At 30.9% G+C, this 72,089-nt stretch overlaps 4 protein-coding genes across 5 annotated transcripts; all 4 read right to left on the reverse strand.

The window, feature by feature from the left end:
• Positions 1-1,883: 1,883 nt before the first annotated feature.
• On the reverse strand, positions 1,884-9,414 carry LOC110660546 (long chain acyl-CoA synthetase 4-like). The gene is made up of 19 exons (XM_021818891.2): positions 9,043-9,414; positions 8,695-8,758; positions 8,509-8,598; positions 8,361-8,417; positions 7,772-7,820; positions 7,469-7,545; positions 7,195-7,234; positions 7,020-7,114; positions 6,328-6,495; positions 6,033-6,143; positions 5,784-5,871; positions 5,212-5,278; positions 4,629-4,704; positions 4,403-4,520; positions 4,028-4,273; positions 3,805-3,944; positions 2,861-3,043; positions 2,614-2,733; positions 1,884-2,177 (listed from the first exon to the last, which is right to left on the reverse strand). Exons 1-19 carry the CDS (start codon positions 9,192-9,194, stop codon positions 2,130-2,132), a joined length of 1,989 nt encoding a protein of 662 aa, XP_021674583.2. The 5' UTR covers positions 9,195-9,414; the 3' UTR covers positions 1,884-2,129.
• A 22,382-nt stretch (positions 9,415-31,796) lies between these two features.
• Positions 31,797-42,976, reverse strand: LOC110660544 (mitochondrial inner membrane protein OXA1). 2 transcript variants are annotated; one of them, XM_058153728.1, is made up of 11 exons: positions 42,736-42,967; positions 42,103-42,186; positions 40,646-41,137; positions 39,963-40,053; positions 34,497-34,544; positions 34,325-34,383; positions 33,406-33,481; positions 33,149-33,280; positions 32,967-33,074; positions 32,508-32,562; positions 31,797-32,314 (listed from the first exon to the last, which is right to left on the reverse strand). In XM_058153728.1, the coding sequence occupies exons 3-11, from the start codon at positions 41,113-41,115 to the stop codon at positions 32,049-32,051; spliced, it is 1,305 nt and encodes a 434-aa protein (XP_058009711.1). In that variant the 5' UTR covers positions 41,116-41,137; positions 42,103-42,186; positions 42,736-42,967; the 3' UTR covers positions 31,797-32,048. The 2 variants fall into 2 exon arrangements, with proteins under 2 accessions (XP_058009711.1, XP_058009710.1); XM_058153727.1 differs by lacking the exon at positions 42,103-42,186 and having other exon boundaries at positions 42,736-42,976.
• An 18,516-nt stretch (positions 42,977-61,492) lies between these two features.
• Positions 61,493-63,960, reverse strand: LOC110646837 (putative RING-H2 finger protein ATL21B). The gene is made up of 2 exons (XM_058153729.1): positions 63,140-63,960; positions 61,493-62,076 (listed from the first exon to the last, which is right to left on the reverse strand). Exons 1-2 carry the CDS (start codon positions 63,807-63,809, stop codon positions 61,580-61,582), a joined length of 1,167 nt encoding a protein of 388 aa, XP_058009712.1. The 5' UTR covers positions 63,810-63,960; the 3' UTR covers positions 61,493-61,579.
• An 856-nt stretch (positions 63,961-64,816) lies between these two features.
• LOC110646839 (putative RING-H2 finger protein ATL21B) lies at positions 64,817-65,608 on the reverse strand. Its single transcript, XM_021800415.2, has one exon. The coding sequence runs from the start codon at positions 65,495-65,497 to the stop codon at positions 64,817-64,819; it is 681 nt and encodes a 226-aa protein (XP_021656107.2). The 5' UTR covers positions 65,498-65,608.
• Between the last annotated feature and the right edge of the window lie 6,481 nt (positions 65,609-72,089).

Raw genomic sequence — 72,089 nt, forward strand, 5'->3', positions numbered from 1 at the left:
AGACAATTGCAATTCATCAACTCCATGATTATGTTCAATTTCTTGCTGCAATTCCTCTGCTTTGGCATTTTGCTAGAATTTTCTTCATATTGGATTAAATGATCATCTTCAAAATCATCTTCATTTTTATCTTCACTTTGTCCTAATATTTCTAATAGAACATCATCAAGTCTTTCATTCTTTCTCTAGCAAATTTCATCTTCATGACTAGTGTTGCTCCTCTAGCTGATTTCATCTTCTGCAGCTCTGTTATTGTTTCTATGGCTACATTGGAAGATTGGAGCATCCATTAATAAAGAAAGAAGAAAAGTTCAATCTGTAATTTCTTTTCCAAATATAAAAAAGTGCAAGGAGAAAAGTTCAATCTGTACAATTTTCTCTTCCAAATATAAAAAGTGTAAGGAGCTTCATGATCTCTTTTGTATTAAAGAGATTAATTGGAAATGACAACATCATAATAAGTTTGTTTGGTTTATAAAGATCATAATGAGTTTGTTTGATCAATGACCAAAGTTCAATAAATAAAAAAATGGAGGGAAACACTTACAGAAAGGAAAAGATGAAAATGGAGGGGAGAAAAAACTAATTTTGCCTCCAAAATTGATAGGGGTATTAAAGGCATTTTGTCTTCGGTAACCTTTTGATCCATATTAAATATGGATCAAGTTGATCCAATAATCTTTACTGTAGATTAAATATCTGCATATAAATTCATGCACTTTTTATATACACTTTAATTTATTCTACACAAATTTCAATATAAATATTTAATTTAACAGTTGTTAAGCTCGTTTTTATGAGTTCAAGCTTATATTAGATACATCTTTTTTTTTTTTTTTTGCATTAATTGTAGCATTGAAAATTGCTTTTAATGTCTTAATACATAAGGGGGGAAAATAGTTCTTCATTCTGTCTATGAAGAAGAATATGAAATTGCTTGAAATTATAAAAACTCAATTTTGTAATATACCGTTTGAATATCTTGTATCTAACAATGATTTGAATCCTCTCAAAGTATTGACATAAATCATGTTGGTCTTATAATAAGTCGTTAGTATAACTTGATTATTAAAATTATGTTATGAATGCAAATAATTATGTTGTGACTATAAATAATTATTCACTTATCAACATAAAATTAGGGATGACAACAGGTCAAATTTTTGCAGGTGCCCATTCCGATCGAACTTTAATATGACGAGTTTAAATAATATATAATCAGGTTTGAGACGGATTAAGGTATGAAATTTAATACTCATAACGGGTTCGGATTTTACATTGTGGGCATCCATTATCCAAACCCCGTTTATATAAATATTTAATTAAATATAAAATATATATTTTTTATAATAATATTTATAAATTCTTATATATTTTATTTTATATAAAATAAAATTAAAATATTTTATGAAATTATTAAATTTTTAAAATATAAATTATTAATGAAAATAATTTTTTCATATAGATTATTAATTAAAATATATAAAATTAAATGAATTCGAGTATTTACCGTGTAATAATAATCAAGTTTGAAACTGGTAATTAAGAATAATTTTAATCGAATTTGAAACAGATCCGAGATTTGAGAATATTAATTCAGTTTGAATTCGAATATGGTGATTTTCATGAATGCCTTACCCGTTGTCATCCCTACATAAATAACAATATCATAAATTTTAAAATCTTAACATTTCATTTTAAATTCAATAATTTGAAAGAGACTAAACATGATTAATCACATTTTATAGGATATCCATTGGCCCAGTCTGATTAATAATAATAATAATAATAATAATAATAACCACCGATAAGTTTTAGCTTTGTGATAGTAGAGTCGTCTTCAAGATTATAAAATTTCGACTTTAAATATAAGTTAAAACCAATTGTACCAAATAATAATAATAAAAAATTTAAATGGCAATATCAAATATCTATAAAGTTTGTATCAACTTCATTTACACAACATTTTTGTGTCATTTGCTATGGCATTTCAAAGATACTACTCTAGTTCACAAACTGCAATTCTATGAATAACCATGTACAGTCCCTAGGGAAAAAAAATAGAACAAAAACAAAAATGCAACCAGTAGTCTGGCATTTTTGAACATTAGAACCATTGAGATCTCCTTTCATGCACTAGGTTTGCTTGCGCTTTTGTACATCTTGTCAATAACATCCTGTGCACAGAACTTTGAAGTCATAATTGTATTCTACTTGCAATTGTTATAGACCTTTAAAAGAAAATTTACGAAGGAAAAAAGACTGCCAGACCTTTGAAAAAGTCATTAAAATTGAATAACCAATTTGCGCACAAAAACTAGACAGATGGTGATGCAAAACTTACAGATCTATACGGACTTTTACCTTTGAGCATCAAAATGAATTATGCCAATTAGCCCATAACCATGCATTTTCAGTATATATAATCAGGATACTCGCAATGGTTAGGATGCATTTCCATTCCAAAAGTAGTAAATTAAGTCATGTGGAAGTTAACCCCATATCTTTTTTTTTTTTTTTTATTTGAGTAGAAGTTAATACCATATCTATTAGACAAAAAAGGGGAAAAAGGAAGGCTCATTTAACATCCCTACAAAAACAACAGTGGCTCACCTGATAGCATTTGAGCAACTGGGGCCTCTTTTTCTTAAATGTTGGAGTGAGGAGGTCGCGTTCTATGTCAAATGGCTCAGGATCAAGGTGAACAGCTTTTACAAATTCAAACCATTTCAGCTGCCAAAAGTAACGGTTGGAATCAAAAAATGATTAAAAAAATGTACAATTTAGCTTTGGAAGGGCCAAAATTTTTCCATGGCCATTGACAGTGAAGTGCAAGTGCTAAAAGCAAGTAAGAAAGAACCTTTTTTTCTTTGCCAGCCTTTGTGAGCTCTCCAAGTATGTATTCTTTTGCTTTTGGACTTTCACAAAGGGATTTGAAGTCCCCATGCACGCCATTTTCTTGTGCCCAATTTTCAAGAGCTTGGTTATTGGGGTTAACAACAGCAACAAGGAATGATTCAAAGCTATTCCCATAAACCCATATCTGAAATTGACATATAGGACGATTACACAAGAGTTGGACCAATGCAGACCTCAAGCGGGCAATAAAATAGACATTTCCCACAATAGAGCTGGATGAAATAGGAAAATAGAATTTATAAATTAGGTTGCTAAAGGACTTGTCGCCAGCAGAAGAGGACTGAGAACCAGTAATTGTCATATGTAGGAACTATTGCTATACTGGGAAAGTTAAAATGATCAAATATCTTTGCAGGTCCATGTGCCTTTTCATTCATATATTGAATGGACACGGACAGCAGGCCACAGCCACTACACAACAGTTTACACACACAACCTACAAATAAGGCAAAAAATATGGCATAACTAAATATATATGCTGAGCATACAATGAACTAGCATACCGAAAAAAAAAAAAAGAAAAAAAGAAAAAGGAAAACCAATTACGTATATATAATGCATACATATGTTTGTGAGTGTTTACAGGTACATAGATGTTGGTATGTAATACAACCAGCTATGAAGCTGTATAAGCTGAAGATATTAACATGCATGCCTCTCTTTGAAGTATTCAGTTGTGAGTGCTACAAAAGGGAAAGCAAGAGAATTTAATTCAAGGCAAACAAGCATGAACACATATAAAAACGGAACATAGATGGGAAATTAATAGAGCAATCATATTTTTTTTGTTACTTATAAGCAGATAAAAGACAAGGAGCACACAAAATCAATAACATACAAGACCGTAATTGAAATAAATAGATCAGACGTATCAGACAGGCATACCGAATCAACAGCAGAAGCAAGACCATAAATATTCTCCAAGTTTTCAACTGCAACATATTCTCCTTGTGAAAGTTTAAATATGTTTTTCTTGCGGTCAATAACTTTCAAGCTCCCATCTGGTTGCCATTCACCAATATCACCTAATGCAAAAATCATTATGAACACAGTATGCTAAGACAACTAATATAGAACCCAAGATTCATAAAGGATAACCATATGCAACCTGTGTGGAACCATCCATCAATCAGGACCTCCTTGGTGAGGTCTTCTTGTTTGTAGTAACCCGAAAACACAGTTTTTCCCCTTATACAAATTTCTCCACGTGGTGTGCTTGAAAGAGCATCACAATTCATTTCAGGAACAGATTCTAGGCACACATCCACATTTGGTATAGGAGGGCCCACTGTACCAAGCATTTGCATCTCATTTGGCAGGGAGACAAATGTGCCTCCACAGGTTTCTGTAAGACCTACATTCACAAAAACAAAATGATCCAACTTTGAATGGCAGTAAGTTATAATCACAATCAATAAATGTTAAAAGGGGAAATGGAAAATTTAACAGACAAAACCAGGCACGAAAAATAGTGACAGCATACCATATCCTTGCAAAACATAAGCACATGAGACCACCCGCAGGAAAGCTTCTACGTGGATAGCAAGAGGTGCTCCTCCAGATAGAATAAGCCGTACATTTCCTCCCAAGCCTTGTTTTACCTACAGAAGAGAAAACCAAGGAGATTTGAAGCAGTAAGCAAATATGATTCCAATCACTGTCGTGTGGCTTGGGTTTTGGAGGGGGAGAGAGGCGAAAAGAACCATCACCTTATCAAAGACAACTTTGTCACAAAGTGGAGATGCCTCGTCATGTGAATGCCCCTTCTTCATAGAATTTAATTTGCTGCAAAATAATTGTTGTCAAACCAATTAGATTAGAATGAGATGGTGAAACAGTAAGAAAATACAGATAATAACTAAAAATGGAACCTACATAAATCCCTTAACACAAACTAAAAGGGTTAGCCAAATATACTAAAAAATTCCCAGCACCAACCCACAAAAACAAAAATGAGAAAGATGACCAAACAAGAAAACATAGGCTAATTGCCATGAAAAATTGAATTTCTTTAACATGTTAAAGATATGAGGTGAAGTCTCACAAACTTTCAGTCTAAAGTTTATTCACAAGTGCAAAAGAAAAATAGAATTCCAACCGTATTGCACAAGGAAAAAAGAAGCCAAATGGAGTGAGTACAATAAGTTTGCCAATAACCATCACTTATGAGTGCATCAAATGATGCCATACCAGAAGGAAGGAAAATGGAAAAGACGTGGGACTTTCCTCATCCTCCTTACTCTTCTGTTGGGGACTGGAGTTTCTACTGGCATATTAAGGAATGGAACTTACTATGAGTATGCTATATTGAACAACTTCTGTTTTAAGAAGCTCCCTGAAGCAATCTTCTGCATCAAACCTGAAAATGTGCAAAGAAATTATGCCAGTGTTGCAGTCAGAAGAAGCACAAAACAAGCAAATGTTCACTTTTCAGATATAATTGCTTCAGTTCATTCCCGGAATGAACAAGCTGAAAGGTGTACTCAGAATTCTGGAGTAAAAATATCAGAGTTTGTTTCAGAGTAAATCTAAAGCTAAGGTTACAAGTATGAGGTTGTAAACTAAGATTAATGTGAAATGAGAAGCCCTCCAAACACCAAAATGGATAGTCACTTCCCTTGATAAGAGTAATTAAGGACAACATAGTGCGCACAAACCCTACCAAAAGAACTAATCAGACTTGAGCCCTATTTTCCAAGAGAAGGTATTTTAAGAAAATAATAACAAAAAATTTGGTGGTTCTGGAATCTGAGTCTGGACACCAAGCATCATGTTATCCAAATTCAGGTGTTATCTTCTTAAGCACATGAGAACTTGTAGATAACCAAAATCACAATAAGGCAAGAAAATAAGATTAAACTTACCTGAACGTATTCTATCTAATACACGGGGCACAGCACAGAAAATAGTTGGTTTGAGCTCCCCAATATCTTCAAGTAATAGTTTGACATCCTGCAAATATGCGATGGGAAAAGATGCATTTACCTTCTCAAATTACTTACAAAGGCTAAGTAGCTTTACCACCAATTGCACTATGGCAAAGGCGTTGCTAAGGTGCCATGCATATTCCCTTAAAATTGAGAATAAAAAGAAAAAGTCGTAATCATGCTTACCCCTCGCCAGAACCCTATAGAGGCACCATGTGAAATAAATAGCTCCTCAATCACCCGATCAAAGATATGAGCAAGAGGAAGGTATGAAAGATATACATCCTTCGTAGTCAACTGTAATTTTCACAGGGAAAAAAAAGTTCAAAAGAGAATTTTCAGGTAAGTGTACAGGGAGGAAAAGATAAAATAATTAACTGGCAAAAAAATGCACTTTATCCACAGACAATTTAAGCTTTATATTGCAATCTTATTATTCATGTCTACTATGATATTCAGAATGAAAGGAGAAGGAAATAACCTGTTCATTTACACTCTCAAGTACCCTTTTCACCCCAGCTATAAAAGTAACAATACTATCATTGGAAATCATTACTCCCTTCGGATTACCAGTTGTCCCACTGGTATACATTATTGTACAGATATCGCTTTTCTTTTTCACTGGAAGATCATATTGTTTATCTTCCCCCTGCGAGGCACAAACATAGGCCATTACTCATTTGTTTACTGTTAAAGATATACCAGAACCAATAAACACTAACAAAATATTAGAAGAAAGAGAGAATAAAAAAAGAAAAAGAAGAAAGAGCATCTTCCTCAGTTCATGCATGTTAATGAAACGTCAGAGAAAGGATTATTAAGAAACTGAAAAAAAAATCCAAGTGTTGTTTCAGCAGTCTTGCTATGAACAGGAAAATAGTATATATGACTTATTGTTGGTAAGCAAGAGAACTATGTCCATCTCATGAACAAAAAGTAATAAAGCTGACCTAAAAACTGTCAATTTGCGACACAGGCACATGTATGCAGAATACAACTAGCTACACCAACACGAATGACAGATTTTGAGACATGACATCTTCCACAAAATAATTATTATCTCAAGCTAATTCTGTTACATGCATGGAAAAGCATTTTCTCGCCCAAATTTTTTCTGCTATCAAATCAATAACTAAACAAAAAAGGACCGATTAAAAAAGTCGGCCAGCCTACCAGTTTTAAAAATTCCTCCCAAGAGTAGACTGCTAAACCAAACTTCCCAATCTGTTCTCTTTGTTCAGGTGCAACCTTGCCAAAGCTCACAATTGCTGCAAAATGAAATGAATACCATCATATCTAGGATGCACATATGCAAGGAAAATAAATCTATAGAGGAAGATGAACTTACTTTTCATGTGTTGTGTTGAGTTTGGAAATGTTTCCATAAGCTGAGAGAAGAAAACTACAGATCAGTAGAGACACTAGCATATGAGGATAAAATTAATAACTACTCATATTTAGAAAATCAAAGTTATTAGAAGGAACTTATACAGCAATGTGAATGACTACTCCAGCTGATATTTACATTTTCTTTCCAAATTTCCAAAATGAATTAATAAAAAGAAAACCTTCTCAAAATTTTCCCATGACAGGAAATCATATTCAACTGTTATCATATATACCTCAGGAATTTTTTTTTCTTCTACAAAAGCAATTGAGACCTCTGCATGGCATATGATATATTCCACAGCACCAGCTCCTACAAAATTAATTAGAGAAGGTAAACAATAAATTTTGCTTATAGCTGGAGAGATTTGAGATTAAGATTTATGCACTACTGGAATATGGAAATAAATCTAAACATGCAATTTTGGTCATAATCCAATATAGAGCATCCCAGTATTCTTTAAAATATTCATGAATTGCAGGATAGCTAACAATTACGTTTTTCTGCTTACACACCCAAGTTTAAGAAATGCCCATACCTAAGGTGTCATATAAAGGAACACAAAAAAGCCCATGAGCATTGCAGGCCTGCACCAATTTACAGCATTAGTACAAAAAGTTTAGGAAAAAATGGGAGGAAATTAAACCATACTGGTTTAGAAATTAGAAAACACATTAGCAAACAAGTGACACGGATTCCCAGCAGGTTTTTGAAGCAAAATTATATATCTACTTTTAAGTAAACATTCAGAACCAATATTGATATATTATTTCCTTCAGTTAAGAAGTCCTCTGACCAACACATTTTTCTGAATAAGTGGCAAAGAAAGTTTCAAGCAAATCATAGAGTCCTACACCCATAAAGGAAAAAAAAAATAAAGAGAGAGAGAGAGAGAGAGAGAGAGAGAGAGAGAGAGATGGATAAATTGGATGGCTTAACACATTAGAAGAAAAATCAACATCTACGATATGACCAGCAATCATTAGGAATGAATATTACAATAGAAAGATTCATGAATTGAGAGTCCCCTCCCCCTCACTCAGTTCTGTTCTTCCTAATTGATAGGTTACTAACTTGCTATACAAAAATACTTCTTTTTACCAAATCAGAAAGAAAATAGAAGGTACCTCCATGCTGATTATCCACTCTGAGCAATTGGCACCATAAATACCACATTTCCCTCCCTGCAAAACAGCAAAAGGCATTTGAAATTCCAGAGCTAAATTTGGTTAAGAAGTTGAAATTTTGTTAACACAAAATAGATAGTGCTTTTACCGGCTCAACACCACAACTCCGAATTGAATTACCAACTTTGATCACCAAGTCATATACTTCTTTGTAAGTTTGCCACACGTACTTACCAGCCTGCCAGGACAAGGCCACAGTTAAAATCATGCGAGTTAGATGTCAACTAAAGCTAAACAAACAAACAGAATAAATCATGAGCAAAGGATGAGATACCTTCCCATTCACAATCTCTCGTCGACCAAGCATGGGATTGTCAGGATATTTCTCAACGCTCAAGCTGCAACACGGACACGATCAATCAATCACCATAAGCAAATACGATTAACTTTGGATAATGAAGAACAAAAGGCATCAAAACAAAAATGGGGAAACAAAGAAAAACTTTCAGAATATTCACAAAACAATCAGTATCTATCTACACTCAACAACCAGATAATAATAATAATAATAATAATAATAATAATAATAATAATAATAATAATAATAATAATAATAATAATAAGCTATGAGTATAGAGATTATAACTAGTTTCTACAAAATTAATCAGAGAGAAAAACCAACCGGAAAACATCCCAGCAACTATCCATTCCAGGAATCGGAGGAGGAAATCCATCCTTAGCGAAGACGCCACGATACACAGGGCCAACAGAAGGCCTCCCATCCTTGGCCTCCTTGGCTTTCTCGACCTCTATCAGATACTTCCTCTGCGCCATTTTTGTCTGAAGAGATGAATCAGTGCTCTGAGTGTCACTCTGTATATATAAGGGTGTATACGAGGATCTGCACGTAGAAATGAAGAGCAAAAAACAAATAATGAGCAAGGAGAGGGCTGAGATTGAGGAATATAAAGTAGACGGCTGGTGGTGGCCGGAGAGGAGGAATACGTAAATTACAAAAGAAAATTTCCTTTTGATTAGTGAAGAGAGATTGAGTTTGACGAGACCAAGCCAACTCCAGTACTTTTCTCAGTCGTGACAGATTAGGTTAAAATTTGGTCAACAGATAAAAGGATTTTTTTATTATTTTATTTAATTACGTACAATAAAACTGAATATTTCCGCATTTTTAATTAAAGAGTTAAAAGTAAATTTTAAAAAGTAAATTGCAATATAATTTTTAATTTTTATTTTATTAATAAAATAATTTATTAATTTAAATTTTATATTTAAAAATAAATATTTTATATATATTATATATAATAAATATAACATAATAAATATATTTTATCTAATGAATATTTATTATATTCATTCTATCTATTTTTATTTTTTTAATTATTTTATTTATAATTCTGTCATTTTAATAAATTAAAGAGCATTAATTATTTTTTTAAAATTTATTATTATTTTTATTAAATATAATAATTATTTCTATAGTTTTTTAAAATATATCTTCTCTTTTAATTAAGTGTAATAAAAGATAATTTAGTTAAAATAAAAAGTACTTTATTATAATTTTGGTGTTTAATTACTTCATTAATCATCATGAAAAAAACCTTAAATGATAAATAAAAATAAATAGAGAATCAAATATACTTACTCTCTCAATCTCATTTCAAGTGTTATTTTAGAAATTTTTTAAGCCTCACTTTATTTACCATCTTAGAAAATTAAGAAATTATTAATTGTTATCCTTGTTTGTTATTATTATCCCAATACTTTTATCTATTCCTTCTCACCTTTCTTTATCTTAATTAAAAATAAAACTTTAATAATACAAAAGAACTTTTGTTAATTACTAATTTTTTTTATATAAAAGATAGATTATCTTTTATGCAAAATTTTTAAAAAACACTTGAAATAGGACAGAAAGAGTATATTTTATATTTAATCCTTATTCGACAATAATTTTTAAAATAATATTTAGTGTTTTTATTTATTTATACTATTAAGTAATATAGTATTTAGGCCTTAATTGATTTAAAATACTCAACTTCCTGAAAAATATATTTCCTAAAAAATATACTTATAGGAACTTATTTTCTGAAAAGTATGATATAAATATATTTGGTAAATAAATTAACTTCATAAAAAATAGTCTATATCTAAATTATAAAAAATAATAATACCCATAAAATAATTTAAAGTGTAATAAATTAAAAGATAAATTGGTAAGTTCATTACACTTAATTAGAGACTTGCAACTTACCAAACTCCACATAAATAAGATATTTCTCTTGTACAAAAAAAGTAAAATGCTTTAATTTTCAAGAAGTTAGTTTAATAATACAAACTAAATTAGATTTTTTTTTCTATATTTTTCAAAAAGTTATACCGTCTTAGTCTACTTACCCTAATCAAATAAGGTTTGAATATAGTGTTTAGTTTTTAAACATTGAGAGAATTTATCATTAAATATAGTGTTTAATATTTTAACTAAAACTATAAAAAAAAAAAAGAAAGAAAAATAGTATTGTAGCAGTAATGTTTGCGTGGCAGATGGTCAAATGCATGCCGTGTGATATAAAAATTAATTAACAGGTCTGCTAGATAATATACTCTCTTTCATAAATTAGTACTATGTTAAGGTTTTTTTTTTCTTTTTTTTTTAAAGAGAGGACTTAAAACAAAAATTACACTAAACAAGGCCAAGGTAAGAAATCCCTGATAAATCATGCAATAGGAGGCCATTGATGCCACGCGGAGGACTGTCAAAGACAAGCAAATCAATCTGAAGAGAGCTTTCCAAATGACCCATTCAATCTGCACAAAGATTCCCTTCTTTATAGATGTGATAGAGACGAATATCCCATTCCCTCTTTTACAAATTAGTACTATGTTAAGTTAATTAATTACTATCATTTAAAAAAAAAACTACACATATAAATTAACATTTAAATGTTGGTTAGATCAAGGAAAAACAAAATGTATAAATTATCTGCATAAGTAAAATATTAATTAAAATTTTACATAGTTAAATAGCAAGTAGGATAAATTTATCGGTAGAAGATATATTTATTATATAAAATATATTTATTATATTTTTTTATTATAATAGAATTTCATTTATAATAAACATTTATTATATATTTTATTTATAAGAAATATTTATTATATTATATTTATTGTTTAAACATAAAGTATAAATTAAGGAATTATTTTATTATTAAAATAAAATTTTAGAGATTATATTACAATTCATCGTTAATTTTTAAAATTTCAATTTAATTCTTTAGTTAAATTTGGACCTAATTCAAAAGATTTGGCTTTATTGTACACAATTAAAATTTTGATTAGGGCTGAGTATTCGGCTCAAACAAAATCAAATTAAATTGAATCATTAAATTGAATTAATCGAATTATTATATTTTAGAAATCGAACTGAATCGAAATGAACAAAAAATTGAACCAAAACAATTGCTCTATTTCGGTTCTATTTGGTTTGAACCAATCGGTTTTTGAATTTTGTTAATTTTGACCTTAGTTTAAACCTAATTACCATTAATCAATAAAAATAAACAATATATATATATATAATTACATATAATTAATACATTCCTTGTAAAAATAAATCAATTTAAAAATTAATAAAGTAATTTAGTTCTGTTTGGTTTAATCAATTTTTTCCTCTCTAAAATCAAACCGAATCGAAATAACTGAAATTTTTAAAATGTAAAACCTAACCGAATCAAATTATCTTAAAAATCGAACTGAATTTTCGAATTAAAACAATTCAATTCAATTTATATAATTTAAACTGAATAATGCTCGCCTCTAATTTTAATTACAAATCTAAATTTACCCTTGCATTTAAACATTTTTATCTAATAATTTTTTTAAATTTAAATAAATTAGGAGATATGTAATACTAAATTAAAAATTATAAAATTATTACTCTTATAATTTATAATTATTCATTAATATTATTAAATATTGAAAAAATTAATATAGAATTCAATTCTGTTGGATACCTTAAAAATATTTGATGAACTACTATCCTTACTCAACACGCTAATCACCGGACATGCTCATTATTACCCGTATGTCGCCAATTAGAGCTCAGTATCTTTCTCAGTCAATATACCTCCACCTCCAAATAGACATAAATAAACGGGGCAAAGGCTCGAGAAAAGGTTGGATCTTTAATCCTCAGTTTGGTATCAATAGGCCCAATCACACCAAAAAAAACTAAACCTTTTCATTTATAATCTAAATCGAATAGTTTCACTTTTCGCACAATAGACCAATTTTTCTAACTTTAAAAAATTTTTAACTACATTTAAAATTAAATTTGGAGTATGTCTATCAAATACTCCATTAATTTTATATATCATTTTATAAAAAATATTTTATTTATAATTATTCACCGATTTAAAAAGATCAATGAGTATTAATTTTTTTTATTTTATTTTTATTTCTATTAAACATAATAATTATTTTATAATTTTTTAAAACTCATCTTAACACTTCTTCTCTCTCTTTTAATTAGATGAGTAAAGGTTTTTTTTTTTTAATTTGTTAAAGAGATAAAGGATAATTTAATTAAATAAGGAATACATGGATTAAGGATTTCGATTATTATGACTTAACTGAAATCTTTTTCACATTTTTTTTCTATATATCCCTAATTAAAGTTATTTACTTGAGTAATATTGCTTAAACCGTATTAAATACAAGATAAATGAAAAGAATTACTGTTATTGGCTAGAACATCATTTTCATATTTCTTTATAGGTGGTGATTTACAAAAACAATAAATTTTATTATTATTTTTATTTTGTGGTCAAAACTAATAATAAATGGATTATTCACTACACTTCACTTTCTTAAAAAATAAAAATCATTAATTATTTTAAAATATAATTACATGAGAGTATAATTATAAATGCAAAAAATATATATATATTTCTGTAAGAGAAAATGAGATTACTGTTACGAAACGCTGAGAAAGTAAATGTAAATTATTTTTAAAATTAAGAGAGTATAATTTAAGTAATTTAATTATTTTTTAATTATTATATAAAAATCTTATACGATAAATAAAAGTGAATGGTTGAGACTATCATTCTTTACCTCTTTTATATTTTTTGTTATAAAAATTAACTTATTAATCATTGGAGGCTCTGTGTTAAAAATTCTTTCACAACAACTTTCAATTTATCTTATAAAATGTGACATGCATCCAAAATCTGCAAATTTCACAATGTATCGATTCTAATTCTAAATCCTTAAGTAATTAAACATGGCAATGGGAGCTGACGAGATTTTGTATTCTCCCTTATTATTATTATTATTATTATTATTATTATTATTATTATAAGAAAAAACAAATCAGTCAGCATATTTTTATTTTATTTTTAAAAAATTTATTATGTGTACTAAATTTTGAAAATTATTTGTAATTAATATTTTGAAAATAAATGCATCTAATTTAGCTACGCGGATGGGAGTTGGGTTGAATCCAAGATTTTTCTTCAAAGTTGGTGATGCAGTTCCCATTTTGCCCTTTCCTTCCCATTTTGCTGCTTCATTAATTAACTTCCTATTGAAGAAAGAACAGCAATTACATCTCTGGAATGTGGAGGGTGGATGGGAACAGAGAATAGACAACGCGATGCTCGTGTTGAACAGTTGTCATAATGATGCAGGCCCGACTCTTCTACGGAAGCTTGGTTGCGACTTTTCGAATGACGTACAAGGGATTTATTCTTCTTATGTGGGACTCCCACTCTATGAATTGAGAAATCGCCCTTTACAAGAGCAACGGGATTGTACCACGAGGTGGTAACCTGATGACTAAATGAGAAGATATTGTTTCACTTCAATTTGAATTTTTAAATTAATATATAATGATTAAATATTATTTTTATGCAAAAAATAATTAAAAAATAAGAGAATAATGAAAAATAGTGATAAATTGTTCAACCGAAAAGTTGAATTAAATAGAGAATGTAATCCTAAATCTTGAACTTAAAAAGACTGTCATAATTGAAGAATTTTATTTTTTTTAAATCAAAAGAAGAAGATTGACTTGTTTCGGATTGTAATTTTAATTTAATTTTTTTAGAAAAATATCAAATCCGTTTATTTTTTATTTGTAATTTTAAAAGTTGTCTTTGTCTATAATTACTTGTTTTTTTAAAAAATTAATGAGTATTATTATTTTTTTAATTTTATCTTTATCTATATTAAATATAATCTCCCTTAATTATTTTAGATAAATAGTAATTTAATAAAATTAAAAAATATTTTATTATAATTTAAGTGATTTAATTTCTTTCTTGATTATCATGTAAAATTGAGGGCAGATAATATTATTTTAGATTTCATTAAAAATTTTTTAATTGTTTTATTTTGTATAATTAAACTATATTATACTTAATTCAAAATTAATTTTTACTACTCTATATTTAGCAGCAACAATATCAAATGAATTTTAATTTCAATTTATATAGGAATCAAATTTTATACTATAAAATTGATTATAAAAAAAGAATAATTTTTGAAATATCATAAAAATAAATTAAATAGTATATCTTAAGAGCAATTTATAATTTAATTTTGAAACTGAATAAATTATTATTTAGTTTTTTTTTTTTAATTTTAATGAGAAATAAGTTAGCTTCTAAATTATATTTCTATTAATAAAATAATATTGAAAAATGTAAGAATTGAGTTAATATTTTTCAAAAAAAAAAACAATTTTAGTTCTTATAAATTTAATAGTTAAAATAATTTAATCCTTAAATTTAAGTTTATTGTTTTATTTATGATTAAAAATATATTTTAAAAAATTAACTTATTTTTTAAAATAAAAAATAAATTATAATTTTCATAATATATTGAATAGCTACAATGACATTAATGGGCATATTATGTTGACGGTACCTTAATTAAGAGGTATATAATAATAAAATATTTAATTTTTAATTTATAACATAAAATTGTTAATATTTAATTTTAATAATATAAAACATTCTGATGACTTCCAGTAGTTAGTTTCTAAATTATTTATTTAAAAATATTTATATTTTATATTTTATATCAAATTAAAAATTTATATTTTCATAAATTGATAATTTCATAAAAACAGATTCTGAATGATTGAAGTGTCGATTTATATAATTTGAGTTATTAGAACTATTAGTAAATAAAAAATATAATTAATTTTTTTTTATATGTATCAAATTAAAAGATAAAAAATATAAATTTTAATATAATAAATACCACTTCAATAAAAATAACTTAGAAAATAATTACCCAACATGATAAGATAATTTTATGTCATTTTAATTAAAAATTAAAAAAATTATAATATAAATTAAAATTTAAATATTTTATTTTTATATATTTTTAAAATAAAATACCATTTATATAATTTATTTAAATATTAATAAATGCAATTGGCTTAAAGTTAGGAGTCGCTTTCCAAGAAACGTCAACTATTGTTGGCCATGAGAATCGGATCTTTCATTTCACATGTACCTCCACGTCCCACGTTAATCGTTTCAAATCATGCAATAACTGTGAATATTTTTCTTAAAAAAAAAATGTTAAATGAAGATGAAATATAAAATTTTATATTATTATATTTTTATATAAATAAATTTAAAATAAATAATTTATATAAAAATAATTATAATAATAATTATCTTAATATTAAGAATTTAATACAAAATATTTAAACTAACTAATTTGAAATGGGCATGAACTGATTCAGAAGAATAATAATTTATTGTTACTATTATGAAAAATATATTTTAAAATACATAAAATATTATTTTATAAAAAATTTAACACATTGTAATTATAACAACTTTAAAATATTAAAATAATATTTTTAGAAGTTTTTTTTATCATTTTAATTTTAATATCAAAGGAGATTTTTTATATATTCTATTTTTAATAGCTTTATTAAATTTCTAAGTCCATAGTTTTGATTTTTTTTAAAAAAAATAAATATAAATAAAACATTTTGCTATTTTAACAAAAACAATTTTACATTTATTGCATTCACGCACATTCCTCATCATGATTTTTCTTATTTAGAATTGATCTATTATGAATATAAAACACAAAATGTATGGTAAAATTTATTTATTAAATATATAGATTTCACATATTTATATTTTAAATTTATGATAAATCGAATTTAAGTAAGAACTTAAATTGTAACACCTTAAATTTTTAAATAATTATTTTATATGAAAATTATAATATTTTATTATATTAAATATTATGAAAATTTATTTAAAATTTTTTGAATTTTTAAAATCGGATTTGATTTTCTCAAGACAATAAATTTCATCTATTTAAAAAAATTAATTTAAAGACCTAGTGGCAAATCTAAAAGTATATTCAAACTCCACAAATCTTTTTGAGTTTTCTGTAATTTTTTTAGAATTTTTGGGCCTCGTTTTGGATTTTAGGGCAGAGTAAAAATTTAATTTCAGGTATTTTGAATCGAACCGGTCCACTTCTTCTTTTTCTTCCTCTCCCTCGGGCGTTTCGGCCGCCCCTCTTCCCCTCTCAGTTTCTGTCTCCTCTCCCCTCCCCACCGCCAGCCACCACCTCCCCTCCCTTCCCCAGTTGTCAGCGCCTCACCTGGAAGCCTCCCCGCCGCCAGCCAATGCCTGGATCGCCAGAAAAACACACCCAAACCTCCCTTCACGTGCAGCGCGACGCTTCATCTTCTCGGCCAAAATTCTACCAATCCGGCTACCAATTGTACCAAGTCCAGTCCCAATCACCTTCTACACTTCGAGAGCTTTCCCAAGACACCAAGAATGCAAATTTTCGTTGAGAATTTTGTTTGAATCGAGCTCGGAAAGTTTTAGCCCACTTCAACTTTTAGGCTAAATTTCTCCCAAACTGGAAACCCTACGAAGATTCCGAGAGTAGCAGCGTGCTCTACTCAGCGAGAGCTTCGCAATGATATAAATTTCAAATTTTCGACACCAAAAATCTGATGGGTTTCACATACTTCGCAGTATTTTTCTGAGCCTTGAATGAGATTATTTAATTTCATAAAAAATATATTCAAACTCCTAGTGTTGTGGGCTTCGCGTAAATACCTTTGTTTCACAGAAATTTTACTAATGATCGGATCTATATTTTCAAGCCAGACAGACGAGCTATCAGAGCTGCTTTAGAAATGGGCCAAAATTATAGCGGCGTAGGTAAACCCGAACTCTAAGTTCTCTTATTTACCTAGTGCTGGGTTTAGAATAAAAATTCATAAAATATTTGTGAGTAGTTAGAAAATTATAATTCCTTTTGCAATAGCTTTATAGCGTTGCTAAGGACTGTGAGGCAACATTTTAGAATTTTTAGAGCTAGCTTGAATAATTTTTGTAGAATGCCAGTTTTAGGGGCTATAACTAAATTTTCTGATCTTGTGAGTTTAGAAGTGTGATTTGAACTACTTTGCAGGTTGAGTAGGTTCTACGTATAGGAAAAACTCTGCAGATTTTCAGCATAAATTAGTATGTCTTTTGACTCTCTAAGTTCTTATTTTGTATTAGAGCTGATAAATTCATTAATATATTGGTTTAGGTGAGCAGGAACAACCATCTTCCACACAATCGCCCCAGTGGTCTCTGGTGTATTGTGAATAGATATTGATTTTATTTATAATTTCAATATTATTATATATACAAGGTATGTTCATACATTCACTTATAATTATATGGATATAGTTATTATAGGCACGCTTTGTGTTATACTATTGCTTGATGAAATTGATGTATGTGTCGCCTTAGGGTAATTTGGAGCTGTGTGCATGTATCGGCGTGCGTGAGGTGTGGTACTAGATATGGGTAGGACGAGCAGATCGGCTTGAGCTAGTCTTGCTTGGGGCCCGATCCTTTTTGTGATAAGTCGGGGTGAGTATGGCTTTGACTTGATCTCATTGACCCCGCATTTGGATTATTAAGAGAAAGCCTGACTCGAGTTGATTTCACTGGCAGATGTTGGAATTAAGAGAGTTGTGTAGGGGATCAGCTCCCATATATATATATATATATATATATATATATATATATTTGATTGATGTAACACACGGGTGTGTGAGTGCTCTAAATTATTCTTTGTGCAAATATTATTTGAATTTGGTTAAATGTATTGATACATGCTGCATTTTATCCTTAGAGATGCATTAGCCTTAGATAGTTATAAAAATTATATTTAAAATCAATATCTTACTCTATGAGTTGAACACTTACTCCTGTTCACCCTATTTTTCTAGGTTATAGGAGGATCTCCTTCTTATGATTAACTTGTTTCCTTCTTCGTAGGTCTTTTAGTAGTAATATCAGTATTTTATAGTATTAATTAAAAATATAGAACTCCGCATATGCTAGAAATATTTTATTTGGCTTGGCACTATAATAGTTTATTTATTTTGAAATTGTAAACCTATTAATTATGCATGTATGGATATCTGGGATGGGTATTTATCTTGGATAAGGAAGCTGAGCTTCCATTTGATTAAATTGCTATGTTGATGATGTGAGGGTAAGCTGAGCTCCCCAAATTGATATATATATATACAGGTTGGGTGACCTAAAAATTCCCTATTGGATAGTCCAATTTATGGCCAGATTCTATTTGTCTGTCTTTTTGAAATTAGATTACAGTAATAGGCCTTAGGTTTAGGCTTAGAATAATTAGGCTTACTATGGGCTTTAGGGGCCTTATGCCAACTCAAGTCCTAGTGCCAGTCCATCCCATAATTTGAGTCATGACAAAGTTGGTATCAGAGCTTAGGCTCCAGATTCATGGGAAAGTGTACATTTAGGATTTTTTTTTTTTTTTAAAGTTTTGTTAGAAGGTCACATGCGGAGTATAGGATCCTGTTTTGTCTTCTTTTGTAATTTCTTATTTCTAGATTTTGTATTATTTCTTGAGTAATTAAGAGTTCTTCAGTTTTGTGTCATAGTTTTTGAGGGGTACATATTGATGTGAACTAGAGTTAACAAACGCATTGAGGTCTACCATGGGGATACATACTCCAAGAAATGCTATGCTTCAATCAGTATGGGTTTAAGTGGCATGCCTATCTAGTGTAAGGCATGAGGATATAAATGAGACTTTTGGCAGTGTAGCTGCCCTAGAAGAGAGTGAGGGTATCACTACTGACAGTCGTCAATGGATAGACCAATCAGAGAAAATTATAGTATCAGTAAATCTAAGAGAGATAAAAGATTGGAAAACTGGTCTTTTGGGACGTACTATAGTAACTATGCAATATTCTCGATGTTTGTACTGTAAGCTACAAATTACAGTACTGACATGAGATTATTGTGTAAAGCTGCATGTTTCCCCGTGGTGCACCATGATGAGGGTGTTTGTAAACAACCTCTGTTTTGGTACAGTTATATCAAGACAGAGTTCTATTTCTACAAAGGAGTTAGGAAAACTCCTAGTTAGGGTTTAAAACCCTAGAGGTAGAACATTAAAGGTCGCAGTTGGGTGATAATTAAAGTTAGTGACTCAATTATCCTAACTTGAGCATAGAGTTATAGCATAAGTGGCACGAGAATAGAAGTTTTTAGTATGCTTACAATATAATGATGACCCCTAATTAGTGGGATCATTTGGTCTCCGATATGAGATTGCTGACAGTGTTGGTGTTACGGTGGACGTATTGCCTAAAGTTTAATGAAGATAGCATCTCCTTTGTGTGACCGTGGAGCATATGTATAGTTCTACTCTATAAAGGAGACTGGCGGTTATGAATAATATTTGTAGCCTGCGAAATGGCATTCTAGGAAAGTTTACAATATAAAAAGACAGCAAATAGCCTTGTATAGTCGTGGTAATGCAGTAGAGGTAGCACCTCTCTTGCAGTCAATTATGCTACAGAGTATGGTAATGTCTTCTTAGGAGAGATAGAAGAGTACCACTAATATAATTATTTGTGGAATGATGTCCTAAATAGGACTGTAGTGTGATAGGAAATAGTGGCTCAGGTACCCCCCTTAGGGAGAGTACAATTTTTGTTGTAAGGATTATAAGGGATCAGATCATGATGGATGCAGAGCTTTGGAGTAGCAAGGGAAAAAGGGGATCCTGTAGATTCCCTCCTTGAGGTATTAGAGGGTAGTTTATAATTAAACAGAGAAAAGAACAATGACTGCAAGTCAGCAAAAATAAGTCATAGAATATCAGTACATAAAAGGAAATACAGAAATGAAACTTTGGATAGTTAGTTTTAGATGTAACCGGAGAGAAATTTGAATGACAATGGAAGTGCTAATCAGAGTGGTCGAACGACCAATTCTGAGTAGTACAAAGATGAAGATGACCTAACAGAGACAGTAAAAAGTACAGTTATCTAGCATAGCTGTTAGGTTAAGAAGAAGAATGGAGCTAAGGAATAAAGTAATCAAGGTTCTATTTTGAGTAAGATAAAAGAGATGAATTAAAGAGTAAACTGAATAGCCAAGAATAGGACAAGATTAGGAAGATCAAAGTGAGATATAAAGTACTTAAAGTGCCATCTTGGACAAGGTAAATAAGATGAACTAAAAAGCAATATTAGAAAGCCCAGAACGAGATTACATGAGTGAGGATAGTTATCAAGATATAGGAACTAGAAGTGTTGGGCTTAGAGCAAGTCATAATTCGGGTAGTGTCAAGAGCCAAAACATGGAGTTCAAAGTTACAGGATATGGATTAAATTCTATATGTTCCTGTTTCCAAGATGGAATAAGTAGCACTGGGATAAGATCCATTTAAACTTCTAACAATATGAGAAAAGTTAATTAAGGAATGCAGCCAGAGCAAGCAAATGTTATAAGATGTGCAATGGTGTCTTGAACTGTCCTATTAGGCAAAAGAGTGAATTAATAAGTAGTAAGTTAAATAAAAATAAACCTAATGGTTTAAATAGGCACGATGAACAAAAAGGATGGTGGAAAATGGCACATAGGCTTAGGTCTTGAGTAGAGATGGTGAGATAGTAGTTATGTGGTCTGCGATCAAGGGTTAGGTAAGCATTTTTAGTATGACTAATAGGGTCACTTTATAAGGAAATATGAATGAAAATAAGTGACAGAACGACAGTAGGAGATAGAGCCGGAAGAGATATGTATAGGTGATAGTCACAAGTCGCTGAGAAGTACAAGGATAAGAGTTGTGACAGTAAGTATGATTGGAATCAATTCTAGAAGATTCTGTCAGTGAGAGGTATCTTCTAGAATACAATAAGATATAGGGATGCAAAAGATTGAGGGTAGGCATAAAAGGTAAAAATGGAGTATAAGTAAAGATAGTAAATCTTAAGATGATATGTCAAGTAAATCGATGGTACAATAGAAGGATTGTTGCAGCTGATATCTTATAGAAAGAAATGATGAAATTTCAAGAACAAGACCAAGAGACATGGGTCGAATATTATTCTATAGACAATAGTGTGCTGATGATTGTAGGAGGAGATTTCTCTTTCTCTTTAAGTTTAGCTCGTGCTTTTGGCTCTAGAAGACTACATAAGTAAGGGAAATTGTGTTGAGCTGACCCAGTATTTAAGAATTTGATAGGCACCAATCTGTACACATCCTCCTTAAAAGGAAATGATAGCAAGTGTGTACCTAATGTTAGGTATAAATGGACAATCAAAGTAGTGACAGGAGTTAAATCGAGTTAGTTACTAGGGCTTGCAACCCTCCTGAATATAAGTTGGAGGAAGTACTATTTGTAGATGAGTTTTAGTGGATGAAATTGTTGTTGATGGGTAAATTTGAGGCTGAAGTTTGGAGAACTATGGCAGTATATGTGGTTATATTAAAGAGAATAAACACGTGAAATATCTTGTCTGGAATTATAACATAGCACATATTTCCCACAGCCATCTTAGTTTAGGTGGAAATTATAGTTTTAAAGGCTCCTATCTAACAATGATGAGTGATTTCCTACAAAGTATAGTAGGGAATAATAATGTTCTGATGATCAAGTTGGGAAAAGAGATATAAGAAGAATTTTTTATGGTCAATTACAAGTGTTACATAATATGAAAGATGTGCTGGTAGAAGCCAATTGTAAGGTTAAAAGTCTAGAAGTAATGGAACTAGTAATCAAGATAGGACTAAGAAATAAAAAGAATGTTGAAGTTGATGATGGGATGGACATCCTTGAAGGAAAAAGGTATAAGAGTGAGAGAGGACAAAGGTTAAAGAATAAGTACATTAGGTTGGAAAAGATATCAACAATAGCAGAAACAGGAAAAGGAAGTGGATAAGATCCAAAGGACAGGAGGAAAGCTCAGTATAGTTGGTTACAATGATGAGAATAAGGAGGAATAAGCATGCTAGGGACACACTAAAGGATGTTTAAAATAAGTGATAGTAAGATGATAGATTAAAGGAGTAGTGGAGTCTCGATTTAAGTGCCAATGTGTAAGAAAGTACATCATATAATAAGAAGCTTTAGAAAGAAGTTAATATACTTCCATTCTAGAGAAGGAGTGGGTAATAATAAGGTTGTGTTAACTGGGTTGTCAGGGAATACAAACACTTTTGTCATATAGGAGAAGAGACTTAGTTCACTTTCCAATGGTGATAGATGGTGTAGGGTATACTTAGCACTTGAATGGAACTCTACATGACTAGTTACATAAGATTGACAGGAGTTGGTCTAAGAACCTTAGTAATGACACAAAGTAGATTGGAAATTCGAAGTATCATGGGGGATGAGAAGATGCATAGGTATTGACTATTAAGGTCATAGGACAAGTAAAGATTTCAAACAAGATGCATATGATAGGTGCTACAAGAAAGCATCTCATAAGATACTATAGGATAAGGAACATAAGTCATGTCTTTGGAGAGCAGAGATTATTGAAACAGAGAAATGGGGACTAAAGTCACTAAGAGAGACGCTAGCGCGTAATGAAAGTGAGGTAAGCGCCAAAGTTGATTGAAGTTATGAGATATCAAGTCAAGTGGAGTGGAGTTATAATGAGTACTAGAGATGTCAGAAAAAGGTAAACGAGCAGTCAGATGTGATGGTTTAGTCTCAGAAGGAGGACGGTAGCTGGCTTACTACAACAGGGGTAGATAAATATAAAATGTTTTTAACCATCCATATAGATCCAAGGCGAAAAGATGTAGAATTTGTAATGGGCGACTATGTGTTCTTAAAGGTTTCTCCTATGAAAAGGGTTATGAGATTTGGAAAGAAAGGCAAGTTGGTACTCCGTTACATAAGACCTTTTGAGAACACGGATAGAGTGGGAGCAATTGCCTATCAGTTGGAGTTGCCACCAAACTTTTCTCATGTCCATCCAGTATTCCACATCTCTATGCTTAGGAAGTTTGTTCCTGATCCTTCTCATATGCTACAGCCAGATACGGTGGAGTTGAATGAGGACTTGACCTTCGAGGAGCAACCTGTTGCCATTAATGTGCTACTAGATAAGACAGCTTTGGTCAAAAGCAAATCCTTATGGTTAAGGTTATATGGAGGAGCTAATCAGTAGAAGAATGCACTATCAGAGCGGGATATGTGCAGCAAGTATCCTTTTATTCTGTCTTGTGTAAAATTCAAGGACGAATTTTCTATAAGGAGGGAAGAATGTAACACTCCAAAGTTCTAAATAATTATTTTATATGAAAATTATAATATTTTATTGTATTAAATATTATGAAAATTTATTTGAAATTTTCTAAATTTTTAAAATCTGGTTTAATTTTCTTAAGACAATAAATTTCATCTATTTTTAAAAATTAATTTAAAGATCACGTGACAAATCTAAAAGTATATTCAGACTGCACAATTTTTTTTGAGTTTCTTGTCATTTTCAGAATTTTTGGGCCTTATTTTGAGTCCTATGGCAGAGTAAAAATTCAATTTCAGGTATTTTGAATCGAACTGGTCCACTTCTTCTTTTTCTTCCCCTTCCTCGCGCATTTCGGCTGCCCCTCTTCCCCTCTCATTTTCTCTCTCCTCTCCCCTCCCCACCCCTGGCCACCACCTCCCATCTCTTCCCCAATTGCCGGTGCCTCACCTGGAAGCCTCCTTGCCACCGGCCTCTGCCTGGATCGCCGGAAAAATGCGCCCAAACCTCCCTTTCACGTGTAGCTCGATGCTTCATCTTCCGGGCCAAAATTCAACTGATCCGACCACCAATTGGACCTGGTCTAGTCCCAATCACCTTCTGCACTTCGAGAGATTTCCAAAGACACTAAGAACACGAATTTTTGTAGAGCGGTTTGCTCGAATCGAGTTCGGGAAGTTTTAGCCCATTTTGACTTTTATACTAAATTTCTCTCAAACCGGGAACCTCACGGAGATTCCGAGAGTACCAACGTACTCTACTCGGTGAGAGCTTCGCAGTGATATAAATTTTAAAATTTTTTGACACAAAAAATCTAGTAGGTCTTACGGACTTTGCAGTATTTTTTTGAGCCATAAATGAGCTTATTTAATTTCATAAAAATTATATTCTAACTCCTAGTGTTGTGGGCTTCAAGTAGGTACATTCGTTTCGCGAAAATTTCACTGGCGATCGGATCAGTATTTTTGGGCTGGACAAATGAGTTGCCAGAGCCGCTTCAGAAATGGGTCGAAATTATAGTCTTTGCCACCATTTTTAGATGCTTTGGACGTTTTCCAAGCATCAGAATCAACGTAGGTAAACCTGAACTATAAGTTCTCTTATTTACCTAGTGTTGGGTCTATAATAAAAATTCATAAAATATTCGTGGATAGTTAGAAAATTATAATTCCTTTTGCAATAGCTTTATAGCATTGTTAAGGACCACATGGCAAAATTTTAGAATTTTTAGAGTTAGCTTGAATGATTTTTGCAAAATGTCAGTTTTAGGGGCTATAACTGAATTTTCAGATCTTGAGAGTTTTGCCTAGTTTGGAGGGCCCAGAAGGGGCCATATGATGTTGATGAGATGTGGGTATGAGACTTATGATTTTAGAAGTATGATTTGAACCACTTATAGGTTGGATGGGTTCTAGATATATGAGAAACTCTGCTAGATTTTCGGCATAAATTAGGGTGTGTTTTGACTCTTTAAGTTCTTAATTTGTATTAGAGCTGACAAATTCATTAATATATTTGTATAGGTGAGTAGGGACAACCATTTTTCTCCACTCAATCGCCCCAGTAGTCTCCGATATACTGTGAGTAGATATTAATTTTATTTATAATTTCAATATTATTATACATGCAAGGCATGCTTATACGTTCACTTATAATTATATGTATATATCTATTATAGGCACGCTTTATGTTGCATTATTACTTAATAAAATTGATGTGGGTATCACCTTAGAGTAATTTAGAGTTGTGTGTGTGTGTCGGCGTGCGTGAGGTGTGGTACTAATATTGGTAGGAATGGCAGATCGGTTTAAGCTAGTCTCGCTTGAGACTCGGTTCTTTTTGTGGTAAGCCAGGGTGACTATGGCTTTGAGTTGATCTCGCTAACTCCCGCATTTGAATTATTAAGAGAAAGTCCAGATCGAGTTGATCTCCTAGCAGAGGTTAGAATTAAGAGAGATGTGTAGGGGATCAGCTTCCATATATATATATATATATATATATATATATATATATATATATATATATATATATATTTTATTGATGTGATACACGGGTGTGTGAGTGCTCCAAATTATTCTTTATGCGAATATTGTTTGAACTTGATTGAATGTGTTGATACACGCTGCATTTCATCCTTAGGGATACATTAGCCCTAGATAGTTATAGAAATTATATTTAAAATCAATTTCTTACTCTATAAGTCGAACGCTCACTCTTGTTCACCCTATTTTTTCAAGTTGCAAGAGGATCTCTTTCTTGCGATTAATTGTTTCTTTCTTCGCAGGTCTTTTAGCAGCAATATCAGTAGTTCATAGTATTAATTAAAAATTTAGGACTTCGCATATGCTAGAAATATTTTATTTAGCTTGGGACTGCAATAGTTTATTTATTTTGAAATTGTAAACCTATTAATTGTGCATGTGTGGATATCTGTGATGGATATTTATCTTGGATGAGGGAGCTGAGCTCCCATTTGATTAAATTGCTATGTTGATAATGTGAGGGTGAGCTGAACTCTCCAAATTGATATATATATTTTGTGATTACAAGTCAGGTGAGCTAAAAATTCCCTGTTGGATAGTCTAATTTATGATCGAACTCTATCTGTTTGTCTTCTTAAAATTAGACTACAGTAATGAGCCTTAGGTTTGGGCTTAGAATAGTTATGCTTACTACCAGTTTTTGGAGTCTTATGTCGACCCAAATTCTAGTGTCAATCCGACCCATAATTTAGGTCGTGACATAAATCACCATGGGTACGAGCTTTTTATTTTAATGTTAAAACATTATTATTTATTAGAAGCTAAAAAAATCTCTTTTTTTTTTTTATATTGCCGCTTTTTGATAAATTGATCAAATTCATGCTTACACATTCTATGTGCACCATAAGTATTCAAAGAGAAGACTATTGCACTGGATAATATAAAAAATGTGTTTTTTTTTATTTAATTGCTCAATTACAAAATTAAGTAATAATTAATTTGAAGTTGAAATAAACAAAATTTTAATTGAAAAGTATCTTCTTATATATTAGTATGAAAAATAGTTTGAAATTAGTATTAACTGTTTTAAAATTTTTATAATAAAAATGTTGAAAAATGGTTACTATTAATCTTATTACAATATGAAAATATTTATACATACACAATATAAATATAGGTCATTAATTTAATATTATAATTAAATAATAAAAAATACTAATTTTTAAAAAAAATTCAATTTCAGGCATCTTGAATCGATCTGGCCCACTTCTTCTTTTTCTTCCCCTCCTTCGCGCATTTCAACTGCCCCTCTTCCCTCTCATTTTCTCTCTCCTCTTCCCTCCCCACCGCCAGCCACCACCTCCGATCTCTTCCCCAATTGTCGGTGCCTCACCTAGAAGCCTCCTCACCACCGGCCTCTGCCTGGATCACCGGAAAAATGAGCCCAAACCTCCCTTCACGTGTAGCGTGATGCTTCATCTTCCGGGCCAAAATTCGACTGATCAGACCACCAATTGGACTGGGTCTAGTCCCAATCACCTTCTACACTTCGAGAGTTTTCCAAAGACACTATGAACACGAATTTTTATCGAGCGGGTTGCTCGGATCGAGCTCGGGAAGTTTTAGCCCATTTTGACTTTTAGAATAAATTTCTCTCAAACTGGGAACCCCACGGAGATTTTGAGAGTACCAACGTACTCTACTCGGTGAAAGCTTCACGATGATATAAATTTCAAAATTTTTTGACATAAAAAATCTAGTAGGTCTTACAGACTTTGCAGTATTTTTTCGAGCCTTAAATGAGCTTATTTAATTTCATAAAAATTATATTCTAACTCCTAGTGTTGTGGGCTTCATGTAGGTACGTTCGTTTCACAGAAATTTCACTGGCAATCAGATCAGTATTTTTGGGCTGGACAAACGAGTTGCCAGAGCTGCTTCAGAAATGGGTCGAAATTATAGTCTTTGCCACTATTTTCAAATGCTCCAGACACGTTCCAAGCATCAGAATCAACGTAGGTAAACCTGAACTCAAAATTTTTTTTATTTACCTAGTGTCAGGTCTATAATAAAAATTCATAAAATATTCATGGATAGTTAGAAAATTATAATTCCTTTTGCAATAGCTTTATAGCATTGTTAAGGACCATAGGGCAAAATTTTAGAATTTTTAGAGCTAGCTTGAATAATTTTTGCAAAATGCCAGTTTTAGAGGCTATAACTGAATTTTCTAATCTTGAGAGTTTTGCCTGTTTTGGAGGGCCCAAAAGGGGCCATATGATGTTGATGAGATGTGGAGATGGGACTTGTGATTTTAGAAGTATGATTTGAACCACTTTATAGGTTGGGTGGGTCCTAGATATAGGAAAAACTCTGCCAGATTTTTGGCATAAATTAAGATGTCTTTTGACTCTTTAAGTTCTTAATTTGTATTAGAGCTGACAAATTCATTAATATATTTGTTTAGATGAGTAGGAACAACCATCTTTCTCCACTCAACCGCCCCAGTAGTCTTCGATATACTGTGAGTAAATATTAATTTTATTTATAATTTTAATATTATTATACATGCAAGGCATGCTCATATATTTACTTATAATTATATGTATATAGCTATTATAGGCACGCTTTGTGTTGCATTATTACTTGATGAAATTGATGTGGGTATCACCTTAGAGTAATTTGGAGCTGTGTGTGTGTGTCGGCGTGCGTGAGGTGTGGTACTGGATATTGGTAGGAAGGGTAGATCGATTTAAGCTAGTCTTGCTTGGGGCTCGGTCCTTTTTGTGGTAAGTCAGGGTGAGTACAGCTTTGGGTTGATCTCGCTAACCCCCGCATTTGAATTATTAAGAGAAAGTCCAGATCGAGTTGATCTCCTGGCAAAGGTTAGAATTAAGAGAGTTGTGTAGGGGATCAGCTTCCATATATATATATATATATATATATATATATTTGATTGATGTGATACATGGGTGTGTGAGTGCTTCAAATTATTCTTTATGCGAATATTGTCTAAACTTGATTGAATGTGTTGATACACGCTGCATTTCATCCTTAGAGATGCATTAGCCCTAGATAGTTATAGAAATTATATTTAAAATCAATATCTTACTCTATAAGTCAAACGTTCACTCTTGTTCACCCTATTTTTTCAGGTTACAGGAGGATCTCCTTCTTGCGATTAATTTGTTTCTTTCTTCGCAGGTCTCTTAGCCGCAATATCAATATTTTATAGTGTTAATTAAAAATTTAAGACTCCACGTGTGCTAGAAATATTTTATTTAACTTGGGACTATAATAGTTTATTTATTTTGAAATTGTAAACCTATTAATTGTGCATGTGTGGGTATCTGGGATGGATATTTATCTTGGATGAGGGAGCTCATTTGATTAAATTGCTATGTTGATAATGTGAGGGCGAGCTGAACTCTCCAAATTGATATATATATATATATATATATATATATATATATATATATATATATATATATATATATATATATTGTGATTATAAGTCAGGTGAGCTAAAAACTCATTGTTGGATAGTCTAATTTATAACTTAGGTTTGGGCTTAGAATAGTTAGGCTTATTATGAGTTTTTGGAATCTTATGTCGACCTAAATTCTAGTGCCAATCCGACCAATAATTTGGGTCGTAACATAAATCACTATAGGTACGAGCTTTTTGTTTTAACGTTAAAACATTATTATTTATTAGAAGCTAAAAAAATCTTTTTTTTTTCTATCGCCTCTTTTTGATAAATTGATCAAATTCATGCTTGCACATTCTATGTGCACCATAAGTATTCAAAGAGAAGACTATTGTACTGGATAATATAAAAAATGTGTTTTTTTTTATTTAATTACTCAATTACAAAATTAAGTAATAATTAATTTGAAGTTGAAATAAACAAAATTTTAATTGAAAAGTATCTTCTTATATATTAGTATGAAAAATAGTTTGAAATTAGTATTAACTGTTTTAAAATTTTTATAATAAAAATGTTGAAAAATGGTTACTATTAATCTTATTACAATATAAAAATATTTATACATACACAATATAAATATAGGTCATTAATTTAATATTATAATTAAATAATAAAAAATATTAATTTTTTTAAAAAATATTTTTTATAAAAAATATTTTTAATATACAAATTATTTTTTTTACGAAACGAACGTGCCTTAATCTTAAGGCATAACCTTAGCATAATTAATTATGGTGACAATTATATGCAGGAAGTCAATTTTCAGCATTCTGGAAGGTCAACGGGAGATGAGGACTGCCATTCCTTCGTGTACGTTGTAATGACCATGAATGGCTCAGGTCAATACTTTCCAGAAAACATATAAAGGAATTTTCAAATGCATCAAATTGTTAGCTTTAATCTTTAATATGGGATTAAATGGACTCTTAAACCCATACTTCAAATAGAATTATTTTCCATCATTTTTTTTTTAAATCTTATAATGTGGTCCAATATTAAATGAAATGACTTTGAACCACTCAAGTTTCCAGCTGCAGCTTGACGTTATTGATTTTATTAATTTTCTCTAAGGCTAAGAATTTTTTCTTTCTCAGAACAGAAAGAAAGCTGAGATTAACTTTTCAATACGACTTGGCCAATTGGGCCATTTTGGTGGAGGTAAACTAAGCTAATAAAGTCCAATAATGTGATCTTCGATGATTCAATTATTAACTTGATAGCATACGAGTTTAATTTAAATTGCTCTATCTTAAAACGCTAGGGATATAACTCCTTGAGAAATCTTCTCCTTCGCTCGTTATTGTGCTTGTCTAATATGGTACAATATTAAATTTGTCTTTATCATCAACAATTAAGTCCTAATCAAAGCTTTTGCACTTGCTCTGAGAGGATATTTCTCCACACCGTCATTGATTAGGCAGTTGCTTGAAGGCTTGGAGCCTTGTCAACTTGGCATCATCTTCTTCTTCCTCTATTTTTATGACGATCAGCTGATAAAACCACCATGGTAATGCATGTCACAGGATTAACCACAACCAAACCCTAGTAGAATTTGTTGCGGATGCATTTCAGGTACTCACCATTCAAATTGTTTGCGTGTAGTATCCTACACGATGTTATTAGACTCGATCTAGAGGTTAACCCCGATAACAGAATTAGGTGAATGAGTTAGAAATTCAAGCAGTGAATCAATAATTTAATTAATAGGTAATTAAAAAATAATTAAATATATATATAATTTAATTAAATATAATTTTTATTAATATAAATAAATAAAATTAATTAAATTTTAATTATTTAAAATAAACTTTAATATTTATTAAGTTAATAATATTTTTAAATTTTATATAAAAATATTAAGTAATATAATGTATAATTTTTTTTAATAGTTATGAAATATTAATTATATATTAAAAAATAAATATATTAATATAAAAAAATATAATTATTAAACTAGCTCAATTAATTTTAATTTTAAAAAAATCAAAATATTTATTTTATAAAATTTTAAATCCAATTATTTATACCAACACTAGAAAAAAAAGTTTACACTAGAAAAAAAAGTTTTTCTTGAATAATTAAACCGACTAAATTGTTTCATTATCTATTTCAATTACAAACTCAAATTACAAACTCACCATTCACCAATTTACTAATTCAACTAGCTGATTTTATTCGAGTTTAATAAAATGGCCAAATGGGAAATGCTCCCTTCATGAAATGAAGGCCGGCCTTTTTTCAAGAGCACTTATAAAATATGAGGTGCACACCTGAATAATAGTGTACCAGCACCACAATCTCAAATGAACAATTACAAATATTTTGAGCTTCAATCAAGAGTACTACGATTGGCAGTCAAATTATAATAAATTTTATTTAAGTAATGGGGCAATCAAATATGAACCACCATCCCTCTGCTATTCTTGGAAAATAAATAAGATGACTAATGCTACATTCATTATAAGAAAACTTTCTTCTACCTCTTGTTTTTCTTTCTTACCTTGGAAAAAATAATATGACTAATACTACATTCATTATGATAGCACTTAAACCTCATTTCTGGTTTCACAAAAGTTTAACTGCCAAAATGGAAACTCCTCTTACCTTTTCTTGTTTTTCTTTCTTCCCTTTACTTGTTTTTCTAGACTTCTAAGCCTCTGGCTAATAACTGAAGATGATGATATTTTCTGATCTGAAATCTTGGAAGATGATTCAACAGGTGATGATGAGGCAGGTTCCTGTCTTGCTGCCATAGCTTGTTTGAGTACTGAAGAAAGATTGAAGGAAGACTGCGATGCAGTACTTGCAGGAGTCGCAGGTATTTTAGGAACACCTAAGGACTTCTTTACCCCAGGAAGCTTAAGCACTAAAAGTGATAACAAAAGAATTAGAAGTGTCAGACCCGTATAATTTTGGCAATTTTGACAATATATGTGGATTAAACTTTGATAGTTCATGACAGAAAAAAGCCAACAAATGCTTGATATGAAAGCTCCGATTTTCTAGAAATGCAATTGCAAACTTTGATTACTCATAAATTAGAATTCGGAAATACTCACCTAGGCCCCAACCAAGCGAGAACAAGTTGGATGTTATCCAATAACAAAATATAGCCTGCAAATAAAATATAAGTGAATATAAATTTACTTCGTACTTCTTTCTATTACCCTAAAATGGACATGCCAATATCTGCATAAAACAGCTGAAAGTAGAAAGGAAAGGGTTTTTAGGCGGGGAGAAAACAAAGCAAAAGGATAACCTAAACTCTCCATCTCATGATGAGGTCTGCAAGTGAAGGAGTATGTTACCTTGAATCCTCTTTCATACTGATTATTCTAAGCACTATAGCAAAAACTACCAACATATTCAGTAAGAAGAGGACACAGACTTATATGGAAGTGTGCAGAATATGTCTCATAATACCATCAAATGGCCAATTAAAGGGGGTGAACATTGCGACTCATAATACATGTCGTACAAGATGCAAAGCTTGAGCTAAAAATAGGTCACAAAATTACCTTGGGGAAACCCATGGTCAATGGAACTGAAACAACAGCAAGGACCCTAGATACATTTTTCATGGTGCCAGCAGCAGGATTTCCTTCCATACCTTCTTGCATATTGCACTGAGGATCAATACAAGTTAGTTGATTAAAAACACTCATTTAGTTTTACTTGAATCGATAAACCAAGGGCCTACCTCCACTGTTATCAAGAAAGACAATGCTGTCAAAAGTGGAAAGATGTATAGACTATCTGGTGTTGACAAATCAACAAACCAATAAGCTCCACCACTTTTAAAGGATGGCACTTTTTCTGCCATGTTTGAGATCTGGAGAAACATATCATATAGGCATTTAAATGTGAAGATCAATCTATTGTTGATATTTTCTTCATTTGCAGGATATTTTCAATATATTAATCTATAAGAAATACTTGTTAAGAAGTGCATCTTACCGCCAGAAAAAAGGAGATAAAGATGGGACCTTGAATGAAAAGCCCCTTCAGTGGAGTAAAAGGACTCACACCATATCTGTAAATTGCAAATCAAAATGAGATTTAAAAAAAAAAAATTTCCAGGAATCAAAATCCTCTGAAGTTAATACGTATTCCAAAATCTAAATTCAATGACCCTAGGGTTTTTTTTTTTTTTTTTTTTTTTTGGGGGGCGGGGGGGGGGGGTGGAGAGTGTTTCAAAAGGTCAAATGATCCTGTAGAGAAAAAACTTGAAAGTCTCATGGGACCCACTTTCATCCCACAAAATTGCTCAAGTAGATTTTCCAAGTTCATGCCAACATCATTAATCAAATATGAGTATATTGCAAATGTACATATTGGGCATTTCTACAAATCATAGTTTATCTAAAGCTGGATAAAGTAAAGACATTGGCTTTACAATATCTTACATTTAAACCAATTAGGTAAAATAGATAAATGTTTAGTTAAGGATTCAACCATAATGAGGTTTCCTTGGATTCAGCAGATTAGGAAATTGATGATTATTTTTAAGTTCTGCACTAAATCAGAAGGTATGATAGTAAATTTGTTTGCAAAGTTTTATTAGTGCCATTCTCAGGCTCATTTAATCAATTTTTATTTCATTGTGTAGCCTTCTGGTTATAAAATTTCCTACATAATGACATTAACTAGAATATACCAACAAATTCTAAAAAAAGATTTTAATAATCGAAAAAGCACATGTTGTTCAGTAGAACACCAAATATTAATATTTAATAAATGTGTATTATTCAACTTTATATGGCATCTGAAGCTTCTGGCAGGCATCCAATATGGGCATGACTAATTAAGTTATGAAAAGACCAAACAACTTAGTTGCAATTGATTTCCCTTACAAACGGATAGAAAAGTTGCTTACTCCTTGAAAAGCATCTGCATTTGTTTTTGGCCCTCAGCAACGGCTGTGGGGTCCATACCCTGAGAGAGAGAGAGAGAGAGAGAGAGAGTTAACCTGATTGAAGAAACATTGTAAAAAAAAATAATAATAATAATTTATTCAGGCCGCATTTTATATGAAGCAATCACCATACCTTATCTTGCACCTGTTGCTTAATCTCCTCCAAATGTGGCCTCAAGAGCTGCAGAACATACACAAGTTATAAAAATGATAATTAGGTGCTGATATCAAGAGACCAAGAGGCATAATAGGGTGTGTGAGTACAAAAGCTGCAAAAACCTAAATCCAATTCGCACCATGAAAGACAGGTAGAAAAGGAAGAAAAAGATGAGCCTAGGAATAATGCTAGAATTCCACTTTGTTAAGCAAGTGGCATGCCAACAAAAGTAGAGTACACATCTAAAAGTTTTAAGTTTCAACATAGCATAAAAGGTCAAAATTATGAAAATGGAGTTTTCAGTAAGAAATATGTTACATATAGGAGGACTAGGTATAAAAAGAGAACAACTAATGAAGTGGAAGGAGCTGGAGATTGACTAAAGAAGAGCTGGAGTTGACTTGGAATCTGGAGGGAAATAGAGTGAGCTGGGGCTGACTGAGAAGGACTTTTCAAGGGAAATGAGTAGTAGTTATTCTAGATCAGCTTGTAAGGAGCAGTTACAACTGCTGGAGGGAAAATCTGTTACAATTGCTATAAAAGGAGGAAGAAATAACTGTAATGGCATATCAGAAATTAATAAAAGAATTCTTTCTTCTTCTTCTCCAATTCTCTCTATCTTTTTCTAATTTCATTCTTCTCTTTCTCTTCCCAATTCTTTTTCCTAAATTTCCTAGTTATCTAATCTTCATCCGATTCAGATTAATAATTTGCTATTGGAGCCATGTTTCTAGTGGGCTTTGTCCAATCTTGATTGCTGGAGTCGCAACAATGGCTAGATCATTGGTTGTGAGTCAGGAAGCTATTAGGATTGCAGAATTGGAAGAACAACTTAGAAGCTTCCAGGGGCAGACAAACAGCAATGGAAGAATTTGGAGCTGACAAGAAGTAGAATGCAATTGACTCCAGAATGTTATTCGTGGAGAATTGCGATCCATAATAACTGGAATTGTAGGGGACAAAGGTAAAGGAGTCCATGTGGAGGAAGGTGAGACTGCTCTAGCCACGGAAGGCAGGGGAATTTTGCTGACCCTAAAGGAATTCTTGTCAGCAAGGAAGCTCTGGTTCTTCAATGGAAATGGAGGGAGTACAGAGAATCTTGCCCAATACATTTCAAGGGAGAGAACTAGGGCTTGATTAAGAATATGTGAGAAATGTTTTGGAGTTTATAAGGTTCTAATAGAGCAAAGGCTAGGAATTGCTAGTTTGTTTCTGTTGGATAGGGCTAATGCATGGCTTCAGAGCTGGAATAGAGGAAGAGGGCTCCATTCTTGGGAAGATTTTGAGAAGGGAATATGTGGAAGGTTTGTGGATCAAGGAATATAGGATTTAGTTAAGGAATTCATGAAATTAGGCAAGAAGGGACTGCTGATGAGTATCAAGATAAGTTTGAAGATTTGAGGATTAGAATGGAAAGGATTATGCCAGATTTGGTAGAAAATTACTTCCTTTCAGGCTCTGTGAGAAGGTTGAGAGATGAAACAAGGCCTATGGTAAGGCTGTTGAGGCCAAAAACTATTTCTCATGTCTTTGAGATAGCTAGGTTTCAAGAGCAACTCATTGGTAGCAATAGGAGATTTACTGCTTTCACCAGTACTTACAAGCCTGCACCACCACTCAACACCTGGCCTACATTGCATCAAAACTTCCCTTACTCACCTAAACCACCAACCTTCAGAAGCCATAACCATTCAATCTAGCACCAGTCCCTACTCCTCCCTTATTGAAAAATATGGAAGTTGGAGGTTTTGCATTGACAATGGAAAACTTGATGACATGACTATTACGGAAAAATTTCCCATTCCCATAATTGATGACCTACTAGATGAACTTCAAGGAGCCAAACTTTTCTCCAAATTTGACCTTAGAAGTGGCTACCATAAGTTAGGATGCAACCCCAAGATATGCTCAGGCAAAAGACAGCCTTAAGGATTCATCATGGTCATTTTGAGTTCATTGTCCTGCCTTTTGGGCTTACTAATGCCCCAGCTACCTTCCAAGCCTTAATGAATCACATATTTCATCCTTATCTCAGAAAATTTGTTTTGGTTTTCTTTGATGATATCCTTGTTTTTAGTAACCTTTCTATGTACAACACCTTGAGGTAGTGTTTGAGATCCTTGAGCAACAACAACTATATGCCAAATTATCTAAGTGCTCTTTTGGGAAAACAGAAATTGAATACTTGGGTCATCTTTCTAGAGAAGGGGTTGCTACAGATCCTAGCTAAATGAAAGCCATGGTCTCTTGGCCCACACCTCAATCGGTAAAAGACTTGAGGAGTTTCTTTGGTTTATGTGGCTATTTCAAAAAATTTGTGAGGAATTATGGCATTATGAGTAAGCCTCTCACAAATTTATTGAAAAAAGAAGCCTTCCAGTGGACAAAAATAGCTCAGCAGACCTTTGAAAATATGAGAACAGAAATGGCTCAAGCTCCAATCTCAGTATTACGTAATTTCACTAAGCCCTTTAACATTGAAACTGATGCTATTAGTCTTGGTATGGGGCAATCTTACAGCAAGGACATCCTATTGCCTATATTTCTAAAGCATTTGGTCCAAGAAGCCAAGGACTTTCAGTCTATAAAAAGGAATTATTGGCCATAACTTTTGCAGTGTCCAAATGGAGGTATTAATTGGAGCAAGGTCCCTTCTTTATTAAAATTGACAATAAAAGCATCAAATTTTTGTTGAAGCAGAGGTTACACACAAATTTACAGCATAAAAAGATCTCCAAATTGTTGGGTTTAGATTATAAGAACTTGTATAAGAGAGGGGTTGAAAACAAAATGGCTGATGCTTTGTCTAAGAGGTCACTTAGGGATGAACATCACTCGTGCCTCTATTTCTGCAATCCAATCTACTTGGATGGCAACACCAATCAGCGTTTATAATCAAGATTCCAAAGAAACAGAGATGGTGAGTCATTTATCCTTGGATGGGGCAGCACATCCGGGGTATGAATATAAGTAAGGGTTATTATACTATAAAGGTAAGTTGTATGGGCAATTCTACTGATTTGACGAGGAAATTGTTAGATGCCTATCATGGTTCAATGTTAGGGGGCCATTCAGGAAACCATGCTACTTATTTGAGGATCAAGAAGCATTTCTATTTGCCTGAATTGCTATCTACAGTGGTAGAGTGGGTGAGAAAGTGTGATGTTTTTGCTAGATGCAAAACAAAAACCTGCGCTTCTCCAAGTTTACTGTAGCCATTACCCATGCCAGATCAAGCTTGGTAGCACATCCCAATGGACTTCATTGAGCAACTAACAAAACCTGGAGGGAGGACACCTTTTTGGTAGTTATTTGCAGATTTACAACTATGGACATTTCCTGCCTTTAGGTCATCAATTTTCAGCCGCTACTGTTGCAAAAATTTTCATGTTCTTCATGGAGCAGCTCCGTCCATAGTCTCAAACAGGCACCAGCCTCTTTTGGAAGGAATTCTTCAAAATTCTGGGCAGCACACTCTCTTTTAGTTTTGTTAACATCCACAATGTGATGGTGAAACAGATGTTTGAATCAATGCTTAGAAAGGTATTTGAGGTGTATGACTCACCATCAACCTGCAGCACGGTCTAAGTGGCTGTCCTTAGCTAATTGGTTGTACAACAGTAACTATCATAGTGCTATAAAAATGACTCCTTTTGAGGCACTCTATAGTTATCCACCACCTCAGTTGCCAGCTGTCTTACAGACTGACATCATAGTAGGCTCAGTAGGAGATATGATTCCTCAGAGGCAGAACATAAATAATCTCCTTAATAAAAATTTGTTGCCAGCTCAAAATAGAATGAGGCAACAGCCGACAGGAACATAGCTATTAAAGGCTCAAGGCGCACTAAGGCGCCAAGGAGTCCTAGAGCCTAGGCACAAGGCGCAAGACTCAGGCGCGCACCTGAGCGAGTTGAGGCGCAAAAGTAAAAAATTTAAAAAGTTTATAAAAATCAAATAAATGTGATGTTTTTCTTTTTTTTCCTTTGGCATATATCTTGAATTGGGTTTGCTGATTTGAGTTTAAGTGGTTGTCCTTTTTGCCAATGAAAGTGCTCGCTAAAGATAGAAATAAAGAAAGCATGTCTTTCTAGAATCTTGTGCCTGAAACAAAAGCGCACACCTAGGCGCATAAGGCACTAGGGTTCGAGCCTGGTGAGCCTTGAGCCTGAGGCGCGCCTTTAATAACTATGGACAGGAAGATAAGAAAAGAAAGTAAAATATTTTTTGAAGTAGGAGACTAGGTCTATTTGAAGTTACAGCCCTATAGACAAAATTCCATTGCTCTTCAAAGAAGTCTTAAATTGTCAGCAAAGTTCTATGGGCCCTTTCAAGTTGCAGCCAAGGTTGGAGCAATGGTTTATAGACTTCAATTGCCTCCATCTTCCTCCATCCATCCACTGTTTCATGACTCTTTGCTCAAGAAGAAAATTGGGGATAATGTTACACCAATTTTGGATCTACCTATAACCCAAGATGATATTCTACTGATAGCCTCTAGAAAAGTTTGGAAGATCACGACAATCATTAGAAATGATCAATCTATCCTACAAGATCCTATTAAGTGGCAGACTCGGGGACAATAAGTTTCTCATGAGGGGGTATTGCTACATATAGAAAGACTATGTATAAAAAGAAAAGAAATAATGAAGTAGAAGGAGTCGGAAATTGACTACAGGAGCTGGAGTTAACTCAGAAGGAATCTAAAGGGAAATAGAGTGAGCTGGAGCTGACTTAGAAGGAATTTTTGGAGGGAAATGTGTAGTAGTTATTCTAGATAAGTTTGTTAGGATCAGTTACAACTGTGGAGGGAAAATCTGTTAGAATAGCTATAAAAGGACGAAGAAATAACTGTAATGGCAGATCAGAAATTAATAAAAGACCTCTTTCTTCTTCTCCACTCTTTATCTTTTTTTAATTTCTTTCTGCTCTTTTCTCCCCAATTCTTCTTCCTAAATTTCCTAATTCTCTAGTTCTTCATTTGAGAAACTGTTTTTAGGGTTTCAGATTAATAAAATAGCCAAGAACTTCATTAAATAAAAGAATTAATTAACCAACAAAACTTTAAGAAAATGCTTTGGAACACATCTACTTTCAATGACACCACATGAAATGTTGAAATATCTGACATGTTTCCAAAATCATAATGGGAAAACAAAATGAAATCGAACAAACAATCAAAATAGAGAAGCAGCATGCATACTGAGGACTCAGATTAATTCGCTGGAAGTATGGGTCGTATGAGAGCAAAATTTCAAATGATGAACAAACTTCTTTCCCTGTGTGCATTATACAAGCACAAGGCAATACGAGCATTAGATTTTCAAATAGCACTCAACAATGTAAATCCTTTTCTTTTTTTCTTTTTTTTTTTTTTCTTTTTTCCTTGTGGATGGGGTGGGGGGTGGCAAGGAAGAAGCAGCAGCAAGTAAAACAACATACAGTGAGTTTTGAAGTGGCTTTCAGCTGATTTATCACAAGTGGAAGTGTTGCCCCTCTAATCAAAAGAGTAGTTAAAATTAAGGAAGCCCACCTGAAATCAGTAACAGAAACAAGAAACTAAAGTTACCTCATATTGTATCACATATTATTAAAGTGTTATAAGTAGCGTGCACCAAGAAGCCACTGAATTATATATTATATCTTAAAAGCACACTGAGAAGCACCTTTATAAGCACTGCATCCAAACAGATGCACAAGAAGATAGGATTTTTTTTAATATTTTTTATTTTTAAAAATTAAACCATTTTGCACCATATATGAATAAAGTCTCTATTATAGATGAGGTAATCTTCAAAGAAAATAGCATAGCTGCCTATTCATTGTGGCAGAGCCTCCCATTTGAGGCCAACTGTGCCCAACTAAATTGAATAATTCTTGTGGAAAATGAATGACAAACTGCCAGTTTCTACATTTTAAATATCTTCTTTTAATTATTGAAGGCACCTATGCCCAAAGATTCTAATGAACTTAAGTCTACAGATTTGTAGTTGCTCATTTTATCAGTTGATTACAGTTATTCGGCTATGATTTGATTCTATACTCTTTTTAATGCATATTTCTCAAACAAGCATTTCTCCAAGTAATGAACTTTGTACGAGCAAGTAAGAGAAACAGATTCTTACCAGTTTAAACCAGTAAAAGAATGCACTGCATCAATAAAATGCTGAAGGACTTGAATAGGGAAGAAAGAATCAGCAGCAGCAACAGCAACTTCATTCACAGCGGGGGCCTGCATGGCAACAGCTTGGACAGCAGTGTCCGTGAGAACATCAGTAACATCACTCATCAGCTCAATCTTGTCTGACCCTTCACCAACTGTCGTTGACATATACCGGCAAAAAGAGGCCCCAATGCTTGGTGAAAGAGAAAAATCCATGCATCTTCTATCTTGAAAGAAACCAAATGCAGATGAATTACTAAAGCCACTTCCAAATGCCCTCTGTTGTAAAAAATTACTCATCCCTTGCTGAGATGGACCTTCATCAATGCAGTTATGTTTGTGATCATCATCATGAAGAATATAGCTAAATGATGGGTGGTATCTTCGTCTAACAAGGCTTGCTCTAGCGTAGAGGCTGCGTATTTGGGCCATTGATATGAAAAACAGAGTTCCTCTAACCAAAGAAAAAAAAAGTTTACAATAATATTAGCAATAGAGATTCAAACTTCCATCACACCACACATCCATTGGAAGTAATGTGATTTTTACTAGAGAGCATCATAATTGAATGCCATCACTTGAAAGTAGAACTCAATAAGATCAAATATAAGCATCCATCATAGACAAAAAATGGGGAAAATTATATTCACTGCAAAATCAACCAAATACTTAATTTGCACAACTTGAAGAGATTAAGTCCTTTTAGTTTTAAAATGAAAAAGCAGATTAAGAAACTTGAAAGAATATAAATTTAACAACTTAAAGGGCCCAGATCAAAACATATAAGATCAAAGATAAAAAAAATTCGAATCACCATGCATTCTAGTAACTCCTCAGTAACCAAACCTAAGTTTTAGAGGGATATGATTACGAATATGAACAAAACTTACTGTTTCTTCTTGTCACAGAGAGAGAGAGAGAGAGAGAGAGAGAGAGAGAGAGAGAGAGAAGCTAATAAGCTCACTCACAGAGGTTTTTCTTTCCTTTTTTTTTTGAGGTAGGGATGGCAACAGGTTAAATTTGAAGGTACTCGAACCCCAATAGGGTATATACTATCAAAATTTATCCCAAAACCGATTAAAAATTATTTTTTGATATCCATACACATCATAAATCCTATCACTACACGCATACTTCCAAACCCGCCCAAACCCTATTTTTTTTGTAATTTTTGCTGGAAAATGGAAATTCAATAAAAAGGAGTAAATTGGTGGGGTACACGAATCCTAAAAATTGGAAGAAAAAAAAAATCAAAGCAATAGCAGAGAAAAATTCAACATTTTAACAACAATTAAAAGAATCATACTAAGTCCAACAAAGTTTTCACAAATGGATGCATGTTAAATTGATGCAAATAACACATAAAAAAATTACATCCACCCGCAAATTACAATATAAAAAACTAAAAATTTCACTAACTTTGCAAGTTCAAATTTTAATCATGGCATTGTAAGCTGTACAAGAGTAAATGAACGCTAGCGTAAGAGTAAATAATTAGGACACCTGCAACAAAAAAAATATGTCCAAAATGTCAAAAATATTTTAAAATATTAGATCCTAAAGAATTGATATAATTAAGTTGCATTAAAGAGCCTCCATGAAAAGATAGCTGAGGCCTTTGAATGTGTTTAAGAAAATCTCAAATTTGATAAGAGTTTATGAAAAAAGAAAAAGTTCCCTTATTTTGAATGCCCAGAAGCTAATTAGTTAATGATGAATATTAATTCAAACCATAATGCCCCACCACATCTAAGAACAAGTGAATTCCGAGAGAAAAAAAACATGAGCAAAGTGAAGACACAGATTGAATTGAGTGTGTTCAAGCAAAGTGAATTCTGAGAGAAATATGAGCAGAAAAAACATATGAGGACACAGATTTCAAAATTAAACCACATGCCGAAATTACACAATTTTCTCAGTAAACAGCCATCAAAACTCCAAAAATTTAGAAGAGAACCCACAACCATGCAGAGCCAAACCTGAGCTCAAAAGCTCAAAATATAATTTTTCCAAGACAAAAAAAATGCTAACTGGGTTTTCGGAGAATCAAACCTGCAATTCTGCTAGAGAGGACGGAGCAGCTGAGCAGCAGCTGCGAGTGAATCGAGATTCAGGGGCAAGGCGACCGGAAGAAGATTAGAGTTACTGGCTTGGAGAAGGTGCGATGGGAAAGATTCCGTCAAAGGCACGAGGCCGAGAGACTGAGACACCGAGTGAATATGGCGATGGTCGATGAGAGACAGAGATATATTGTCTAAGGAAGCGGGCGTGCAGCTGCAGATGAGGAATGAGAACGTGATTTTAGGTTTTAGGTTAAACGATGTAGTTTTACAAAATATTTATATAATTAATAAAAATCTTTAACTAAAGTTGAGTTTTTTAAGAAACTAAAGTTAAGTTTTTATAAGATATATATAATTGATAAAAAAAACCGAAATTAATAATTAGAAACTTAAATTATAAAATATTATAAATATTAATATAAATAACATATTTAATTTATCATAACTGTTTGAAAGGTTAAATTCTAAAACATTTTACTTTTAATTAAATATAATTATTTACTTAATAAAGTTTATATTTGATATTATAATGAATTATCTATAAATAATTATAACTTTCAAGGATTAATTTATCAAAATATAAAGATGTATTTGTAATTAATGAAATTTTAAAGATTTTAAAATAATTAATTCATGACTAGTACTACTGAATTAATATTTATTAGTAATTAATATATATTTTTAATAATTATAATTTAAAATTTTTAATTTAATGTTATCTATATTAACGATACGAAAAAATACATAACAAATAAAATTATAGTATCTGAGTGTTAAAAAGGTGATAATACAAAGCACTTAAATGTGCTTTCTCCTAAAAGTTATTAGTTTAAACTTTATAATTTATCAATTAAAATTTGATTAGTAGTTATCATTTGAAAGCTAAATACTTGTCAATCTAATAATTTTTTATTACACCTCCAAAATCAAGTGGGAATTTTCAATTTAGATTTTTTACTCATACTCTTCTCCTGTGCCGGTGTGGTAGTTTTACTACTAATATAAAGAAGTGCTCGGTCACCGGAGCTAAATTGTAGATAGTTAATGAGGGCCTTTAATTAGCCTGGCATAGTGGGTTGTGAAGAATTCTTCTTGGATGTGATAGTTTGCGCATGGTAGCTTTGATCGAGGGACAGTGATTGTCCAACTAGTAGTTCACTCATGATTTCTATTCAACAGATGCTTTTGTGGGGATAAGAGGCTTATGTAAACCATATTTACGTGTAGATTGGTGAGCAAATTTTGCTAGTTCTCTCTCTATAGGCTATAGTTTATTTCATTGAAGAACTCCATGCTAGCTAACTCTTCTCATCAAGCCCTGTAAAAGAAGTTAGTGCGTAGTAGGTGTACATATTTGAGCACATAAAAGAGAATCCCTCGGGGTTAAAATTTGTTATTTAAGTAGTTATTGGGAAGTGTCAAATGTTGGAGAAATCGAATGCTGGTCAATAGATAGCAGTCGTGTGAAATTGAAGCTACCTATGAATGGTAATGGGGCAGATCGAGGATGGTATATGTTATCCTCACCCTTGCCCTGTTACTAATAAATGTGTCTTTGACTCCGCCTTATACTTCGTCGGGGCAATAAAATTGTTACCCATCTCTGTCCCGTTGAAAAAAAAAGAATCCCCATTTCCCTTCTGACCCACCCGTCAAGCCCATTTTGTTTTAATTTTTATTATATATATATATATATATATATATATATATATATATATATATATTTGGGGCAGATTTTGAAGCGGAGTGTTTAAATACCAACCCCACACCGTCTCCAGTAATATATTTTTTGAGGTACCTCAAGACCCGATCTAAAACCCAGTCAAACGTTGAATAATCCACCCTAATTGGGACAGGACGGGGCAAATCCCCACATAGTTGGGAGATTTTGCCATTTCTAAAGCTATTGAATCTGAATTTGAATCATACATATTCAAACCCATTCAAATCCTAATTAAAATTTTTATTTTACTATTCATACTTGTCTTAATCTTGATTACTACTATTTGCATATTACTTGAGCTTACTCGAATCCAATTAATTTATGTGTATTTTTATGGAAATTCAATAAGAAAAAGTTGAGTACCGACTCCAATGTATTTAATATATATATATATATATATATATATATATATAATAGCAAAAAATAACTCAAAGAGAGAGAGTAAAAACAATTAAATAAAGGAATTATATAATTTCATGCTTAAGTATCATATGATTTTGTGCTTTGGTACTTGGGATCTAATGAAATTTCCGTTGCAATTCAAAGCATGTTGCTTGTGATGTCAGCACTTAGGTGACAAAATGATTAATGTTGATAAAAATGATGACACAAAACATTAAAAATTATATTTTTCTTAGTTGTGGGTCATAGTAAATTAAAAAATTTCAAATTCAATAATTAAAAAATAAAATTTAAATTATTATTATTAAATTATAAGTGAATTACTTTAAAGTCCTTAGAAATTTTTAGTAAAATGCCCTTTTAAACCTTACACTACAAAAAGATAAACTAATTTACAATCGATTTTTATCACCGACTGAAATTGTTTGCCATTAGCAATCATTTTACAAGCAATCTATGATTCTAATTTTTTTAATAAAATAATACAAAGCAAAATTTTAGCAACTAATGCACGAATTGTTTGTTGTTAGCAACTGAAATATAATTGATTATTAAATCGGATGCAAATAGACATTATAAGAACTTTGAATATATGATTATCAATCGATTTAAACATCAATTACTAATATCAGTTGCTAATTTTAGCAGCAAATTATGAATCGATTATTAAATTATAGAGATCTTTTTAACTAGCTCCATAATTTAGCAATCGATTCGTAATCAGTCATTTTTGCAACTCATTACGAATCGGTTGCTCAATTTAAAAGGGAAAAATGCCACCAATTTTTTTAAAAACTTGATTTTGTTTTTATTTTGTAGCTGATTTACAAATCAATTGCTATTAGTAATCGATTTTTGTAACCAATTAAAATCGGCTGTTAAATTTAAGGGAAAACAATATTGCCAATTTTGTTCAAAAAAATCATACCGATCAGTTGCTAATTGATGGAGGGAAAATTCCGCTAGTTTCAAAAAAATTAGCAACTGACTGAATTTATTGCTAAAATTAATTATTAATTTACTTATATAAATCACTACTCATTTTATTTCCTCTCTCTTTCTTTTTCTTTTTCTCTCATTTCTCTCTTTCTTCTCTTTTTTACTTATTTTCTTACTCAACTTTTATTTTTCATTTATTTTGTTTTGCATTAATCATTTTGGTTTTTCATTTATTTTCTTCATAATTTTTTCTCATTTATTCTTTCTTTATCATCTTTTTCTTTCTATTTTTTTTTCTTTTTCATCATCTTTTTTTTCCTCATCTATTTTATTATTTATCATCTTTTTTCTCTCATCTTTTTCTTCTTCTTCATCATCTTTTCTTTTTTCTTTTTCATCATCTTTTTTTTCTCATATTTTTTATTTAATTTGTTTTTTAGGTAGTCATAAAATAAAAATTTTTGTAATGTATTTTTCATTAGTAATTTATTTGTAGTAGTAATTTTTAGCAATAATTATTTTTTTAGTTTTTTTTTTGTTATAATATATATGGTAATTTTTTTAGCAAATATTTTTATATTAATTTTTGTTAGTATTTTGGTTATTAATTATTATTAGTAATTTGGTTTTTATAATATTTTATATTAATTTTTTAGTACTAATTTTTCATCAATAATTTATTATTTTATTAATTTTTAGTATAATTTATTCATGTGAATTTTTTATTTTAAAATTTATTATTATTTTTTTAAATTATCAATGGACAATTGGATGCAAAAGGCAAAATTAAGGACACTGAGAATTTACAACTGATTATGGCTTTGATTACTATTAAAAATGGTTTTCAGTTACTAAAAAAATTATATTTTTTAAAATTAATTAATTTAGCAACCGATTTCATTATCGGTTGCTATTTACAATAGAATTATTGATTGTTAATTTAGTTGTTATTAACAATCGATTTATAAGTTAGTTGCAAAGTGAATTAGCAATCAGTCTCATTGAAATCAACTGAATTAGTTGCTAAAGCAATTTTAATAGATTAGCAATTGATTAAGTCAGTTACTAATTCATTTTTTTTTTTGTAGTGTTATGAAATTACTCAAAAGTAATTTATATTCTTGTCAAACCAAACAGGCTATTGAAACTCTTAAACTGAGTAAAATCATTCAAAGAAACCTAATATTTTGACAATTACAACAAATAAGTGAAAAAACTGATCACATGACCATGTGATACTAAACGTCCATTTAATTAACCATTATTATGTTAACTTTTTCTTCTCAACAATTGAAGAACCAAAAATTTTCTCTAGGTATGGAGAAAATTCATATCAAACCAAAGAACTCTCAAGGCAAAAAGATGCTAGAAAATTCTTGAGACTAAGAAATACCATATCGAGCAAATTCAATAACTTGAATTTGGGAATTGCTGGTTGAGGAAGTGGACGAAGGCAACTCATTGCACGACGACTATGATGCCATGTGATCATCATAATTTCTACCTTTCCATTTCATTTACCAGTTATCAGTTTGTTTTTTTTTTTCATTTTTTATATATAATTTTAATATAACTTTAACGTGACGTTCTAATAAATGCCTTTGTCTGATTTAGGGGATTAGGTTTTTACATTTTGGACTTCCATTTTTAAATTGCAGTTGGTAGCATTTGAGTTTTTTTTTTTTTTTTTAATTCTTTACTTGTTTTTGGAATTTTTAGGTAGTTTTTATTTGGATTGAAATTTTCTATTTGTAGGGAATTGAGAAAAAAAATGGCTCACTTTTTTGTCAGTTCGACTTCTACAAGTAAACAAGTAAAGTGCTACTTGTATTAGTATAAAAAAATTAATTTTACTTATCAACATTTACTCAACGAGAGTTTCCATTAAAGTGCCTAGCTACTTGGTGCCTTTGATTATTTATTTCTTTTCTCTTCCTCTAAACCTTGTTAAGACATCTAACTGAATCATTCTTTTCTATATTGTTTGTTTTCATTTAGATTAAGTTGATTGTTAAGATTTCTTTATGGTAACATATTGGCCCTGGCAATTTCTAGATATTTAAAAGATTCATTATTTTTATCAGTGGAGTTTTCTATGTCTGCTTTCTACTTTTAGGAGTAATGGGATGTAAGTTGACTTTGGTTCTATAATTGTTACTAATGATAATCTTAAGCTTTTCTAATGTTAGATGATTGTTCCATATTAGAGGCTATTGGTCTTGTAAAATAATTTGACTTGCTATTGTATGCATTTTGTGCTGCAGATGTGTTTCATCAAAAAATAATTTGGCTGGCTAATAGCTTAGGAATTACGGGCATGTCAGATAGTATCAATTATGTGCTTTTCTGACTTCTCTCAAATGGTTGTGGGAACCTGACTAGACTGAACACAGTTCCATCAAAATCTCACTTAAACTGAATAATTAAAGCAACTGAAAATTGTATTGATTACTGGTAATTTAAGTACAAGGCTTAGAAAATAAATGTAAGGATGGGAAAATAAAAATACAAATAAAATTCAAGATATATAGACTGTTGGAGTCTGTTGTTGTTCGATTGATTGAGTCATTAGGTGTTGGGGCTTTTCAAGTTGTAGAGTATCTGACTGTTATAGCTTTGCTTGTAGGTATTGAGAAGACTCTGGAATACACTCTGCCACATTTTGCGGTTACCTACAGTTACCTACCCATTTCTTATAACTGCTTGGAATCTCTACAAACCATCATACAGGTATCTAGAAAACTCTGGAACACATTCTACCATGTTTTGTGATTACCTGCCGTTATCTGCCTATTCCTTGAAACTATTTAGAATCGCTACAAATTGTCGTATAGGTATCTGATAGATTTCTTGAAGATTCTGGAACACACTCTGCCTTGTTCTGTAGTCACCTGAACTCACCTACCCACTCCTTGGAACTGCTTAGAATCGCTACAAATTGCTGTAACTTCCTTATCTCAGATAATTATTCAATAACTACAATTAATTCAATTATTAATTATCTCAAGCCACAAATTAATTAAATAAATAAAATAAAATTAATTAAATTAATATCACAAAAAATTAATTTAATTAATTCTTAGACCTAAAAATAATTAACAAATAAAATAATTATTTTTAGTGTAAACAATTACCTTTCGCACTTGGATTGGTTGATTAAGTCATTCAGGGTGGACAAGATCTGATTTTAGCTCACTGTTTTGCTGTTCAAAATTCAAAAATAATCAATTATCACTTGTAATCCTTCTGGGAATTTAAAATTTATGCTAACTCTATCTAATAAGAATTTAATTTCCAATGGAACTCTAATCACTATAAATTGTCATTCCCATAGAATTCTAACCATTACAAATCTCTTCATTACTGCCTATTTATCTCTCCAATTAAATTCTATTAACTTAATTATCACTTAAAGAAACACAATTATTATTTTTATTTTTTTTATCTCTCTCTCTTTCTTCCTTTCACTTCTTTTTCTTTCTCTCTTCTCTCTTCCCTTTGGCGCAATCCTTGTGCGATTCAAGTTCCTTGCCAGTGTTTCATTCTTTGACCACTTATTGCTGATCAACCTTCTCCACTGTCAATTCTTAACTTAGAATGGCCATCCATTGCCATTTGGGCTTGCTTCGGCCATTAGCTCTCCCACTGGATCCACCTTATTGGTGTGCGATTCTCTTTTCATCAATTTCATCGAATCACCATTGACAGCATCATCTTACGATTGGTCACCAATTCACAACCTTAAGTCATTATTTCATGGCACTTGTATTTCTTTTGATTTCAAGTAGGTTGAAAGTTTCCATCCCTTCTTTAATGTAATCTTATCATGTAGCATTAGAGAATTTTGAATGGGTCTTATTGTTTGTTCCTAGATTTGAGAATTTCACAAGTACCTATAGAATGTTAATTGGTATCTGTAGTATATTAGTTAGTATATGTAGAATGTTGGTCGGTACCTACAGTTGATACCTACGTTTCTTGTATTTGAACTTGTATATCAGTACCTACGTTTCTTACTTGACTATAGTTGCTTAGGAATGCTCATTATATCCCTTGTATTTGTAGATATGGCATTAAGCCCTCCTTCTGGTTCACAAGTACTAGTTGGTACCCGGTACCTACCCAGGTACTAGCAGCTTCGCAGGTACCATTGACAGTACAACAAGTTTCTCCTATCAGTAGTGGCATTCATGGCGCTTTCTCATCAAGTGTCGGTATCAAATACTGGAGAGTTGTCTATTCAACCTTATTCTAGAGCTACTTATTAACTCTAAACTTCCTCCAAGAATTTTTTGGTATACTATAATTGTTACATCTTAATATAATAAATTTAGCATAAATGTAAATACTTGGATATTTGTTGAACAATAAACTGTGTTTCAACTTTTATTTATTAATGAAAGTGGCCATGAAGCCTACTTAGCGCATTATTCCTCTATTTATTTTGCATAAGTGGCAACAATACCTACTTAATTACACTTTAGTCATTATGTCATCTTTGTCTATTCCATTTTTTGCAGGGTCCTTAGGAAAAGTCGTAAAGTTGCCTATTTAAGACTGTGGATCGGCCTTGGCTATTTGATGCTCGGTGTTATCCCATTGATTTCCTACAAGGAGTGATAGTTGTTTTATGCTCGAGCTAGTGCCCCCCAAGTTCTCTAATACTCTTGGAAGTCAAGTTTGGCTCCTTCAGGTTAAGGAATTAGTCATTAGAAGCTACAAGAACTTGAAGACCAAAATTTTCCCTCCATCACCTGGGACATTGGTGCAGTTGTTTGGAGATCCCGAATAGCAAACAATGTAGTCCCTCTAAAGTTATTGCCTCTTAGGCCAAAGGAGCCAAAGGTCACCTGGAGAGTCTACACTCGTTGAGGGGTTGGTACCACTTAAGGATCTGCAACTGCCTTTGCATCATAAACACTAGAGTAAATGATTAGGTTAATGTTACTAAAAACTTGAGTGAGAATAACTGTTTTATCGCTGGGGCGATTGAGTTGAATTGGTATTCTTGTTTGGCTAGCCACTTGTTCTTCACTCCTGTAGGGTGGCTGGTAACTTTCCTCACTGCTGGCATGGCTTCCCTCAGCACTGCCTTGAGGAGTTTAGGATTAGACCTGCCTTTTGGGCTCCCTAACACCTTTGGGTACTGCATCAAACTCTTCTAGCCTAGAGACCTGGCCATCAAAAGGTAATAGAATAGGCAAATTAAACTTTTTAGCTAATGATTGAATCATCAAAATAATCTTCTCTATATTTGCATTAATTTTGTCGAGAGCTATATCCATCTACCTTCTTATGCCTTTCTCCAAGGCATCAGTGATGGTTGATGCAAGTTTTTCTTCATCACTATAAGGCATTTTGTAACGCCTCATAAAAAAAGTCAATAATAGTGAAGCATGAGAATCATCCCACTAGTGTGCCAAAAATTGTTTGCTAATTTTGGGTGAAGAACAGTTGAAATAGCATGGATTGTTGTTTTGGCATTGTGTGAGAATAGGTCCTACTGGGTGTGCCAAAAATTATTTTCTAAAAATAATAATTAAGAAAAGGGCAAGTAAATTAGAAATCGAAAGGTTATTTAGATTAATTGAAAAGAGAGTACAAGAAAGAACTTTGAAAAAATAAATGACTAATAAAATAAAAATAAGAGACTGCTAGAGTTTGATGGAGTTGTTATTATTTGATGTTATTAAGTTTTGGGGCTTTTCACGTCACAGAGTATCTGATTTTTATAGCTCTACCTTTAGGTATCTAGAAGACTCTGGAACACACTCTGTTATGTTTTGTAGTTACCTACTCACTTCTTAAAACTGCTTGAAACTGCTACAAACTACCATGCAGGTATCTGGAAGATTTTGGAACATATTCTACCATGTTTTATGGTTACCTGCAGTTACCTGCCTACTCCTTGAAACTATTTTAAACTGCTACAAACTACCGTATAGGTATCTGAAAGACTTTTGAAAGACTTTGGAACACATTCTGCCACGTTTTATAGTTACCTGAAGTCACCTACCCACTCATTGGAACTGCTTGGAACTACTACAAACTGCTGTAACTTTCTGATCTCAGATAATTATCCTGTAACCACCATTAATTCAATTATTAATTATCTCAAACAACAAATTAATTAATTTAATTAAATAAAATTAATTAAATTAATTTTACAAAAACTTAATTTAATTAATTCTTATGCCTAAAAATAATTAATAAATAAAATAATTATTTTTGGTGTAAACAAGATATTATTATTGTTTTTTCATTCCAACTAAGCCAAACAGACAATTAACACTATTAACTTGGGCTTCTTTGAATGATTTTACTAAGTTTAAGGGTTTAAATATCAAGGCTTAAATGACTTTTGAGTAATTTCATAAAAGCTTAAAAGGGTCTTTTTGCCAAACTTTTATTATTCACAAAGTTATCCATACTTTTTAACAAATTGGTCTTAGAATATTATAGTTATTTATAAGTAGGTCCTTATATTTTAATAATTTTGGTCCTTTAATGTTATCGTTATTTATAAATTGATCTCTCTCTCTCTCTCTCTCTCTCTCTCTCTCTCTCTCTCCCCCTTTTCCCCTACACCCCTCTCTCTCTTAGTCTCCCTCTACCCCCACTCCCCTCTCTCTCTTAGTCTCCCTATGCCCCACACCCCCCCCCCTCTCTCCCCTACACCATAAAGCAATATAAAGCTTGCTTTAGATAATGTCGAAGTTCACACTGAAGTGTGCTAGGAGGATCCATTTAATAAACCATAATAATTCTCAAGTAATTTTACATTTTTCAGTTTCATCAGTACACATTATAATTTTTTTCATAAATAGTAATACTTCTAACTCAAAGTTGTTACCTCTAACTCAAAGTTGTTCCTAACAATGAAAATATTATCAAGATCAACATCTAAAATAGACTCCTCATTTTCAACTTCATTTCCATCACTTCAATAGATATTGTTAGACTTGTTAACATGTAACAATGATGCAAATATAGTGCGTTGAAGATTGCACCTAGAGAATTTCAACCCATCCACCCACCCAACATTTAGCCTTTTGAAATTTTGACACCACCCACCTCTTAACATGCCTTTGAAAATTTCATCGGAATCTTTCCCCAATTCTTCTATAGCATAAGTGTAGCCTTTGTCCTTCAAAAAACAATTAAATGAGAAGATCAAGTTGGGTATGGCCAACTGGGTATCTTTCTTTCCCTATGTTATTCCCTATGGATGAGTTTTTGGGCTATAAACCTAATTAGTGCTCGAATGGCTTGGATGGGCTCAAGCACTTGTTGCCTACAGGGATTCCAAAGGTTCCAACTGGCTTTGTGACAAAGGGGATTTAGTTGGGTTAGGGCATTTTGTGTGGGTTAGGGATTCTCTAAAGGTAAGGGTGTACAAAAAAACCATTAAACCAATCAATCTAAATAAATCTAAATCAAAATTAGTGATTTTATAGATTTAAATATTGATTATGGTTTGAAAATAGTTATAAACCAAATGTTCGGTTTGGGTTATATATAAAAGAAACATGTGAATAACCTTATTTCATTTTCTATTCATATTTATTTTTACTGAATAATAAATTTTGAATTAATATTTATTTTTTCAATTAGTGCATGTTAATATGCACATGTAGAGTTAAATTATAAAAATTTAAAAAGTGTTAAATGAAATAAAAACCATGAAAACAGAACCCAACCTATTTAATGAAAAAATTGAATATATGTGGTTTGTCATTTATTTGTTGGTTTTGTTTGAATATCGTTAAAATTGATTTTGTCTGTTTGATTTGACGAAATATATTGAACCCACCCAAAGGAAGAGAAAAAGAGTAAGAGGAGACTGAAATCAAAGAAAGGAGAAGTGAGAAAAGATTTTTTAATTTTCCTTATGAGGCACCACTAAAAGATACTAAAAAAAAAAATTTAATGTGCCACGCTATATTTTTAATATTATAATTCGTTTTGTAATCTAAGTGTGAACGGTGTAAAACCACATGTTCAACATATCAATTATTTATTCATAAATTTATCGATTTTAGTAGAATTGTATACACTTCATATCAATTTATTTATTTATATGATTTATTACAATTATAGTAAAAATATAAATGTAGTAATGGTAAAAGAAGAAAAAGATATGGAGAGAGAGTAATAGTATATCTAGAAGATAGGAGAGAGAGAGAGAGAGAAAGAGAGAGAGAGAGCATATAGGAAAAGTAATAAGATATAAAAAAGGGATATTTTATAATTTAGTCTATAAGGTATGATAAAAATTATAATTTAGTACTACAATTTCTTTCCTTTTTAATTTTTTCTATTTTTTGGTATGGACCTAATGGTATAAAGCAAAAATGAAACTCCCTAACTCTCTTCTCCTCTTTTTTCTCTTGTTTTTCTTTTTTCTTTCAGATCTCTTTTTTTTTGGGTAGCCACCATTGAGTTTTTTCACTGGTAGCTACCCCTAGATCGATTTTCTTTTTTTTTCATTATTAGTTTTTTTTTCCTTAATAATCTCTCAAATCTGTATTTGTTTGGAATGAATTTGAGTTTCTGTCTTTAGATTTGTGTCATTTAGGAACAAATCTGAGGTTCTCTCCTCAATATTAGGGTATTGCTTCTCCTCATTATTGGGGTTTTATTTTTCTTCCCTTAGTGGGATTTTGTTTAATTTTTTCAATATTTGAATGGGCTATTTGGCAATTCGAAATACAACATGGATTATTAATTTTTTTTTTTTATTGAAAACTCAGATATGAGCAATGCTCTTCTATCAATAGAGCTTGATAGTGCAACATATTCCTTCATTGATAGTTGTTAGTTTCATGTCTTCTGTAGGCCATAAAGGTAACAAATTCTCGAAATGATAGTATTATAGAAGTTTTCTTTGGTGGTACAAAATAAAAAACGATAAGTTATTAGACGGAAGGCTATTCTATTATATCTAGATCATCTCTGAATAGAATATTTTAATTATCTATTTTTTTTTTTTCCTTATGAGAACATTTTGCTATACTTATTTTATTATTCTTATTAATGAAAAGCCAAATTTTATCCTTAAAAAAAATTATGGGGTGAACATTTAAGAAGTTAGTATAAACAATACTTGTGCACAAAAGATATATATACCTTAAGGAAAAAGTAAAAGAATTTAGACACACAGACATATCTCTTAGAAGTTCATCGTGTGTCATTCCAGAATATCTCCACTTTGCCTTATAAAATCACCTCATTTGTCTTTATCTCACATAATTATTTTTTATATAAATATTTATTATATTTAATACATATAAAGATAAAATTAAAAAAAAAATAGTTATTACTCTTTCACATTCTAAATGCAACAAACAATTTCGAACAAAAGAAAAATTCAAATACGAAAAATAAAAATAAATGGAGATAATTAAAGAAAGTACTTATTTTTGTCATAATATTAACTATCATTTAATTATTATAATTAATGTTATCATTTAAATTTAAAATAAAAATATAATTTTATTCAACACTATAATCTAAATTGGATATATAAAGATTAAAAATAAAATATTAAAGTGAAATATTATGATACATGTTTTAGAGTTTATTGATTGAAATTATAAAAATATTAAAAATAAATTTACTAAAAACTAAAATATTAAAATTTAAATTAGATATATAAATAATTTGTTGAGGCAGTGGGTGTAGAATAGGCTTTGAAGCGTAATGAATCACTATCTTTAAGGTATTAATTGCCTCACTGGATTGTTGCAAAGTTATAACAATATACCTCCAGAATACAACAAAGTCTGAAATCTGCAGACAGCAACTCCTGAAGATTTCCCTTAAAAACTTTTTATACGAAGCAAATTTAGAGAGATTAGAAGAAAAGAAGAAGAAGTACAAGTAGTATATATCTGGATTGAAAAACTCATCCATATTTATAAAGAATTAAAATTTATGGCGCATTTTCTAGATAGACACATCTATCTATCTCTAATAGATACAATTGTTTGTTTAAAAGACATATCTATTTATTAACATACACCTATATAAATAGTTGTGACTGTTTGTATAGAATAGACATGTCTATTTATTAACAGAAACCTATACAAACAGTAATGACTGTTTGTATAGAATTGACATGTCTGTTTATTAATAGACATATATATATATATATATATATATATATATATATATATATATATAATTCTATACACATTTCACTCCTGCAATTCCTTCACTTTCTCGTATTTTAACAATATAGAAATTCTTTCTCTCTATACTAACTAACATACAAGCTACTTATAATAATCCCCCACTTAACTTATATTGTTAGGTCCCATTGTTTCATGTATAACGAAAAGTATCTTTCGATTTAAACTTTTCCTTAGTGTAAGTATTTCAAAGTTCTAAAGAAATCATAATGGCCTTAGCTTAAACCTAGATTCCTATTAAATAGAATCAGAAATATTACACACATGAATCAATTAGTTCAACTTAAAAAGTCCACCAAAATTTTAACACGAATATGGCCTTGTGCTACCTCCTATTTTCATGAACATTTACAAAAGTTATTCTCACTTTTGTTGAAGCGGCACCACTTTCTATGTTCATATAGATGAAGTTTCTTTTATAATAATATTAAACTTTATTAAGAGTATAAATACTCATCCTCATTCCATTAACTTAGTACACTAAGTACTTAATTACAACATTTACTAATGACTTGTTGTTACCCTTTAAACTTTATTTAGTAATATTACTATAAAGTAGAGTTCTCATCGGTAGTAAATTTAATGGAATATTCAAAATCCTAATCAGTACATGTACTTGTGATCATAATTCTCGAGAGCCCTTTTATTAAAGGATTTGCTTAATTATTATAGGATTTAAAATAACATGGTAATAGCACCATTAAAGACTAATTGTCTTACATTTTCATGTCTTAAGCTTGTATGTATATACTTTTAATTGTATATTTTACTATAAGTTTTAGCCATCATGATTTGACTATCACAATATAAAAAAATAGATGGCACAGGCTGTGGCCACAACTTAATATCCGGTAATAAGTTTTTCAGCCATTCTACTTCTTTACCAACATTTGCCAAAGTTATAAATTCGGATTCCATCGTAGAATGAGTTATACAAGTTTGTTTCTTTGATGACCAAGACACAGAACCTCCACTTAAAGTGGACACCCAACTAAAAGTTAACTTATTATCTTTAGCACTACTTATCCAATTGACATTTGTATAACCCTAGGATCTCCACCACATTTATTTCATTAGTCTATCATATAATCACATGTTTATAACATGAACTACATAAATAATTCATAGTCTAGATATATACCTTATTTATAGAAATAAATTACTCTATAACTTTGTTTAAAATGAGAGCCTCCAAAAATAAAGAACAAGACCAAACTTGCACACGCACAAATGCACACTCATTTGTACTCTTGTCACTTCTTACAAATGACTTGTAAGGCTCTTATATTTACTATTCAAAATGTACCAACCTTTTGGCTAATAAATTCATCTCTTCATACATGTAACTATTAAAAAGAATTGCATCTTTTCATTTAGTTACATCTTTTGGCTAACGGATACAAATCTTTGCATGGATACAACTCTTTATATTGTTTTAGCATAATTGGAAATTTATCGCAGAATAATCTATAATTTATAATTCTTTTTTTAAATATCCAAAAACCCTTGAAATTTCTTTCCAATATTCCACACTAGGATTATTAGTATATCTTGACAATTTACATACTGCAAAAATAATATCAGGAGTAGTGCAATGCATAGCATACATTAACCTACCAATAGCACTAACACACTCAATTTGAGCAATTATTCTACCAAAATTTCCAATCAATTTGCAATAAATATCATATGGAGTATTTGCTTTCCTCAATATAATGAAATTGACAAAGAGTAAAACCCCCACTATGTTATAGCTAGGTAGTTTTAGGCAGATCCCTCATAATAACAAAAATATAAATCTAGACAGTAATTTTAAAATTCTCCCAAGAATAAATTAAAGAATAATAATGTTGATTGTAGGTAAAAATGAAGAGAAGGGACAAAACAGAAAAGTTAATAGATTTTTGTTATAAACTGCTATTTATAAAGTATTTGCATTTCTTCGAACATATACAACAGTTCACTTTGTATCTATTAGAATAATTACATCTGTTCACTTACACTTTTTAGAATAAATACAATCGTTTTTGTATTTCTTAGAATAATTATATCTGTTCACTTATACCTTTTACAATAGATATAACTGTTTACTTTGTATCTCTTAGAATAATTATATCTATTCACTTATGCCTCTTAGAACATGTACAATCGTTCACTTATACCTTTTAGAAAAGATACAACCATTCACTTTGTATCTCTTACAACAATTATGTTTGTTAACTTATACCTTTTACAACATATAAAACTGTTTACTTTGTATCTCTTAGAATAATTACATCTATTCATTTACACCTCTTAGAACATATACAACTGTTCACTTATAACTCTTAGAATAGATGCAACCATTCACTTATACCTCTTAGGTAATAAATAGTTCATTTTGATGCCTTTTAATGAACAGACATAACTTTTTTAAAATGAAATAAATTTTTCTATCACTAATATTTTTAACAATATCCCCACCTAGTTAGTGATAGACATAATCAATATGAATTAGGATTTATGCATACAAAAAGTATTTTTCGACTTATGCACGTAAATCTTATTACCTTCTTTAACACATTCACCATGAGTTTTAGAATCATAATATAACATTATATTTCTTCTAATTATAAGCATGTCATTAACATAAAGACAAATTATCACATAAAAACTTTTTAATGTGTAAGTGTTTCTGAATCTGTTTAAGAAAAAAGTCGCATGTAGCATACAGTAATTTCTTCCTATAATCATTCAAACTAGAAGTATGATGTGCTATTATTCCTCTAATTGTAGTGATTTAGGAACTACCACTTTCAAATTCTTAAACTTTGAAACAAATATACGCAACTCATGGACTTATCCATAACAGACATATTATCAAGTATTTAGAATTCAAAATATTTTATAATGAGAAATTTATCCATACCATTTTTTTTTTCTGTATTGTATTCGAATTCTAACGAATTTCAAATTTCCTTTGGAGACTTCACAGAGGTAAATAAATCTTATAGCCTTTCTATGAGTTGTTAAAATTATAATCTCTGCATGGCAATTCATCTTCTTTTCTTGATCTGCTTTCACCTTCTCAGTGAACACAATTTGTTCCTTAAAACCATCAAGTTTCACGAACTCTTGATTCATCACGAAAACAACCTTAGACTCCATTGCGATTAATATTTTAAAATTGTTGAGGCAGTGGGTGTAGAATAGGCTTTGAGGCGTTATGAATCACTATCTTTAAGATATTAATTGCCCCTACTAGATTGCTGAAAGGTTATGGCAATATACTTTAATGATATAATAAAGCCTGAAATCGGCAGACAGCAACTCCTGAATATTTCCCTTAAGAACTTTTTATACGAAGTGAATTTAGAGAGACTAGAAAAAAAAAAAAAAGAAGTAGAAGTAGTATATATCTGGATTGAAAAACTTATCCATATTTATAAAGAATGAAAAGTTATGCCGCTTTTTCTAGATAGACACATCTATCTATCTCCAATAGATACAACTGTTTGTGTAAAAGACATATCTGTTTATTAACAGACACCTATATAAATAGTTGTGACAGTTTGTATTGAATAGATATGTCTGTTTATTAACAGAAACCTATACAAACAGTTATAACTGTTTGTATAGAATTTATATGTCTGTTTATTAATAGACATATCTACTTGTTAATAAACACATCTATTCGTAATTTATTTACGAAAATTACAATAAGATAATTATTTTATTTCACACATATACATGCCAAGTGCTATAATATATATATATATATATATATATATATATATATATATATATATATATATATATATATATACACATTTCACTCTTGCCATTCCTTCACTTTCTTATATTTTAACAATATAGAAATTCTTTCTCTCTATACTATCTAACATACAAGCTACTTATAACATAATTTAGCACAATAATTTAGCTATTCTTATAAATATAGCAAATGTAATCATTTTGATAGCCTTTTTATTTTAATAAAAAAATCAGTGAAAGCTTCTTTGGTACTGTCTTAATAATAATAATAATAATAATAATAATAATAATAATAATAATAATAATAATTGGGAGAATTAACTTTCACAACCTAATTTATGAAGTCGACAACAAATTTAGTAGACAATTCATAAAAAGTCTAAAACATCCATAAGTAAATTTTTTTACAAATAAAAAAAATTAAACCTAATTTAAAATAGCTTTTTGATACCGAATATTATTTCTTGTTTCTATTTTCAGAGAAGAGAATAAAATAAAAAATAAATAAATTTTCTTTTACTTATATTGTTTTAAAAAATCAAAATATTATAATCTTTTAAAGATTTTTTTTTTATTAATATGAATTCATTCTATGATTAAATTTTATGAAATATATGTATTGGTATCTAAAGTTCTCAATTTATGTTAATAAGTGTATAAAGTTCTCAATTCATATTACATAATTATTTATCTTAATTGGTGTCTAAAGTTCACAATTCTTATATATTTATAACAATATTAATATGAATATGTTAATTTTTTTAATCAATGTGAAATTAATAATTATGTAATATTTATTTAAATATTTAAATTTTCATTGATTTAATGTTTTTTAAAAAATATTTTTTAAAATAATTATTTTAAAAATTATTTTCTTATGAATAAATAGATAATTATTTATATTTAAAAATAATTATGTATAAAATAATGAGTGAATAATGCATATATCGCTAAGAATGTATTATTAACATTTTTTTATTGATAAGAATCGTAATTTGTATTTTTGTAAGTTGTTCAACAATAATTGATAATTTTGAAAAAGAAAATAATAATTGAAGTGACAATTTAAATAAAAGGTTAATTTATTAATTTATCAAGAATAAAGTTATAAAAAGGCTTAAAATTCTTTTAGTTTAATTAAAAAAATTTTAATAATTTACTTTCTTTTAAAGTTGACTAATAAATTTAAGAGAGAATATAAAATATAAACATGATAACAATTTTAAATGAGATTGCAATTGCAATATTTGTTTTATTTATTTATAAATGATTAACAATTTGAGGGTATTTTAGTCATTTCATTATTTTAAGTTGGGCTTTAACTTGCATGAAAATACGAACACAATGCATAACTACTGTTCAAAGAATCAAAGATTTGAATAAATAATTAAAAATAATCTTCCTATTGATTTTTGAAAAATGAAGAAACATTTCACAAGTAATCATTATTTAATAAGATAAGAATTAAATTAAAATGGCTACAAAATTTTTGACAAATTCAAAAGCAAGATAACAGTAGACAAACAAAGCAAAAGCTACTCCATCTCCTGTAACTTAATTCGTTTCCTAATTGAATTTTCCCTATAAAAACATTTTTAAAAAAATCCAATTTGATCCATCATCACCACTTATATAAATTTAAGAAAAATTTTTGTCTAAATATAATTTATCATAAACTCAAGATATAAATATATTCATCATCGTATATTTATATCTTGAATTTATGAAAAATTAAATTAAAATAAAAAAATTCGTAAATTCATATTCATGTGAACAAATTATATAGCAAAGCTAAGCAAAACAAACCACGATGGAGTACACATCTATCGTCCTGTAGATAGTGTAGATGAAGAAGCAGACAATAATGAAGAAGGCGAAGCAGACAATAAGGAAGACGGCGTAGTAGCTACAGAGGACATGTCCGGTGAATTTCGACAGAGAGGACATGTGGCATTCATTTTAAGCCATTCATCGATGCAATCAGCGTGGAAATAATGGTTACATTCAGGTATGGTCCTTAATGTCTCCTTAGGCTCATACTCACATAAACATATAGGGCAAGTGTTGTCATTAGGCTTAGGCAATCGTCGACTGTCGCCGAGTAATGTTTTTGGGTATGATTCTATGGTTGGTCCGTCCAGTCCACTTATCGAAATGCTTGGTGTGTGCGCAAAGGTGGTGGTGACATCTGCGCTGGACTGGTGTCTTCGGCTATAATTCCTGATTCTGCCACACAAGTAACAACCCAACCCAATTATGCACAGAAGTGCTGGTATTCCAACGCCTATTATTATACCATATTTTGCACTCCGTGGGAGACCTGCCAACGCAAATCACAACGCCAGTCAACCAATAAGAATCAAATTACTTTAAATATTATTATTATTATTATTATTATTATTATTACTTAATTTCAATTTAAAATAATTTTACTATCATTTAACTAATTAAGACCTATTCAATAATATTAATTATTTTAATAATTATTAATTATTTTATTACTTTTAATATCAGTGATTATTTATTTTTATAATTATTAAAATTGAATTATTTAGTAAATATAATTATTAAATTAATTATATTAATAGAAATAATATAAATAAAAGATAATAATCATTATAAATTAACTTAAAAGCTGGTGTTGAAAAGGATCTAAATGTAATTTACTATTTTTTACAAGCTCTTGAATGCCGTATAAGCATGAGAAAATTTCTAATGTGTACTTCATATCATGACTTTAGAGCTTGAATATTCCAACAAAAGGGTGCAAATTTCCACAGACTTACCAGAATTCGACGGTCATTCCACTGCTAAGATTAAGAATAGAAGGATATCAACTACTATATAATATTGTTTCATGATAGAAAATTCTAATAAAGCAACAATTAGTCAATTCCAGCTGCCTTTGATTTGACCAGTTCTTGCATAAGGAAACACCAAAGCAGACAGTCCAACACCATCACATCACCAACAAACTTCAATTATTCGTTAAAAAAAAAAATTTCACGTAGACCCTACTTCACAGAAGCAAGCCACGTGGCTGTTTTAAAATTGACGTCTACTTGGTTACGCCTGCAAGATTCATAATGGATTTGATGCCGTTTAACTCTACGATCGGTGAGTGTGAGACAAATTATTTGAGAAATTCAATTATGTTTGATGGGAAATTTTAATTTTTAGATTTAATTTATAATGAATTTAAACCATAAATATATAAATTTTATATGTGATGTTGACATTATTCAGTACTGTACTGTTCATCGTCTTCTTCTTCCAGGGAGAATTCTTACTAAAATTTTTATGGAACACACTCTAATGGCACAGATATTATGCATAATTTTGGAAACTAATGTAAGAATTAGATCAAGTGATTTAAAACATACCATGGGCATTGCTTGGTAGATTAAAGCATCCAATTTCAAGAGTCGAAGCATCTTTGAACCCACAATTCCCACCGCTCAGTTCGCATTCTACACAATCCGGAAAATCCCATATCAACGAGGCATCCCCTTCGGAAGAGAGAGGCCAATAGACCGGAACGTTAACCCTTTGCGCCTTCACCGTACACGACGGTATCTGCGGTACGTATCCTTCATAAAAGGTAGGTATAGCCACAATAGTGAAGTTTTTGTCGCTAAGACAGTGAATCCTCCTTGACGAAGAAGGGAAGGACACAAAGAAGTCGGAGAAATTCGATGAGCAATTAAGGAACGAGAAGGCTTTATAAGAGACAGTATCGAAAGATGATCCCGACAGGCTAAAATTGTTGAGGAGGCGCTGTGCGAAGCAGTGTCCAGGGTCTGTAATCCGAACCTCTTGATTTCGGTAATCGATGGATTTGACGATGAAGTTTCCGGAGCGAGGGAGATTGAGGATTGTTTGGCCTGTTTCATTACAGGAAAGATTGAAACCTGGGTAGTTGCATCCACGGCCGTCAAGCCCGAAAGGGAATCGAACCTCTGGGCCTCTAGGACTGCAGGAATCCTCGCAGAGTTGAACGGTATGTGATATTTTGATAAAGAAAAGAAAGAAGAAGAGACCTAAGACGGCCATAGTAATTTTTTTTTTCTTTCAGGTCAATGAAGAAGGAGGGGGTGTGGGTTGTTCATGGCATTTGTTTAAATCTCTCTTTCTTTGCTTTGAATATAGTATTGTGGGTATGTAAGTGTTCTTCCGTTGTGGGGTAGGTTTTGTCATCTGCGTATCGAAAAATTATACAATCTCTCTGTCCATTTAGTCAACGCTAGCAAGGGGAGGGAAGAATCGTATGTATTTGTCCAAAACTTTATATACCAATCAGAGCTAATTAAAATGACACGCCAACGCATTTGTCTACAACATAAGAAAAATGAAAGAAATAGACCAAAAGCGTGTGTGAAATATAATTCTTTTTATATATATTTATAAAGCCAGTGGAGACTGGATTTACTGTATGTATATTTGGTTCTTGATGAAATTAAATGGCTTGCTTATGCAGCTATAATAGAAAGGGAGAAATTGATGGAGTGCATACTGGTGCTAATTGGTCAGTTTTATAAAATATCATATCATGTTTGAATGAATCACAGTGAGAAGTGAGAAGATCAATTCAAAACCTTGCACTGAACCAATTTCTGGGTCCTTTTCTCCTTATTGGATTAATGGATATTACATATTTCATTTTTAATTTAAAATAACATAGTGGTTGTTGTTAAATAATGACAAATTATTTATATTATCTTTAAATTATATTGTTTTGATAACAAAAATTTGTTTAGATTTGGATTATTTCATTTTGAAAAAATAATTTATATATATGAAAATATTTTAATAAAAATTACTTTTTTAAAAAATATATTACAAGAAAATATTTTTTATATGAAGCCTTGATTTAAAATGAATTTAAGACTTAAATAGATAAATTTTATATGTTATATCTTGGCTCCTAAAGTTTGACGTTATTCTGTACTGTTCATCATCCTCTTCCTAGCTGCAGGAAAATTCTTACTACAAATTTTATAGAACACACTCAAATGGCACAGATATTTTGCATGATTTTCGAAACTAATGTAAGAATTAGATCAAGTGATTGAAAACGTACCATTGGTATTGCTTGGTAGATTAAAGCATCCAATTTCAAGCGTCGAAGCATCTTTGAACCCACAGTTCCCACCGTTCTGTTCGCATTCTCTACAATCCGGTGAACTCCATATCAACGAGGAATCCTCTTCGTAATAGCGAGACCAGGAAACAGGAACGTCAACCATTTTCGCCTTCACCGTGCACGATGGTATCGACGGTACGTATCCATGGAAGGGTATGGCCACAATAGTGAAGTTGTCGTCGCTAAGACAGTAAATCGTCCTTGAGGAAGGAGGCAAGGACACAAAATCAGAGAAATTCGATGAGCAATTAAGAAACGAGAAGGTTCTATGGAACTCAGCAATGAAGGGTGATCCCCAGAGACTAAAATTTTGGAGGAGGCGCTGTGCGAAGCACTTTCCAGGGTCTTTAATGTGAACCTCTTGAATTTGGTAATCGATGTATTTGACGATGAAGTTACCGGAGCGAGGAAGATTGAGAATTGTTTGGCCTCTTTCATTACAAGAAAGATTGAAACCTGGATAGTTGCATCCATCGCCGTCAAGCCCGAAAGGGAATCGAACCTCTGGGCCTACAGGACTGAAGGAATCCTCACAGAGTTGAAGGGTGTGTGATATTTTGATAAAGAAAAGAAAGAAGAAGAGACCTAAGATAGCCATAGTAATTTTTTTTTTCTTTTCAGGTCAATGAAGAAGAAGGGTGTGTGTTGTTGTTAATGGCATTTGTTCAAGATTTTCTTTTTCTTAGCTTTGAATACGGTATCATGGAGCTCAGGCTTGTATGTGTTCTAGTAATTTTACCGTACCATTACATGGAAGGGCAAGCAAATTATAAACCAATAAAATTACAAAAATAATTTTATTTTTTTTAAAAAAACTATTTAGTAATTATAAATTTTGGGACTATATGTTCATATGTTCATATATTATCAGTTTATTATTCCATGCAAGCTATGACATGAAATCATCACGGAGGTATTACATAATCTCTCTACGGCTTCTTGTGTTGTGGGGTTAGCGAGTAGCTGAGTTCTCACTTGGTAGATTTTTATCTCTCTCTCGAAAAATTATACATTTTTCTATCCGCATGGTCAACGCTGGCAAGAGGAGGGGAAAATCATATGTATTTGTTGGAAATTTATAATATTATATTCCTAGCATTAAAAATAGTATTTTTTTATTGATAAAAATTTAATTATTTCTTTTTTTATATTTTATTAATAAATTTTTTCTATTAAAATTCAATCTATTATAAATTTCAAATATAAAATATATGATAAAATTTATGTATTAAATATATCGATCTCATTAAATTTATAATAAATTAAATTTAAATAAAAAATTATCTTTTAATGATACTGAATTAATTTTTAAATCTATAAAATAAGTTTGACTCAATCATAGTTAATTATAAGATGAAAAAATTTAATAAAAGAAAAAAAGAATGAAAAAATAGACGAAAAGAGTATATGATATAAATTTTTTAATATTTATAAAAATCAAAGGGACGGGATTTATTTACTGCACATATGTTTGGTTTTGATCAAATTAATGACTTGCTTATATTGCTATAATTGAAAGGGAGAGATTGATGGAGTCCATGGGTGGTGCTTAGTATAATGTTTGAATGAATGACAGTGAGAAGTAAGAAGATCAATTCAAAACTTTGCAATGATGTTTTTCTGCTCGTTGGATTAGTAGAGATTGCATAATGTCAATATCATTTTAATTATTTTAAAATAACATAGTGATAGTTTTCTTTTTTACTTTTCTGGATTCATGGAAAGGGTCAAACTGAAAGTGAAATACCCAAAAAATAATAATTTAAAAATTATAGGCTATATTTTAATTTAAAATAATTATTTTTAAAGTCTTATTTTATTATAAAATAATCATTTTATTCAAATTTTATATTCAATTAATTACAAATTTTTTATTTAATATACAATATATGCATATATTATGTTTAAAATTCAATAAATATTATATATATGTGATTATGATAAAATATATTTAAAATTAGAAGACTTAAAATAAATTTATCATAAATATTAAATTTTATTGGTAAATATTTTATTGAACAAATTAATAAATTTTATATAATATGATAATTTTAACTCCGCCTAAATAGTTTGCGTTTAGCCGGTCTCAAGCCCGGATGAAGGAAGAGGGTTACGGTAGGTGACAACCAGCATAAAAATTTTGTCACACCTTTATGATATGGATTCAAATGATATAAACGTTGGAGCGTCCTGTACTAACGACGCGCTATATCGGAGTCCGGGTGTAGTGAGAAATATACAAGGGTATAGGGCGTTCACCGAAAGCGACGCGCCATGCCAGCGCCCGAGTGTGGTGTTAAGTGAGCAAGGGTTCCCACATCATGGACAGGTGTGGGTAAAGAAGTTAGTCCATAGGACAGACAGTAAAACAGATAGTGGAGCAGAACACAAGATAGATATAGAAAATAATATAAGATATCACAGAAGGAAACCAATTAGGAAGGAGCAGGATAGGAGGAGGATCAGGGTTAGTACTTGGAATGTTGGATCACTTACAGGAAAATTAATGGAGCTTGTGGATACCTTGGAAAGGAGAAGAGTGAATATTGCTTGCATTCAGGAGACTAAATGGGTAAGAAAGAAAAGTAAGGAAGTGGGTAATTCAGGGTACAAACTGTGATTTACCGGAAAGGAGAGAAACAAGAACGGAGTGGGCATAATCATAGACAGGACATTAAAAGACGCAGTAATAACTGTGAAAAGAGTAGGGATATAATTATACTAGTAAAGCTAGTAGTAGAAGGAGAAACAATAAATATTGTTAGTGCTTATGCCCCACAAATAGGACTAGACAGTGAGAGTAAACAAAGGTTTTGGGAAGATATGGATGATTTAATGCAAAGCATACCGAATGAAGAGAATGTTTTCATTGGTGGAGATTTGAATGGACATGTAGAAAGTGATAGACAAGGTTATGAGAATGTTCATGGAGGTTTTAGTTTTGGCAGTCAAAATGAGGAGGGAAAAAGCATCCTAGATTTTGCTATGGCATACGACCTAATACTAGCAAATACCTACTTTATAAAAAGAAAGTCACATTTAATGACTTTCAAAAGTGGGCAACATATGAGCCAAATTGACTTCCTCTTAACCAGGAAGACAAATAGAGCTCTATGCAAGGATTGCAAGGTCATTCCAGGAGAGGCTTTAACAAGTCAATATCGGTTGGTGGTCTTGGATGTCAAGTTTAGGAATAATTCAAGTAAAGTTAGAAGAAATAGTGTAGCTCGAACAAAGTGGTGGGAGTTCAAAGGAGTAAAGCAAGTGAAGTTCAAAAATGAGCTTCCTGAGTTTGAAGTATGGAAGCTGGATATGGAGGCCAATGATGTGTGGATACAGATGGCATCAAAGATTAAAGAAGTAGCTAGAAAAGTACTTGGAGAGTCTAAAAGACATGGACCACCCTCAAAAGAGAGATGGTGGTGGAATGAGGAAGTACAAAAGACAGTGAAGAGAAAAAGGGAATGGTATAAGAAATTACCTAAATGTGATAATAATGAGAAATATGAACAGTACAAGATAGCAAAGACAGAGGCAAAAAAGGCAGTTAGTCAAGCAAGAGCACAGGCCTTTGAAAAGTTATATGAGAAACTTGGAACTAAAGAATGGGAGAAAGATATTTATAGATTAGCAAGAAGGAGAAAAAGGAAATGTCAAGACCTCAATCAAGTTAGGTGCATTAAGGATAAAGAAGGAAAAGTGTTGGTGAAAGATGAGGACATTAAAAAAAGATGGAGAAATTATTTTAATGATCTCTTTAATAATAGTCAAAATGGTAATAGCGTGAATATAGATTATAGAACAATAGAAAAGAATGTGAATTATACTAGAAGGATTAGATCATTAGAAGTAAAGAAAGCACTTAAGAGAATGAAAGTGGGTAAAGCCTGTGGACCCGATGAAATACCAATTGAAGTGTGAAAGTGTTTGGGAGATATGGGAGTGGCATGGTTAACTAAATTATTTAATAAGATTCTAAGCTCAAAGAAAATACCTGATGAATGGAGGAAGAATATTTTAGTACCTATTTTTAAAAATAAGAGAGACATACAGAGTTGCTCAAACTATAGGGGAATTAAACTCATGAGCCATAATATGAAGTTGTGGAAAAGAGTTGTGGAGCATCGACTACGTCATGATACTTCTATCTCTCTCAATCAATTTAGTTTCATGCCCGGTTGTTTAACTATGGAAGCGATCTTTCTCATTAAAAGCTTGATGGAGAAATATAGAGATGTGAAGAAAGATCTATACATGGTTTTTATTGATTTAGAGAAGGCTTATGATAGTGTTTCAAGAGATGTCTTATGGAATGTGTTAGAACAAAAGAGGGTATCTATTAGGTATATACAAGTGTTAAAAGATATGTATGAAGAAGCAATTACTATTGTGCACACAGTGGGAGGGGACATAAGAGATTTTCTAATCTCAATTGGATTACACCAAGGATCAGCTATAAGCCCTTACCTTTTTACATTAGTTTTAGATGAATTGACGAAACATATACAAGAGAGTATTCATTGGTGCATGATGTTTGCGGATGATATTGTTCCGATAGATGAGACACGAGAATGAGTCAATAGAAAGCTAGAACTTTGGAGAAGTACTCTAGAGTCAAAGGATTTAAGTTAAGTAGAACGAAGACATAATACATGCATTGTAAGTTCAATAAAGGCCAAACTGGTGATAGGGAAAGAGTTAGTTTGAATGGAGTGGTACTGTCCCAAAGTAATCATTTTAAATATCTAGGCTCAGTCCTTCAAGTAGATGGGGGATGTGAGGAGGATGTTAGTCATAGGATTAAAGCCGGATGGTTGAAGTTGAGACGTGCCACTGGAGTTTTATGTGATCGTAAGATCTCCAATAAGTTGAAAGGAAAATTTTACTGTATAGCCATATGACCGGCTATGTTATATGGTAGTGAGTGTTGGGCACTAAAAGAATCGTATACGTCTAAGATAAGAGTTGCAGAGATGAGAATATTAAGGTGGATGAGTGGTCATACTAGACTAGATAATGTCCGTAATGAGAGTATTAGGAAAAGGTAGGAGTGGTGCCAATTGAAGATAAGTTGAGAGAAGAGAGATTGAGGTGGTTTGGTCATATGAAGCGTAGACATACGAAGGCTCCAGTTAGACAAGTGGAGCACATTATGTTAGAGGATAGAAAGAAAAAAAGGGGTAGACCTAAATTGACTTGGAGGAGAGTAGTACGACATGACCTAGAAGCATTACACATTTCTGAGGATTTAACCCAAAATCATTTAGAGTGGAGAAAGCGAATCCATATAGCCGATCCCAAATTTTTGGGATAAAAACTTAGTTGAGTTGAGTTGAGTATATAATATGATAATTTTCATTATATAATTTTATAAAAAAAAGTCCAATTACACTAATTTTTTAAATATCAACCATGTGAAAAAAATGTTACCATTTAAAATTTCTTTTATGTAATTTATTAATTTAATTAACATACTATTTTATATTTAAAATGTAATATGCACATATATAAATAAAAAATATCATGTTAGTATAATTTATTAATTTAGTTAATATAATATTTATTAATAAGATTTTATTATAACCCATGATAAAATTATTTTAATCCTCTTAATTTTATTTCCACATGTTTTTATGGGTTTATGAATTCTAAACATTGGTATGAATAATTATGCTTAAATATTTAAGAAACATGAAAAAACATATTAATAAAAATATATTTGTTATATTTTAAATATAATATATGTATATATTATATTTTAACTATAAAATTATTAAATATGAAATTCAATAGCTGAATTATTTTATTAATAAAATAATATTTAATTAACGTAATTATTTTAAAATGAAAATAAGATTAAAATAATTTTAATTAGTTAATTTATAATTAATATTTTATTATTTTAAATTTAGACAAAAGAATTATTTTATTGATAGAATAAGATATGAGAAACGTATAATTAATTTGTAATTAAAAATAATAACATTAATCTGTAATTTTTAATAAGCTTAAAAAATTACTTTGTAATTTATTAAAAAAAAAAATTAAACAAAGGTAACTTGGAAGTAATCCCCAGCCGTTGGAATATGCCATGCCGGTGCGTAGTGACAACATTTTTTTTATGTACAAATATCCTTAAAAAGCCAAAAAGCAATGAGACAAACAACCGACTAAAAGCCAATAAACAATATAAACAGTCAACGAGATCATAGTCAATAGGATTCAATTTCAAATTATGGAGAAATTATATGTTATTTCATGAAATATTTGAAAAATCATTATTTCTTGTTTGAATTTCATAAGAATTAGAAATATATTCATCTTAAATATTATAAATACTTATGAATAAATTTTTATATTTTTATAAATTGGTTGTTATATTAATATAAATACTGACGAATAAATGTTTATATTTTTATAAATTGATTACTATATAATATAAATACTTATGATAAACTCTTATGTTTAACAAATTGATTTTTATATAGTATAATACTTACGAATATATCCCTATATTTTGGTAAATTGATCCCTAAATAATATAAATACTTATGAATAAACTTATATTTTTATAAATTGATCCCTAAATATTGTAAATACTTATAAATAGGCCCCTATATTTTTACAAACTGAACAAATGTAATTGAACCTATTTGACTTTTTTCCTTGCTTTATCTTACACACTAAAATTGAGACAACAGGATAACTACTCTTTCATTATGCACTTGTTTTTCATCTAAGTACTTTCTATTTTTTTTTTAATGTTTGTTTATTAATTAATGTAACTAAATTTTAAACAAAATTCTTTTTTTTGTCAAATACATTTGCTTATTTGTATAGGTTATATTTCTGATTATCTATTTGTTGGATAATGGCTCCCAATAAAGGATGGATAAACCTTGTTGGTGATCATTTTAACAATATATGTAAAACCCCTCACCTGATTACAATGTAGCCGAGCAAGACATGTCATACTCAGTGTCGGAGTACTCTATTTTATCTTATTTTATTCCTTTAAAAAATTTGTTCTCATTATATTTTAACATAAATTATTTTTCTATAGAGAAACTAGCGGAGTTTTCCCTGTTTCTATTACCATTTAGCGTATTTTACTATTCACCTACTTGAAATTTTAACAATATTTTCACAATAAAATCTCATCAGTTATTTTCATAATCATCTCATCACAC

Source organism: Hevea brasiliensis, chromosome 9 (assembly GCF_030052815.1).
Source record: "Hevea brasiliensis isolate MT/VB/25A 57/8 chromosome 9, ASM3005281v1, whole genome shotgun sequence".
Taxonomy (NCBI): Eukaryota; Viridiplantae; Streptophyta; class Magnoliopsida; order Malpighiales; family Euphorbiaceae; genus Hevea; species Hevea brasiliensis.

Bases quoted from the DNA above. Each gene is read 5' to 3' on its own strand.
- LOC110660546 (XM_021818891.2), bottom strand. From the start codon at position 9,194: ATGGCGCAGAGGAAGTATCTGATAGAGGTCGAGAAAGCCAAGGAGGCC. The intron at 6,144-6,327 runs GTTATTTCCTTC...TGAAAATTACAG, and splicing joins TTGAGAGTGTAAATGAACAG to TTGACTACGAAGGATGTATA. The intron at 4,705-5,211 runs GTAAGTTCCATT...ATTATTTTGCAG, and splicing joins TTCAATATAGCATACTCATA to CAAATTAAATTCTATGAAGA.
- LOC110660544 (XM_058153727.1), bottom strand. From the start codon at position 41,115: ATGGCCCAAATACGCAGCCTCTACGCTAGAGCAAGCCTTGTTAGACGA. The intron at 34,545-39,962 runs GTATGTTGTTTT...TATGTTCTGCAG, and splicing joins AAGCCACTTCAAAACTCACT to CTCTTGAGGCCACATTTGGA. The intron at 34,384-34,496 runs GTATGGTGATTG...TCTCTCTCTCAG, and splicing joins AGCAACAGGTGCAAGATAAG to GGTATGGACCCCACAGCCGT.
- LOC110646837 (XM_058153729.1), bottom strand. From the start codon at position 63,809: ATGGCCGTCTTAGGTCTCTTCTTCTTTCTTTTCTTTATCAAAATATCA. The intron at 62,077-63,139 runs GTATGTTTTAAA...TTGCGTTGGCAG, and splicing joins TCTACCAAGCAATGCCCATG to GTCTCCCACGGAGTGCAAAA.
- LOC110646839 (XM_021800415.2), bottom strand. From the start codon at position 65,497: ATGGCTATCTTAGGTCTCTTCTTCTTTCTTTTCTTTATCAAAATATCA.